Source organism: Scyliorhinus torazame, chromosome 23, assembly GCF_047496885.1.
Source record: "Scyliorhinus torazame isolate Kashiwa2021f chromosome 23, sScyTor2.1, whole genome shotgun sequence".
Lineage (NCBI taxonomy): Eukaryota > Metazoa > Chordata > Chondrichthyes > Carcharhiniformes > Scyliorhinidae > Scyliorhinus > Scyliorhinus torazame.
The window spans coordinates 51,891,997-51,964,085 of record NC_092729.1 but is presented as its reverse complement, the minus strand read 5'-3'; positions in this window follow the sequence as shown (position 1 = coordinate 51,964,085).

Below are 72,089 nucleotides of genomic sequence, written 5' to 3'. Positions count from 1 at the left end.
CGAGGGTGTGCTCTGTATAACCCCTGCATCTCCTGGTGAACATTCCCATCTCTGTGTGGCCAGGATGTGCTCTGCATAACCCCTGCATCTCCTGGTGAACATTCCCATCTCTGTGTGGCCAGGTTGTGCTCTGTCTAACCCCAGCAGCTCCTGGTCAACATTCCCATCTGTGTGTGGCCAGGGTGTGCTCTGTCTAACCCCAGCAGCTCCTGGTCAACATTCCCATCTGTGTGTAGCCAGGTTGTGCTCTGTATGCTCCTGCAGCTCCTGGTCAACATTCCCATCTCTGTGTGGCCACGATGTGCTCTGCATAACCCCAGCTCCTGGTCAACATTCCCATTTCTGTGTGTGTCCAGGGTGTGCTCTGTATAACCCCTGCAGCTCCTGGTCAACATTCCAATCTCTGTGTGTCCAGGGTGTGCTCGGTATAACACCTGCAGCTCCTGGTCAACATTCCCATCTCTGTGTGGCCAGGGTGTGCTCTGTATAAGCCCTGCAGCTCCTCGTCAACATTCCCAATTCTGTGTGGCCAGGGTGTGCTCTGTATAACCCCTGCAGCTACTGGTCAAGATTACCATCTGTGTGGCGAGGGTGTGCTCTGTATACCCCTGCTCCTGGTCAACATTCCCATCTCTGTGTGGCCAGGGTGTGCTCTGTCTAACCCCAGCAGCTCCTGGTCAACAGTCCCATCTGTGTGTTGCCAGCGTGTGCTCTGTATAACCCCTGCAGCTCCTGGTCAACATTCCCATCTCTGTGTGTGGCCAGGGTGTGCTCTGTATAACCCCTGCAGCTCCTGGTCAACATTCCCATCTCTGTGTGGCCATGGTGTGCTCTGTATGACCCCTGCAGCTCCTGGTCAACATTCCAATCTCTGTGTGTCCAGGGTGCGCTCTGTATAACCCCAGCAGCTCCTGGTCAATATTCCCATCTCTGTGTGGCCAGGGTGTGCTCTGTCTAACCCCTGCAGCTCCTGGTCAACAGTCCCAATTCTGTGGGGCCAGGGTGTGCTCTGTATAACCCCTGCAGCTCCTGGTCAACATTCCCATCTCTGTGTTGCCAGGGTGTGCTCTGTATAAACCCTGCAGCTCCTGGTCAACATTCCCATCTCTGTGTGGCCAGGGTGTGCTCTGAATAACCCCTGCAGCTCATGGTCAACAGTCACATCTCTGTGTGGCCAGGATGTGCTCTGCATAACCCATGCATCTCCTGGTCAACATTCCCATCTCTGTGTGGCAAGTGTGCGCTCTGTATAACCCCAGTAGCTCCTGGTCAACATTCCCAACTCTGTGTGGCCAGGGTGTGCTCTGTATAACTCCTGCAGCTCCTGGTCAACATTCCCAATTCTGTGTGGCCAGGGTGTGCTCTTTCTAACCCCTGCAGCTACTGGTCAACATTCCCATCGGTGTGGCCAGGGTGTGCTCTGTATACCCCTGCTCCTGGTCAACATTCCCATCTCTGTGAAGCCAGGGTGTGCTCTGTCTAAACCCAGCAGCTCCTGGTCAACATTCCCATCTGTGTGTGGCCAGGGTGTGCTCTGTGTCACCCCTGCATCTCCTGGTTAACATTCCCATCTCTGTGTGGCCAGGGGGCGCTCTGTATAACCCCTGCTCCTGGTCAACATTCCCTTCTCTGTGTGGCCAGGGTGTGCTCTGTATAACCCCTGCAGCTCCTGGTCAAAATTCCCATACAGTGTGGCCAGGGTATGCTCTGTATAACCCCTGCAGCTCCTGGTCAACATTCGCATCTCTGTGTGGCCAGGATGTGCTCTGTCTAACCCCTGCATCTCCTGGTCAACATTCCCATCACTGTGTGGCCACGATGTGCTCTGTATAACCCCTGAAGCTCCTGGTCAACATTCCCATCTGTGTGTGGCCAGGGTGTGATCTGTGTAAACCCTGCTCTTGGTCAACATTCCCTTCTCTGTGTGGCCAGGGTGTGCTCTGTATAACCCCAGCATCTCCTGGTCAGCATTCGCATCTCTGTGTGGCCAGGGTGAGCACTGCATAACCCCTGCATCTCCTGGTCAACATTCCCTTCTCTGTGTGGTCAGGGTGTGCTCTGCATAACCCCAGCAGCTCCTGGTCAACATTCCCATCTGTGTGTGGCCAGGGTGTGCTCTGTATAACCCCAGCAGCTCCTGGTCAACATTCCCTTCTCTGTGTGGCCAGGGTGTGCTCTGTATAACCCCTGCAGCTCCTGGTCAACATTCCCATCTCTGTGTTGCCAGGGTGTGCTCTGTATAAACCCGTCTCCTGGTCAACATTCCCATTTCTGTGTGTGGCCAGGGTGTGCTCTGTCTAACCCCAGCAGCTCCTGATCAACATACCCATCTGTGTGTGGCCAGGGTGTGCTCTGTATAACCCCTGCATCTCCTGGTCAACATTCCCATCTCTGTGTGGTCAGGGTGTGCTCTGTATAACCCCTGCATCTCCTGGTCAACATTCCCATCTCTGTGTGGCCAGGGTGTGCTCTGTATAACCCCTGCAGCTCCTGGTCAACATTCCCATCTCTGTGTGGCCAGGATGTGCTCTGTATAACCCCTGCTCCTGGTCAACATTCCCATCTCTGTGTGGCCAGGGTGTGCTCTGTATAACCCCTGCAGCTCATGGTCAACATTCCCACCTCTGTGTGGCCAGGGTGTGCTCTGTATAACCCCTGCATCTCCTGGTCAACATTCCCATCTCTGTGTGGCCAGGGTGTGCTCTGTATAACCCAAGCAGCTCCTGGTCAACATTCCCATCTCTGTGTGGCCAGGGTGTGCTCTGTCTAACCCCAGCAGCTCCTGGTCAACATTCCCATCTCTGTGTGGCCAGGGTGTGCTCTGTATAACCCCTGCATCTCCTGGTCAACATTCGCATCTCTGTGTGGCCACGATGTGCTCTGTATAACCCCTGCAGCTCCTGGTCAACATTCCCATCTCTGTGTGGCCAGGATCTGCTCTGCATAACCCCTGCTCCTGGTCAACATTCCACACCCCCATCAGGCACACAGCACACCACACACTACTGACAGTACACAATGTACCACATCCACATCAGACACCCAGCACACCACACACCACTGACAGTACACAATGTACCACTGCCCCATCAGACACCCAGCACACCACACACCACTGACAGTACACAATGTACGACACCCCCATGAGACACCCAGCACACCACACAACACTGACAGTACACAATGTACCACACCCCGATCAGACACCCAGCACACCGCACACCACTGACAGTACACAATGTACCACACCCCCATCAGACACACAGCACACCGCACACCACTGACAGTACACAATGTACCACACACCCATCAGACACCCAGCAAACCGCACACCTCTGACAGTACACAATATACCACACACCCATCAGACACCCAGCACACCGCACACCACTGACAGTACACAATGTACCACACACCCATCAGGCACCCAGCACACCGCACACCACTGACAGTACACAATGTACCACACCCCCATCAGACACCCAGCACACCACACACAACTGACAGTACACAATGTACCACAGCCCCATCAAACACCCAGCATACCGCACACCACTGACAGTACACAATGTACCACAGCCCCATCTGACACCCAGCACACCGCACACCACTGACAGTACACAATGTACCACAGCCCCATCAGGAACCCAGCTCACTGCACACCACTGACAGTACACAATGTACCACAGCCCCATAAGACACCCAGCGAACCGCACTCCACTGACAGTACACAATGCACCACACCCCCATCAGACACCCAGCACACCGCACACCACTGACAGTACACAATGTACCACACCCCCATCAGACACCCAGCACACCGCACACCACTGACAGTACACAATGTACCACACCCCCATCAGACACCCAGCACACCGCACACCACTGACATTACACAATGTACCACACCCCCATCAGACACCCAGCACACCACACACCACTGACAATACACAATGTACCATAGCCCCATCAGACACCTAGCACACCGCACACCACTGACAGTACACAATGTACCACACCCCCATCAGACACCCAGCACACCGCACACCACTGACAGTACACAATGTACCACAGTCCCATCAGGCACCCAGCACACGACACACCACTGACAGTACACAATGTACCACACCCCCATGAGACACCCAGCACACCGCACACCACTGACAGTACACAATGTACCACAGTCCCATCAGGCACCCAGCACACCACACACCACTGACAGTACACAATGTACCACACCCCCATGAGACACCCAGCACACCACACACAACTGACAGTACACAATGTACCACAGCCCCATCAGGAACCCAGCACACCGCACACCACTGACAGTACACAATGTACCACACCCCCATCAGACACCCAGCACACCGCACACCACAGACAGTACACAATGTACCACACCCACATCAGGCACCCAGCACACCACACACCACTGACAGTACACAATGTACCACACCCCCATCAGATACCCAGCACACCGCACACCACTGACAGTACACAATGTACCACACCCCCATCAGACACCCAGCACACCGCACACCACTGACAGTACACAATGTACCACAGCCCCATCAGACACCCAGCACACCGCACACCACTGACAGTACACAATGTACCACACCCCCATCAGGCACCCAGCACACCGCACACCACTGACAGTACACAATGTACCACACCCCCCATCAGGGACACAGCACACCTCACACCACTGACATTACACAATGTACCACAGCCCCTTCAGACACCCAGCACACCGCGCACCACTGACAGTACACAATGTACAACACCCCCATCAGGCAGCCAGCACACCGCACACCACTGACAGTACACAATGTACCACACCCCCATCAGACACCCAGTACACCGCACACCACTGACAGTACACAATGCACCACACCCCCATCAGACACCCAGCACACCGCACACCACTGACAGTACACAATGTACCACACCCCCATCAGATACCCAGCACACCGCACACCACTGACAGTACACAATGTACCACACCCCCATCAGACACCCAGCACACCACACACGTCTGACAGTACACAATGCACCACCGTCCCATCAGACACCCATACCACCGCACACCACTGACAGTACACAATGTACCACACCCCCATCAGGCACCCAGCACACCGCACACCACTGACAGTACACAATGTACCACACCCCCATCAGACACCCAGCACACCGCACACCACTGACAGTACACAATGTACCACAGCCCCATCAGACACCCAGCACACCACACACCACTGACAGTACACAATGTACCACACCCACATCAGGCACTCAGCACATCGCACACCACTGACAGTACACAATGTACCACAGCCCCATCAGGCACCCAGCACACCGCACACCACTGGCAGTACACAATGTACCACAGCCCCATCAGGCACCCAGCACACCGCACACCACTGACAGTACACAATGTACCACACCCCCATCAGGCACCCAGCACACCACACACCACTGACAGTACACAATGTACCACACCCCCATGAGACACCCAGCACACCACACACCACTGACAGTACACAATGTACCACACCCCCATCAGACACCCAGCACACCGCACACCACTGACAGTACACAATGTACCACACCCCCATCAGACACCCAGCACACCGCACACCACTGACAGTACACAATGTACCACACCCCCATCAGACACCCAGCACACCACACACAACTGACAGTACACAATGTACCACAGCCCCATCAGACACCCAGCATACCGCACACCACTGACAGTACACAATGTACCACAGCCCCATCTGACACCCAGCACACCGCACACCACTGACAGTACACAATGTACCACAGCCCCATCAGGAACCCAGCTCACTGCACACCACTGACAGTACACAATGTACCACAGCCCCATAAGACACCCAGCGAACCGCACTCCACTGACAGTACACAATGTACCACACCCCCATCAGACACCCAGCACACCGCACACCACTGACAGTACACAATGTACCACACCCCCATCAGACACCCAGCACACCGCACACCACTGACAGTACACAATGTACCACACCCCCATCAGACACCCAGCACACCGCACACCACTGACAGTACACAATGTACCACACCCCCATCAGACACCCAGCACACCACACACCACTGACAATACACAATGTACCACAGCCCCATCAGACACCTAGCACACCGCACACCACTGACAGTACACAATGTACCACACCCCCATCAGACACCCAGCACACCGCACACCACTGACAGTACACAATGTACCACAGTCCCATCAGGCACCCAGCACACCACACACCACTGACAGTACACAATGTACCACACCCCCATCAGGGACCCAGCACACCGCACACCACTGACAGTACACAATGTACCACAGTCCCATCAGGCACCCAGCATACCACACACCACTGACAGTACACAATGTACCACACCCCCATGAGACACCCAGCACACCACACACAACTGACAGTACACAATGTATCACAGCCCCATCAGGAACCCAGCACACCGCACACCACTGACAGTACACAATGTACCACACCCCCATCAGACACCCAGCACACCGCACACCACAGACAGTACACAATGTACCACACCCACATCAGGCACCCAGCACACCACACACCACTGACAGTACACAATGTACCACACCCCCATCAGACACCCAGCACACCACACACCACTGACAGTACACAATGTACCACAGCCCCATCAGACACCCAGCACACCGCACACCACTGACAGTACACAATGTACCACACCCCCAACAGACACCCAGCACACCGCACACCACTGACATTACACAATGTACCACACCCCCATCAGACACCCAGCACACCGCACACCACTGACTGTACACAATGTACCACAGCCCCATCAGACACCCAGCATACCGCACACCACTGACAGTACACAATGTACCACAGCCCCATCTGACACCCAGCACACCGCACACCACTGACAGTACACAATGTACCACAGCCCCATCAGGAACCCAGCTCACCGCACACCGCTGACAGTACACAATGTACCACACCCCCATCAGACACCCAGCACACCGCACACCACTGACAGTACACAATCTCCCACACCCCCATCAGACACCCAGCACACCGCACACCACTGACAGTACACAATGTACCACACCCCCATCAGACACCCAGCACACCGCACACCACTGACAGTACACAATGCACCACACTCCCATCAGACACCCAGCACACCACACACCACTGACAATACACAATGTACCACAGCACCATCAGACACCCAGCACACCGCACACCACTGACAGTACACAATGTACCACACCCCCATCAGACACCCAGCACACCGCACACCACTGACAGTACACAATGCACCACACACCCATCAGACACCCAGCACACCACACACCACTGACAATACACAATGTACCACACCCCCATCAGGCACGCAGCACACCACACACCACTGACAGTACACAATGTACCACACCCCCATCAGGGACCCAGCACACCACACACCACTGACAGTACACAATGTACCACACCCCCATCAGGGACCCAGCACACCGCACACCACTGACAGTACACAATGTACTACACCCCCATCAGACACCCAGCACACCACACACCACTGACAGTACACAATGTTCCACAGTCCCATCAGGGACCCAGCACACCACACACCACTGACAGTACACAATGTACCACACCCCCATCAGACACCCAGCACACCGCACACCACTGACAGTACACAATGTACCACAGCCCCATCAGACACACAGCACACCGCACACCACTGACAGTACACAATGTACCAGAGCCCCATCAGACACACAGCACACCGCCCACCACTGACAGTACACAATGTTCCACAGCCCCATCAGACACCCAGCTCACCGCACACCACTGACAGTACACAATGTACCACACCCCCATCAGGGACCCAGCACACCGCACACCACTGACAGTACACAATGTACCACAGCCCCATCAGACACACAGCACACCGCACACGACTGACAGTACACAATGTACCACAGCCCCGTCAGACACACAGCACACCACACACCACTGACAGTACACAATGTTCCACAGCCTCATCAGACACCCAGCTCACCGCACACCACTGACAGTACACAATGTACCACACCCCCATCAGACACCCAGCACACCGCAGACCACTGACAGTACACAATGTACCACACCGCCATCAGGCGCCCAGCACACCGCACACCACTGACAGTACACAATGTACCACTACCCCATCAGACACCCAGCACACCGCACACCACTGGCAGTGCACAATTTACCACACCTCCTTCAGACACCCAGCACACCGCACACCACTGACAGTACACAATGTACCACACCCCCATCAGACACCCAGCACACCGCACACCATTGACAGTACACAATGTACCACACCCCCATCAGACACCCAGCACACCACACACCACTGACAGTACACAATGTACCACACCCCCATCAGACACCCTGCACACCACACACCACTGACAGTACACAATGTACCACAGTCCCATCAGACACGCAGCACATCGCACACCACTGACAGTACACAATGTACCACACCCCCATCAGACACCCAGCACACCGCACACCACTGACAGTACACAATGTACCACAGTCCCATCAGGCACGCAGCACACCACACACCACTGACAGTACACAATGTACCACACCCCCATCAGGGACCCAGCACACCGCACACCACTGACAGTACACAATGTTCCACAGTCCCATCAGGGACCCAGCACACCACACACCACTGACAGTACACAATGTACCACACCCCCATCAGGGACCCAGCACACCGCACACCACTGACAGTACACAATGTACCACAGCCCCATCAGACACACAGCACACCGCACACCACTGACAGTACACAATGTACCACAGCCCCATCAGACACACAGCACACCGCCCACCACTGACAGTACACAATGTTCCACAGCCCCATCAGACACCCAGCTCACCGCACACCACTGACAGTACACAATGTACCACACCCCCATCAGACACCCAGCACACCGCAGACCACTGACAGTACACAATGTACCACAGTCCCATCAGGCACCCAGCACACCGCACACCACTGACAGTACACAATGTACCACACCCCCATCAGGGACCCAGCACACCGCACACCACTGACAGTACACAATGTACCACAGCCCCATCAGACACACAGCACACCGCACACGACTGACAGTACACAATGTACCACAGCCCCGTCAGACACACAGCACACCACACACCACTGACAGTACACAATGTTCCACAGCCTCATCAGACACCCAGCTCACCGCACACCACTGGCAGTACACAATGTACCACACCCCCATCAGACACCCAGCACACCGCAGACCACTGACAGTACACAATGTACCACACCGCCATCAGGCACCCAGCACACCGCACACCACTGACAGTACACAATGTACCACTACCCCATCAGACACCCAGCACACCGCACACCACTGGCAGTGCACAATTTACCACACCTCCTTCAGACACCCAGCACACCGCACACCACTGACAGTACACAATGTACCACACCCCCATCAGACACCCAGCACACCGCACACCATTGACAGTACACAATGTACCACACCCCCATCAGACACCCAGCACACCACACACCACTGACAGTACACAATGTACCACACCCCCATCAGACACCCTGCACACCACACACCACTGACAGTACACAATGTACCACAGTCCCATCAGACACGCAGCACATCGCACACCACTGACAGTACACAATGTACCACACCCCCATCAGACATCCAGCACACCGCACACCACTGACAGTACACAATGTACCACACCCCCATCAGACACCCAGCACACCGCACACCGCTGACAGTACACAATGTACCACACCCCCATCAGACACCCAGCACACCGCACACCACTTACAGTACACAATTTACCACAGCCCCATCAGACACCCAGCTCATCACACACCACTGACAGTACACAATGTACCACAGCCCCATCAGGCAACCAGCACACCGCACACCACTGACAGTACACAATGTACCGCACCCCCATAACGGACCCAGCACACCGCAGACCACTGACAGTACACAATGTACCTCACCCCCATCAGACACCCAGCACACCGCACACCACTGACAGTACACAATGTACCACACCCCCATCAGACACCCAGCACACCGCACACCACTGACAGTACACAATGTACCACACCCCCATCAGACACCCAGCACATCACACACCACTGACAGTACACAATGTACCACACCCCCATCAGACACCCAGCACACCGCACACCACTGACAGTACACAATCTACCACACCCCCATCAGACACCCAGCACACCGCACACCACTGACAGTACACAATGTACCACACCCCCATCAGGCACCCAGCACACTGCGCACCACTGACAGGACACAATGTACCACACCCCCATCAGGCACTCCGCACACCGTACACCACTGTCAGTACACAATGTACCACACCCCCATCAGACACCCAGCACACCGCACACCACTGACAGTACACAATGTACCACACCCCCATTAGTCACCCAGCACACCGCACACCACTGACAGTACACAATGTACCACACCCCCATCAGAAGCCCAGCACACCGCACACCACTGACAGTACACAATGTACCACAGCCCCATCAGGCACCCAGCTCACCACACACCACTGACAGTACACAATGAACCACAGTCCCATCAGACACCCACAACACCGCACACCACTGACAGTACACAATGTACCACAGCCCCATCAGACACCCAGCACACCGCACACCACTGACAGTACACAATGTACCACACCCCCATCAGACACCCAGCACACCGCACACCACTGACAGTACACAATGTACCACACCCCCATCAGACACCCAGCACACCGCACACCACTGACAGTACACAATGTACCACACCCCCATCAGACACCCAGCACACCACTGACAGTACACAATGTACCACAGACCCATCAGGCACCCAGCACACCGCACACCACTGACAGTACACAATGTACCACAGACCCATCAGGCACCCAGCACACCACTGACAGTACACAATGTACCACAGACCCATCAGGCACCCAGCACACCGCACACCACTGACAGTACACAATGTACCACGCCCCCATTAGACACCCAGCACACCGCACAACACTGACAGTACACAATGTACCACACCCCCATCAGGCACCCAGCACACCGCACACCACCGACAGTACACAATGTACCACACCCCCATCAGACACCCAGCTCACCGCACACCACTGACAGTACACAATGTACCACACCCCATCAGACACCCAGCACACCGCACACCACTGACAGTACACAATGTACCTCACCCCCAACAGACACCCAGCACACCGCAAACCACTGACAGTACACAATGTACCACACCCCCATCAGGCACACAGCACACCGCACACCACTGACAGTACACAATGTACCACACCCCCATCAGACACCCAGCACACCGCACACCACTGACAGTACACAATTTACCTCACCCCCATCAGACACCCAGCACAGCGCAAACCACTGACAGTACACAATGTACCACACCCCCATCAGGCACACAGCACACCGCACACCACTGACAGTACACAATGTACCACACCCCCATCAGGCACACAGCACACCGCACACCACTGACAGTACACAATGTACCACACCCCCATCAGACACCCAGCACACCGCACAGCACTGACAGTACACAATGCACCACACCCCCATCAGGCAACCAGCACACCACTGACAGTACACAATGTACCACACCCCCATCAGACACACAGCACACCGCACACCACTGACAGTACACAATGTACCACACCCCCATCAGGCACACAGCACACCGCACACCACTGACAGTACACAATGTACCACACCCCCATCAGGCACACAGCACACCGCACACCACTGACAGTACACAATGTACCACACCCCCATCAGGCACACAGCACACCGCACACCACTGACAGTACACAATGTACCACACCCCCATCAGACACCCAGCACACCGCACACCACTGACAGTACACAATGTACCTCACCCCCATCAGACACCCAGCACACCTCAAACCACTGACAGTACACAATGTACCACACCCCCATCAGACACCCAGCACACCGCACACCACTGACAGTACACAATGTACCACACCCCCATCAGACAACCTGCACACCGCACACCACTGACAGTACACAATGTACCACAGTCCCAACAGGCACCCAGCACACCACACACCACTGACAGTACACAATGTACCACACCCACATCAGACACCCAGCACACCGCACACCACTGACAGTACACAATGTACCACACCCCCATCAGGCACACAGCACACCGCACACCACTGACAGTACACAATGCACCACACCCCCATCAGGCACCCAGCACACCACTGACAGTACACAATGTACCACACCCCCATCAGACACCCAGCACACCACTGACAGTACACAATGTACCACACCCCATCAGACACCCAGCACACCGCAGACCATTGACAGTACACAATGTACCTCACCCCCATCAGACACCCAGCACACCGCAAACCACTGACAGTACACAATGTACCACACCCCCATCAGGCACACAGCACACCGCACACCACTGACAGTACACAATGTACCACACCCCCATCAGACACCCAGCACACCGCACACCACTGACAGTACACAATGTACCTCACCCCCATCAGACACCCAGCACAGCGCAAACCACTGACAGTACACAATGTACCACACCCCCATCAGGCACACAGCACACCGCACACCAGTGACAGTACACAATGTACCACACCCCCATCAGGCACACAGCACACCGCACACCACTGACAGTACACAATGTACCACACCCCCATCAGACACCCAGCACGCCGCACAGCACTGACAGTACACAATGCACCACACCCCCATCAGGCAACCAGCACACCACTGACAGTACACAATGTACCACACCCCCATCAGACACACAGCACACCGCACACCACTGACAGTACACAATGTACCACACCCCCATCAGGCACACAGCACACCGCACACCACTGACAGCACACAATGTACCACACCCCCATCAGACACACAGCACACCGCACACCACTGACAGTACACAATGTACCACACCCCCATCAGGCACACAGCACACCGCACACCACTGACAGCACACAATGTACCACACCCCCATCAGGCACACAGCACACCGCACACCACTGACAGTACACAATGTACCACACCCCCATCAGGCACACAGCACACCGCACACCACTGACAGTACACAATGTACCACACCCCCATCAGACACCCAGCACACCGCACACCACTGACAGTACACAATGTACCTCACCCCCATCAGACACCCAGCACACCGCAAACCACTGACAGTACACAATGTACCACACCTCCATCAGACACCCAGCACACCGCACACCACTGACAGTACACAATGTACCACACCCCCATCAGACACCCAGCACATCGCACACCACTGACAGTACACAATGTACCACAGTCCCAACAGGCACCCAGCACACCACACACCACTGACAGTACACAATGTACCACACCCCCATCAGACACCCAGCACACCGCACACCACTGACAGTACACAATGTACCACACCCCCATCAGGCACACAGCACACCGCACACCACTGACAGTACACAATGCACCACACCCCCATCAGGCACCCAGCACACCACTGACAGTACACAATGTACCACACCCCCATCAGACACCCAGCACACCCCTGACAGTACACAATGTACCACACCCCCATCAGGCACACAGCACACCGCACACCACTGACAGTACACAATGTACCACACCCCCATCAGACACTCAGTACACCGCACACCACTGACAGTACACAATGTACCACAGCCCCATCAGACACCCAGCACACCGCACACCACTGACATTACACAATGTACCACACCCCCATCAGACACTCAGCACACCGCACACCACTGACAGTACACAATGTACCACACCCCCATCAGACACCCAGCACATCGCACACCACTGACAGTACACAATGTACCACACCCCCATCAGACACCCAGCACACCGCACACCACTGGCAGTACACAATGTACCACACCCCCATCAGACACCCAGCACACCACACACAACTGACAGTACACAATGTACCACAGCCCCATCAGACACCCAGCATACCGCACACCACTGACAGTACACAATGTACCACAGCCCCATCTGACACCCAGCACACCGCACACCACTGACAGTACACAATGTACCACAGCCCCATCAGGAACCCAGCTCACTGCACACCACTGACAGTACACAATGTACCACAGCCCCATCAGACACCCAGCGAACCGCACTCCACTGACAGTACACAATGTACCACACCCCCATCAGACACACAGCACACCGCACACCACTGACAGTACACAATGTACCACACCCCCATCAGACACCCAGCACACCGCACATCACTGACAGTACACAATGTACCACACCCCCATCAGACACCCAGCACACCGCACACCACTGACAGTACACAATGTACCACACCCCCATCAGACACCCAGCACACCACACACCACTGACAATACACAATGTACCACAGCCCCATCAGACACCTAGCACACCGCACACCACTGACAGTACACAATGTACCACACCCCCATCAGACACCCAGCACACCGCACACCACTGACAGTACACAATGTACCACAGTCCCATCAGGCACCCAGCACACCACACACCACTGACAGTACACAATGTACCAAACCCCCTTCACGGACCTAGCACACCGCACACCACTGACAGTACACAATGTACCACAGTCCCATCAGGCACCCAGCACACCACACACCACTGACAGTACACAATGTACCACACCCCCATGAGACACCCAGCACACCACACACAACTGACAGTACACAATGTACCACAGCCCCATCAGGAACCCAGCACACCGCACACCACTGACAGTACACAATGTACCACACCCCCATCAGACACCCAGCACACCGCACACCACAGACAGTACACAATGTACCACACCCCCATCAGGCACCCAGCACACCACACACCACTGACAGTACACAATGTAGCACACCCACATCAGGCACCCAGCACACCACACACCACTGACAGTACACAATGTACCACACCCCCATCAGACACCCAGCACACCACACACCACTGACAGTACACAATGTACCACAGCCCCATCAGACACCCAGCACACCGCACACCACTGACAGTACACAATGTACCACACCCCCATCAGACACCCAGCACACCGCACACCACTGACATTACACAATGTACCACACCCCCATCAGACACCCAGCACACCGCACACCACTGACTGTACACAATGTACCACAGCCCCATCAGACAGCAAGCATACCGCACACCACTGACAGTACACAATGTACCACAGCCCCATCTGACACCCAGCACACCGCACACCACTGACTGTACACAATGTACCACAGCCCCATCAGGAACCCAGCTCACCGCACACCGCTGACAGTACACAATGTACCACAGCCCCATCAGACACCCAGCGCACCGCACACCACTGACAGTACACAATGTACCACACCCACATCAGACACCCAGCACACCGCACACCACTGACAGTACACAATGTACCACACCCCCATCAGACACCCAGCACACCGCACACCACTGACAGTACACAATGTACCACACCCCCATCAGACACCCAGCACACCACACACCACTGAAAATACACAATGTACCACAGCCCCATCAGACACCCAGCACACCGCACACCACTGACAGTACACAATGTACCACACCCCCATCAGACACCCAGCACACCGCACACCACTGACAGTACACAATGTACCACAGTCCCATCAGGCACGCAGCACACCACACACCACTGACAGTACACAATGTACCACACCCCCATCAGGGACCCAGCACACCGCACACCACTGACAGTACACAATGTACCACAGTCCCATCAGGCACCCAGCACACCACAAACCACTGACAGTACACAATGTACCACACCCCCATCAGGGACCCAGCACACCGCACACCACTGACAGTACACAATGTACCACAGCCCCATCAGACACACAGCACACCGCACACCACTGACAGTACACAATGTGCCACAGCCCCATCAGACACACAGCACACCACACACCACTGACAGTACACAATGTTCCACAGCCCCATCAGACACCCAGCTCACCGCACACCACTGACAGTACACAATGTACCACACCCCCATCAGACACCCAGCACACCGCACACCACTGACAGTACACAATGTACCACACCCCCATCAGACACCCAGCACACCGCACACCACTGACAGTACACAATGTACCACAGCCCCATCAGACACACAGCACACCGCACACGACTGACAGTACACAATGTACCACAGCCCCATCAGACACACAGCACACCACACACCACTGACAGTACACAATGTTCCACAGCCTCATCAGACACCCAGCTCACCGCACACCACTGACAGTACACAATGTACCACACCCCCATCAGACACCCAGCACACCGCAGACCACTGACAGTACACAATGTACCACACCCCCATCAGGCACCCAGCACAAAGCACACCACTGACAGTACACAATGTACCACTACCCCATCAGACACCCAGCACACCGCACACCACTGGCAGTGCACAATTTACCACACCTCCTTCAGACACCCAGCACACCGCACACCACTGACAGTACACAATGTACCACACCCCCATGAGACACCCAGCACACCGCACACCATTGACAGTACACAATGTACCACACCCCCATCAGACACCCAGCACACCACACACCACTGACAGTACACAATGTACCACACCCCCATCAGACACCCTGCACACCACACACCACTGACAGTACACAATGTACCACCGACCCATCAGACACGCAGCACATCGCACACCACTGACAGTACACAATGTACCACACCCCCATCAGACATCCAGCACACCGCACACCACTGACAGTACACAATGTACCACACCCCCATCAGACACCCAGCACACCGCACACCGCTGACAGTACACAATGTACCACACCCCCATCAGGCACACAGCACACCGCACACCACTGACAGTACACAATGTACCACACCCCCATCAGGCACCCAGCTCACCGCACACCACTGACAGTACACAATGTACCACAGCCCCATCAGACACCCAGCACGCCACTGACAGTACACTATGTACCACACCCCCATCAGGCACCCAGCTCACCGCACACCACTGACAGTACACAATGTACCACACCCCCATCAGACACCCACCACACCGCACACCACTGACAGTACACAATTTACCACAGCCCCATCAGACACCCAGCTCATCACACACCACTGACAGTACACAATGTACCACAGCCCCATCAGGCAACCAGCACACCGCACACCACTGACAGTACACAATGTACCGCACCCCCATAACTGACCCAGCACACCACACACCACTGACAGTACACAATGTACCTCACCCCCATCAGACACCCAGCACACCGCACACCACTGACAGTACACAATGTACCACACCCCCATCAGACACCCAGCACACCGCACACCACTGACAGTACACAATGTACCACACCCCCATCAGACACCCAGCACACCACACACCACTGACAGTACACAATGTACCACACCCCCATCAGACACCCAGCACACCGCACACCACTGACAGTACACAATGTACCACACCCCCATCAGACACCCAGCACACCGCACACCACTGACAGTACACAATGTACCACACCCCCATCAGGCACCCAGCACACTGCGCACCACTGACAGGACACAATGTACCACACCCCCATCAGGCACTCCGCACACCGCACACCACTGTCAGTACACAATGTACCACACCCCCATCAGACACCCAGCACACCACTGACAGTACACAATGTACCACACCCCCATCAGACACCCAGCACACCGCACACCACTGACAGTACACAATGTACCACACCCCCATCAGAAGCCCAGCACACCGCACACCACTGACAGTACACAATGTACCACAGCCCCATCAGGCACCCAGCTCACCACACACCACTGACAGTACACAATGTACCACAGTCCCATCAGACACCCACAACACCGCACACCACTGACAGTACACAATGTACCACAGCCCCATCAGACACCCAGCACACCGCACACCACTGACAGTACACAATGTACCACACCCCCATCAGACACCCAGCACACCGCACACCACTGACAGTACACAATGTACCACAGTCCCATCAGACACCCACAACACCGCACACCACTGACAGTACACAATGTACCACAGCCCCATCAGACACCCAGCACACCGCACACCACTGACAGTACACAATGTACCACACCCCCATCAGACACCCAGCACACCGCACACCACTGACAGTACACAATGTACCACACCCCCATCAGACACCCATCGCACCGCACACCACTGACAGTACACAATGTACCACACCCCCATCAGACACGCAGCACACCACTGACAGTACACAATGTACCACAGACCCATCAGGCACCCAGCACACCGCACACCACTGACAGTACACAATGTACCACAGACCCATCAGGCACCCAGCACACCACTGACAGTACACAATGTACCACAGACCCATCAGGCACCCAGCACACCGCACAACACTGACAGTACACAATGTACCACACCCCCATCAGGCACCCAGCACACCGCACACCACCGACAGTACACAATGTACCACACCCCCATCAGGCACCCAGCTCACCGCACACCACTGACAGTACACAATGTACCACACCCCATCAGACACCCAGCACACCGCACACCACTGACAGTACACAATGTACCTCACCCCCATCAGACACCCAGCACACCGCAAACCACTGACAGTACACAATGTACCACACCCCCATCAGGCACACAGCACACCGCACACCACTGACAGTACACAATGTACCACACCCCCATCAGACACCCAGCACACCGCACACCACTGACAGTACACAATTTACCTCACCCCCATCAGACACCCAGCACAGCGCAAACCACTGACAGTACACAATGTACCACACCCCCATCAGGCACACAGCACACCGCACACCACTGACAGTACACAATGTACCACACCCCCATCAGGCACACAGCACACCGCACACCACTGACAGTACACAATGTACCACACCCCCATCAGACACCCAGCACACCGCACACCACTGACAGTACACAATGTACCACAGTCCCATCAGACACCCACAACACCGCACACCACTGACAGTACACAATGTACCACAGCCCCATCAGACACCCAGCACACCGCACACCACTGACAGTACACAATGTACCACACCCCCATCAGACACCCAGCACACCGCACACCACTGACAGTACACAATGTACCACACCCCCATCAGACACCCATCGCACCGCACACCACTGACAGTACACAATGTACCACACCCCCATCAGACACGCAGCACACCACTGACAGTACACAATGTACCACAGACCCATCAGGCACCCAGCACACCGCACACCACTGACAGTACACAATGTACCACAGACCCATCAGGCACCCAGCACACCACTGACAGTACACAATGTACCACAGACCCATCAGGCACCCAGCACACCGCACAACACTGACAGTACTCAATGTACCACACCCCCATCAGGCACCCAGCACACCGCACACCACCGACAGTACACAATGTACCACACCCCCATCAGGCACCCAGCTCACCGCACACCACTGACAGTACACAATGTACCACACCCCATCAGACACCCAGCACACCGCACACCACTGACAGTACACAATGTACCTCACCCCCATCAGACACCCAGCACACCGCAAACCACTGACAGTACACAATGTACCACACCACCATCAGGCACACAGCACACCGCACACCACTGACAGTACACAATGTACCACACCCCCATCAGACACCCAGCACACCGCACACCACTGACAGTACACAATTTACCTCACCCCCATCAGACACCCAGCACAGCGCAAACCACTGACAGTACACAATGTACCACACCCCCATCAGGCACACAGCACACAGCACACCACTGACAGTACACAATGTACCACACCCCCATCAGGCACACAGCACACCGCATACCACTGACAGTACACAATGTACCACACCCCCATCAGACACCCAGCACACCGCACAGCACTGACAGTACACAATGCACCACACCCCCATCAGGCAACCAGCACACCACTGACAGTACACAATGTACCACACCCCCATCAGACACACAGCACACCGCACACCACTGACAGTACACAATGTACCACACCCCCATCAGGCACACAGCACACCGCACACCACTGACAGTACACAATGTACCACACCCCCATCAGGCACACAGCACACCGCACACCACTGACAGTACACAATGTACCACACCCCCATCAGGCACACAGCACACCGCACACCACTGACAGTACACAATGTACCACACCCCCATCAGACACCCAGCACACCGCACACCACTGACAGTACACAATGTACCTCACCCCCATCAGACACCCAGCACACCGCAAACCACTGACAGTACACAATGTACCACACCCCCATCAGACACCCAGCACACCGCACACCACTGACAGTACACAATGTACCACACCCCCATCAGACACCCTGCACACCGCACACCACTGACAGTACACAATGTACCACAGTCCCAACAGGCACCCAGCACACCACACACCACTGACAGTACACAATGTACCACAGCCCCATCAGACACCCAGCACACCGCACACCACTGACAGTACACAATGTACCACACCCCCATCAGGCACACAGCACACCGCACACCACTGACAGTACACAATGCACCACACCCCCATCAGGCACCCAGCACACCACTGACAGTACACAATGTACCACACCCCCATCAGACACCCAGCACACCACTGACAGTACACAATGTACCACACCCCATCAGACACCCAGCACACCGCAGACCACTGACAGTACACAATGTACCTCACCCCCATCAGACACCCAGCACACCGCAAACCACTGACAGTACACAATGTACCACACCCCCATCAGGCACACAGCACACCGCACACCACTGACAGTACACAATGTACCACACCCCCATCAGACACCCAGCACACCGCACACCACTGACAGTACACAATGTACCTCACCCCCATCAGACACCCAGCACAGCGCAAACCACTGACAGTACACAATGTACCACACCCCCATCAGGCACACAGCAAACCGCACACCAGTGACAGTACACAATGTACCACACCCCCATCAGGCACACAGCACACCGCACACCACTGACAGTACACAATGTACCACACCCCCATCAGACACCCAGCACGCCGCACAGCACTGACAGTACACAATGCACCACACCCCCATCAGGCAACCAGCACACCACTGACAGTACACAATGTACCACACCCCCATCAGACACACAGCACACCGCACACCACTGACAGTACACAATGTACCACACCCCCATCAGGCACACAGCACACCGCACACCACTGACAGTACACAATGTACCACACCCCCATCAGGCACACAGCACACCGCACACCACTGACAGTACACAATGTACCACACCCCCATCAGGCACACAGCACACCGCACACCACTGACAGTACACAATGTACCACACCCCCATCAGACACCCAGCACACCGCACACCACTGACAGTACACAATGTACCTCACCCCCATCAGACACCCAGCACACCGCAAACCACTGACAGTCCACAATGTACCACACCCCCATCAGACACCCAGCACACCGCACACCACTGACAGTACACAATGTACCACACCCCCATCAGACACCCAGCACACCGCACACCACTGACAGTACACAATGTACCACAGTCCCAACAGGCACCCAGCAAACCACACACCACTGACAGTACACAATGTACCACACCCCCATCAGACATCCAGCACACCGCACACCACTGACAGTACACAATGTAGCACACCCACATCAGGCACACAGCACACCGCACACCACTGACAGTACACAATGCACCACACCCCCATCAGGCACCCAGCACACCACTGACAGTACACAATGTACCACACCCCCATCAGACACCCAGCACACCACTGACAGTACACAATGTACCACACCCCGATCAGACACACAGCACACCGCACACCACTGACAGTACACAATGTACCACAGCCCCATCAGACACCCAGCACACCGCACACCACTGACATTACACAATGTACCACACCCCCATCAGACACTCAGCACACCGCACACCACTGACAGTACACAATGTACCACACCCCCATCAGACACCCAGCACACCGCACACCACTGACAGTACACTATGTACCACACCCCCATCAGACACCCAGCACACCGCACACCACTGACAGTACACAATGTACCACACCCCCATCAGACACCCAGCACACCACACACAACTGACAGTACACAATGTACCACAGCCCCATCAGACACCCAGCATACCGCACACCACTGACAGTACACAATGTACCACAGCCCCATCTGACACCCAGCACACCGCACACCACTGACAGTACACAATGTACCACAGCCCCATCAGGAACCCAGCTCACTGCACACCACTGACAGTACACAATGTACCACAGCCCCATCAGACACCCAGCGAACCGCACTCCACTGACAGTACACAATGTACCACACCCCCATCAGACACCCAGCACACCGCACACCACTGACAGTACACAATGTACCACACCCCCATCAGACACCCAGCACACCGCACATCACTGACAGTACACAATGTACCACACCCCCATCAGACACCCAGCACACCACACACCACTGACAATACACAATGTACCACAGCCCCATCAGACACCTAGCACACCGCACACCACTGACAGTACACAATGTACCACACCCCCATCAGACACCCAGCACACCGCACACCACTGACAGTACACAATGTACCACAGTCCCATCAGGCACCCAGCACACCACACACCACTGACAGTACACAATGTACCACACCCCCATGAGACACCCAGCACACCACACACAACTGACAGTACACAATGTACCACAGCCCCATCAGGAACCCAGCACACCGCACACCACTGACAGTACACAATGTACCACACCCCCATCAGACACCCAGCACACCGCACACCACAGACAGTACACAATGTACCACACCCCCATCAGGCACCCAGCACACCACACACCACTGACAGTACACAATGTAGCACACCCACATCAGGCACCCAGCACACCACACACCACTGACAGTACACAATGTACCACACCCCCATCAGACACCCAGCACACCGCAGACCACTGACAGTACACAATGTACCACACCCCCATCAGGCACCCAGCACAAAGCACACCACTGACAGTACACAATGTACCACTACCCCATCAGACACCCAGCACACCGCACACCACTGGCAGTGCACAATTTACCACACCTCCTTCAGACACCCAGCACACCGCACACCACTGACAGTACACAATGTACCACACCCCCATGAGACACCCAGCACACCGCACACCATTGACAGTACACAATGTACCACACCCCCATCAGACACCCAGCACACCACACACCACTGACAGTACACAATGTACCACACCCCCATCAGACACCCTGCACACCACACACCACTGACAGTACACAATGTACCACCGTCCCATCAGACACGCAGCACATCGCACACCACTGACAGTACACAATGTACCACACCCCCATCAGACATCCAGCACACCGCACACCACTGACAGTACACAATGTACCACACCCCCATCAGACACCCAGCACACCGCACACCGCTGACAGTACACAATGTACCACACCCCCATCAGGCACACAGCACACCGCACACCACTCACAGTACACAATGTACCACACCCCCATCAGGCACCCAGCTCACCGCACACCACTGACAGTACACAATGTACCACAGCCCCATCAGACACCCAGCACGCCACTGACAGTACACTATGTACCACACCCCCATCAGGCACCCAGCTCACCGCACACCACTGACAGTACACAATGTACCACACCCCCATCAGACACCCACCACACCGCACACCACTGACAGTACACAATTTACCACAGCCCCATCAGACACCCAGCTCATCACACACCACTGACAGTACACAATGTACCACAGCCCCATCAGGCAACCAGCACACCGCACACCACTGACAGTACACAATGTACCGCACCCCCATAACTGACCCAGCACACCACACACCACTGACAGTACACAATGTACCTCACCCCCATCAGACACCCAGCACAACGCACACCACTGACAGTACACAATGTACCACACCCCCATCAGACACCCAGCACACCGCACACCACTGACAGTACACAATGTACCACACCCCCATCAGACACCCAGCACACCACACACCACTGACAGTACACAATGTACCACACCCCCATCAGACACCCAGCACACCGCACACCACTGACAGTACACAATGTACCACACCCCCATCAGACACCCAGCACACCGCACACCACTGACAGTACACAATGTACCACACCCCCATCAGGCACCCAGCACACTGCGCACCACTGACAGGACACAATGTACCACACCCCCATCAGGCACTCCGCACACCGCACACCACTGTCAGTACACAATGTACCACACCCCCATCAGACACCCAGCACACCACTGACAGTACACAATGTACCACACCCCCATCAGACACCCAGCACACCGCACACCACTGACAGTACACAATGTACCACACCCCCATCAGAAGCCCAGCACACCGCACACCACTGACAGTACACAATGTACCACAGCCCCATCAGGCACCCAGCTCACCACACACCACTGACAGTACACAATGTACCACAGTCCCATCAGACACCCACAACACCGCACACCACTGACAGTACACAATGTACCACAGCCCCATCAGACACCCAGCACACCGCACACCACTGACAGTACACAATGTACCACACCCCCATCAGACACCCAGCACACCGCACACCACTGACAGTACACAATGTACCACAGTCCCATCAGACACCCACAACACCGCACACCACTGACAGTACACAATGTACCACAGCCCCATCAGACACCCAGCACACCGCACACCACTGACAGTACACAATGTACCACACCCCCATCAGACACCCAGCACACCGCACACCACTGACAGTACACAATGTACCACACCCCCATCAGACACCCATCGCACCGCACACCACTGACAGTACACAATGTACCACACCCCCATCAGACACGCAGCACACCACTGACAGTACACAATGTACCACAGACCCATCAGGCACCCAGCACACCGCACACCACTGACAGTACACAATGTACCACAGACCCATCAGGCACCCAGCACACCACTGACAGTACACAATGTACCACAGACCCATCAGGCACCCAGCACATCGCACAACACTGACAGTACACAATGTACCACACCCCCATCAGGCACCCAGCACACCGCACACCACCGACAGTACACAATGTACCACACCCCCATCAGGCACCCAGCTCACCGCACACCACTGACAGTACACAATGTACCACACCCCATCAGACACCCAGCACACCGCACACCACTGACAGTACACAATGTACCTCACCCCCATCAGACACCCAGCACACCGCAAACCACTGACAGTACACAATGTACCACACCCCCATCAGGCACACAGCACACCGCACACCACTGACAGTACACAATGTACCACACCCCCATCAGACACCCAGCACACCGCACACCACTGACAGTACACAATTTACCTCACCCCCATCAGACACCCAGCACAGCGCAAACCACTGACAGTACACAATGTACCACACCCCCATCAGGCACACAGCACACCGCACACCACTGACAGTACACAATGTACCACACCCCCATCAGGCACACAGCACACCGCACACCACTGACAGTACACAATGTACCACACCCCCATCAGACACCCAGCACACCGCACACCACTGACAGTACACAATGTACCACAGTCCCATCAGACACCCACAACACCGCACACCACTGACAGTACACAATGTACCACAGCCCCATCAGACACCCAGCACACCGCACACCACTGACAGTACACAATGTACCACACCCCCATCAGACACCCAGCACACCGCACACCACTGACAGTACACAATGTACCACACCCCCATCAGACACCCATCGCACCGCACACCACTGACAGTACACAATGTACCACACCCCCATCAGACACGCAGCACACCACTGACAGTACACAATGTACCACAGACCCATCAGTCACCCAGCACACCGCACACCACTGACAGTACACAATGTACCACAGACCCATCAGGCACCCAGCACACCACTGACAGTACACAATGTACCACAGACCCATCAGGCACCCAGCACACCGCACAACACTGACAGTACACAATGTACCACACCCCCATCAGGCACCCAGCACACCGCACACCACCGACAGTACACAATGTACCACACCCCCATCAGGCACCCAGCTCACCGCACACCACTGACAGTACACAATGTACCACACCCCATCAGACACCCAGCACACCGCACACCACTGACAGTACACAATGTACCTCACCCCCATCAGACACCCAGCACACCGCAAACCACTGACAGTACACAATGTACCACACCACCATCAGGCACACAGCACACCGCACACCACTGACAGTACACAATGTACCACACCCCCATCAGACACCCAGCACACCGCACACCACTGACAGTACACAATTTACCTCACCCCATCAGACACCCAGCACAGCGCAAACCACTGACAGTACACAATGTACCACACCCCCATCAGGCACACAGCACACCGCACACCACTGACAGTACACAATGTACCACACCCCCATCAGGCACACAGCACACCGCACACCACTGACAGTACACAATGTACCACACCCCCATCAGACACCCAGCACACCGCACAGCACTGACAGTACACAATGCACCACACCCCCATCAGGCAACCAGCACACCACTGACAGTACACAATGTACCACACCCCCATCAGACACACAGCACACCGCACACCACTGACAGTACACAATGTACCACACCCCCATCAGGCACACAGTACACCGCACACCACTGACAGTACACAATGTACCACACCCCCATCAGGCACACAGCACACCGCACACCACTGACAGTACACAATGTACCACACCCCCATCAGGCACACAGCACACCGCACACCACTGACAGTACACAATGTACCACACCCCCATCAGACACCCAGCACACCGCACACCACTGACAGTACACAATGTACCTCACCCCCATCAGACACCCAGCACACCGCAAACCACTGACAGTACACAATGTACCACACCCCCATCAGACACCCAGCACACCGCACACCACTGACAGTACACAATGTACCACACCCCCATCAGACACCCTGCACACCGCACACCACTGACAGTACACAATGTACCACAGTCCCAACAGGCACCCAGCACACCACACACCACTGACAGTACACAATGTACCACACCCCCATCAGACACCCAGCACACCGCACACCACTGACAGTACACAATGTACCACACCCCCATCAGGCACACAGCACACCGCACACCACTGACAGTACACAATGCACCACACCCCCATCAGGCACCCAGCACACCACTGACAGTACACAATGTACCACACCCCCATCAGACACCCAGCACACCACTGACAGTACACAATGTACCACACCCCATCAGACACCCAGCCCACCGCAGACCACTGACAGTACACAATGTACCTCACCCCCATCAGACACCCAGCACACCGCAAACCACTGACAGTACACAATGTACCACACACCCATCAGGCACACAGCACACCGCACACCACTGACAGTACACAATGTACCACACCCCCATCAGACACCCAGCACACCGCACACCACTGACAGTACACAATGTACCTCACCCCCATCAGACACCCAGCACAGCGCAAACCACTGACAGTACACAATGTACCACACCCCCATCAGGCACACAGCACACCGCACACCAGTGACAGTACACAATGTACCACACCCCCATCAGGCACACAGCACACCGCACACCACTGACAGTACACAATGTACCACACCCCCATCAGACACCCAGCACGCCGCACAGCACTGACAGTACACAATGCACCACACCCCCATCAGGCAACCAGCACACCACTGACAGTACACAATGTACCACACCCCCATCAGACACACAGCACACCGCACACCACTGACAGTACACAATGTACCACACCCCCATCAGGCACACAGCACACCGCACACCACTGACAGTACACAATGTACCACACCCCCATCAGGCACACAGCACACCGCACACCACTGACAGTACACAATGTACCACACCCCCATCAGGCACACAGCACACCGCACACCACTGACAGTACACAATGTACCACACCCCCATCAGACACCCAGCACACCGCACACCACTGACAGTACACAATGTACCTCACCCCCATCAGACACCCAGCACACCGCAAACCACTGACAGTACACAATGTACCACACCCCCATCAGACACCCAGCACACCGCACACCACTGACAGTACACAATGTACCACACCCCCATCAGACACCCAGCACACCGCACACCACTGACAGTACACAATGTACCACAGTCCCAACAGGCACCCAGCACACCACACACCACTGACAGTACACAATGTACCACACCCCCATCAGGCACACAGCACACCGCACACCACTGACAGTACACAATGCACCACACCCCCATCAGGCACCCAGCACACCACTGACAGTACACAATGTACCACACCCCCATCAGACACCCAGCACACCACTGACAGTACACAATGTACCACACCCCGATCAGACACTCAGCACACCGCACACCACTGACAGTACACAATGTACCACAGCCCCATCAGACACCCAGCACACCGCACACCACTGACATTACACAATGTACCACACCCCCATCAGACACCCACCACACCGCACACCACTGACAGTACACAATTTACCACAGCCCCATCATACACCCAGCTCATCACACACCACTGACAGTACACAATGTACCACAGCCCCATCAGGCAACCAGCACACCGCACACCACTGACAGTACACAATGTACCGCACCCCCATAACTGACCCAACACACCACACACCACTGACAGTACACAATGTACCTCACCCCCATCAGACACCCAGCACACCGCACACCACTGACAGTACACAATGTACCACACCCCCATCAGACACCCAGCACACCGCACACCACTGACAGTACACAATGTACCACACCCCCATCAGACACCCAGCACACCACACACCACTGACAGTACACAATGTACCACACCCCCATCAGACACCCAGCACACCGCACACCACTGACAGTACACAATGTACCACACCCCCATCAGACACCCAGCACACCGCACACCACTGACAGTACACAATGTACCACACCCCCATCAGGCACCCAGCACACTGCGCACCACTGACAGGACACAATGTACCACACCCCCATCAGGCACTCCGCACACCGCACACCACTGTCAGTACACAATGTACCACACCCCCATCAGACACCCAGCACACCACTGACAGTACACAATGTACCACACCCCCATCAGACACCCAGCACACCGCACACCACTGACAGTACACAATGTACCACACCCCCATCAGAAGCCCAGCACACCGCACACCACTGACAGTACACAATGTACCACAGCCCCATCAGGCACCCAGCTCACCACACACCACTGACAGTACACAATGTACCACAGTCCCATCAGACACCCACAACACCGCACACCACTGACAGTACACAATGTACCACAGCCCCATCAGACACCCAGCACACCGCACACCACTGACAGTACACAATGTACCACACCCCCATCAGACACCCAGCACACCGCACACCACTGACAGTACACAATGTACCACAGTCCCATCAGACACCCACAACACCGCACACCACTGACAGTACACAATGTACCACAGCCCCATCAGACACCCAGCACACCGCACACCACTGACAGTACACAATGTACCACACCCCCATCAGACACCCAGCACACCGCACACCACTGACAGTACACAATGTACCACACCCCCATCAGACACCCATCGCACCGCACACCACTGACAGTACACAATGTACCACACCCCCATCAGACACGCAGCACACCACTGACAGTACACAATGTACCACAGACCCATCAGGCACCCAGCACACCGCACACCACTGACAGTACACAATGTACCACAGACCCATCAGGCACCCAGCACACCACTGACAGTACACAATGTACCACAGACCCATCAGGCACCCAGCACACCGCACAACACTGACAGTACACAATGTACCACACCCCCATCAGGCACCCAGCACACCGCACACCACCGACAGTACACAATGTACCACACCCCCATCAGGCACCCAGCTCACCGCACACCACTGACAGTACACAATGTACCACACCCCATCAGACACCCAGCACACCGCACACCACTGACAGTACACAATGTACCTCACCCCCATCAAACACCCAGCACACGGCAAACCACTGACAGTACACAATGTACCACACCCCCATCAGGCACACAGCACACCGCACACCACTGACAGTACACAATGTACCACACCCCCATCAGACACCCAGCACACCGCACACCACTGACAGTACACAATTTACCTCACCCCCATCAGACACCCAGCACAGCGCAAACCACTGACAGTACACAATGTACCACACCCCCATCAGGCACACAGCACACCGCACACCACTGACAGTACACAATGTACCACACCCCCATCAGGCACACAGCACACCGCACACCACTGACAGTACACAATGTACCACACCCCCATCAGACACCCAGCACACCGCACACCACTGACAGTACACAATGTACCACAGTCCCATCAGACACCCACAACACCGCACACCACTGACAGTACACAATGTACCACAGCCCCATCAGACACCCAGCACACCGCACACCACTGACAGTACACAATGTACCACACCCCCATCAGACACCCAGCACACCGCACACCACTGACAGTACACAATGTACCACACCCCCATCAGACACCCATCGCACCGCACACCACTGACAGTACACAATGTACCACACCCCCATCAGACACGCAGCACACCACTGACAGTACACAATGTACCACAGACCCATCAGGCACCCAGCACACCGCACACCACTGACAGTACACAATGTACCACAGACCCATCAGGCACCCAGCACACCACTGACAGTACACAATGTACCACAGACCCATCAGGCACCCAGCACACCGCACAACACTGACAGTACACAATGTACCACACCCCCATCAGGCACCCAGCACACCGCACACCACCGACAGTACACAATGTACCACACCCCCATCAGGCACCCAGCTCACCGCACACCACTGACAGTACACAATGTACCACACCCCATCAGACACCCAGCACACCGCACACCACTGACAGTACACAATGTACCTCACCCCCATCAGACACCCAGCACACCGCAAACCACTGACAGTACACAATGTACCACACCACCATCAGGCACACAGCACACCGCACACCACTGACAGTACACAATGTACCACACCCCATCAGACACCCAGCACACCGCACACCACTGACAGTACACAATGTACCTCACCCCCATCAGACACCCAGCACACCGCAAACCACTGACAGTACACAATGTACCACACCACCATCAGGCACACAGCACACCGCACACCACTGACAGTACACAATGTACCACACCCCCATCAGACACCCAGCACACCGCACACCACTGACAGTACACAATTTACCTCACCCCATCAGACACCCAGCACAGCGCAAACCACTGACAGTACACAATGTACCACACCCCCATCAGGCACACAGCACACCGCACACCACTGACAGTACACAATGTACCACACCCCCATCAGGCACACAGCACACCGCACACCACTGACAGTACACAATGTACCACACCCCCATCAGACACCCAGCACACCGCACAGCACTGACAGTACACAATGCACCACACCCCCATCAGGCAACCAGCACACCACTGACAGTACACAATGTACCACACCCCCATCAGACACACAGCACACCGCACACCACTGACAGTACACAATGTACCACACCCCCATCAGGCACACAGTACACCGCACACCACTGACAGTACACAATGTACCACACCCCCATCAGGCACACAGCACACCGCACACCACTGACAGTACACAATGTACCACACCCCCATCAGGCACACAGCACACCGCACACCACTGACAGTACACAATGTACCACACCCCCATCAGACACCCAGCACACCGCACACCACTGACAGTACACAATGTACCTCACCCCCATCAGACACCCAGCACACCGCACACCACTGACAGTACACAATGTACCACACCCCCATCAGACACCCTGCACACCGCACACCACTGACAGTACACAATGTACCACAGTCCCAACAGGCACCCAGCACACCACACACCACTGACAGTACACAATGTACCACACCCCCATCAGACACCCAGCACACCGCACACCACTGACAGTACACAATGTACCACACCCCCATCAGGCACACAGCACACCGCACACCACTGACAGTACACAATGCACCACACCCCCATCAGGCACCCAGCACACCACTGACAGTACACAATGTACCACACCCCCATCAGACACCCAGCACACCACTGACAGTACACAATGTACCACACCCCATCAGACACCCAGCCCACCGCAGACCACTGACAGTACACAATGTACCTCACCCCCATCAGACACCCAGCACACCGCAAACCACTGACAGTACACAATGTACCACACACCCATCAGGCTCACAGCACACCGCACACCACTGACAGTACACAATGTACCACACCCCCATCAGACACCCAGCACACCGCACACCACTGACAGTACACAATGTACCTCACCCCCATCAGACACCCAGCACAGCGCAAACCACTGACAGTACACAATGTACCACACCCCCATCAGGCACACAGCACACCGCACACCAGTGACAGTACACAATGTACCACACCCCCATCAGGCACACAGCACACCGCACACCACTGACAGTACACAATGTACCACACCCCCATCAGACACCCAGCACGCCGCACAGCACTGACAGTACACAATGCACCACACCCCCATCAGGCAACCAGCACACCACTGACAGTACACAATGTACCACACCCCCATCAGACACACAGCACACCGCACACCACTGACAGTACACAATGTACCACACCCCCATCAGGCACACAGCACACCGCACACCACTGACAGTACACAATGTACCACACCCCCATCAGGCACACAGCACACCGCACACCACTGACAGTACACAATGTACCACACCCCCATCAGGCACACAGCACACCGCACACCACTGACAGTACACAATGTACCACACCCCCATCAGACACCCAGCACACCGCACACCACTGACAGTACACAATGTACCTCACCCCCATCAGACACCCAGCACACCGCAAACCACTGACAGTACACAATGTACCACACCCCCATCAGACACCCAGCACACCGCACACCACTGACAGTACACAATGTACCACACCCCCATCAGACACCCAGCACACCGCACACCACTGACAGTACACAATGTACCACAGTCCCAACAGGCACCCAGCACACCACACACCACTGACAGTACACAATGTACCACACCCCCATCAGGCACACAGCACACCGCACACCACTGACAGTACACAATGCACCACACCCCCATCAGGCACCCAGCACACCACTGACAGTACACAATGTACCACACCCCCATCAGACACCCAGCACACCACTGACAGTACACAATGTACCACACCCCGATCAGACACTCAGCACACCGCACACCACTGACAGTACACAATGTACCACAGCCCCATCAGACACCCAGCACACCGCACACCACTGACATTACACAATGTACCACACCCCCATCAGACACCCACCACACCGCACACCACTGACAGTACACAATTTACCACAGCCCCATCATACACCCAGCTCATCACACACCACTGACAGTACACAATGTACCACAGCCCCATCAGGCAACCAGCACACCGCACACCACTGACAGTACACAATGTACCGCACCCCCATAACTGACCCAACACACCACACACCACTGACAGTACACAATGTACCTCACCCCCATCAGACACCCAGCACACCGCACACCACTGACAGTACACAATGTACCACACCCCCATCAGACACCCAGCACACCGCACACCACTGACAGTACACAATGTACCACACCCCCATCAGACACCCAGCACACCACACACCACTGACAGTACACAATGTACCACACCCCCATCAGACACCCAGCACACCGCACACCACTGACAGTACACAATGTACCACACCCCCATCAGACACCCAGCACACCGCACACCACTGACAGTACACAATGTACCACACCCCCATCAGGCACCCAGCACACTGCGCACCACTGACAGGACACAATGTACCACACCCCCATCAGGCACTCCGCACACCGCACACCACTGTCAGTACACAATGTACCACACCCCCATCAGACACCCAGCACACCACTGACAGTACACAATGTACCACACCCCCATCAGACACCCAGCACACCGCACACCACTGACAGTACACAATGTACCACACCCCCATCAGAAGCCCAGCACACCGCACACCACTGACAGTACACAATGTACCACAGCCCCATCAGGCACCCAGCTCACCACACACCACTGACAGTACACAATGTACCACAGTCCCATCAGACACCCACAACACCGCACACCACTGACAGTACACAATGTACCACAGCCCCATCAGACACCCAGCACACCGCACACCACTGACAGTACACAATGTACCACACCCCCATCAGACACCCAGCACACCGCACACCACTGACAGTACACAATGTACCACAGTCCCATCAGACACCCACAACACCGCACACCACTGACAGTACACAATGTACCACAGCCCCATCAGACACCCAGCACACCGCACACCACTGACAGTACACAATGTACCACACCCCCATCAGACACCCAGCACACCGCACACCACTGACAGTACACAATGTACCACACCCCCATCAGACACCCATCGCACCGCACACCACTGACAGTACACAATGTACCACACCCCCATCAGACACGCAGCACACCACTGACAGTACACAATGTACCACAGACCCATCAGGCACCCAGCACACCGCACACCACTGACAGTACACAATGTACCACAGACCCATCAGGCACCCAGCACACCACTGACAGTACACAATGTACCACAGACCCATCAGGCACCCAGCACACCGCACAACACTGACAGTACACAATGTACCACACCCCCATCAGGCACCCAGCACACCGCACACCACCGACAGTACACAATGTACCACACCCCCATCAGGCACCCAGCTCACCGCACACCACTGACAGTACACAATGTACCACACCCCATCAGACACCCAGCACACCGCACACCACTGACAGTACACAATGTACCTCACCCCCATCAAACACCCAGCACACGGCAAACCACTGACAGTACACAATGTACCACACCCCCATCAGGCACACAGCACACCGCACACCACTGACAGTACACAATGTACCACACCCCCATCAGACACCCAGCACACCGCACACCACTGACAGTACACAATTTACCTCACCCCCATCAGACACCCAGCACAGCGCAAACCACTGACAGTACACAATGTACCACACCCCCATCAGGCACACAGCACACCGCACACCACTGACAGTACACAATGTACCACACCCCCATCAGGCACACAGCACACCGCACACCACTGACAGTACACAATGTACCACACCCCCATCAGACACCCAGCACACCGCACACCACTGACAGTACACAATGTACCACAGTCCCATCAGACACCCACAACACCGCACACCACTGACAGTACACAATGTACCACAGCCCCATCAGACACCCAGCACACCGCACACCACTGACAGTACACAATGTACCACACCCCCATCAGACACCCAGCACACCGCACACCACTGACAGTACACAATGTACCACACCCCCATCAGACACCCATCGCACCGCACACCACTGACAGTACACAATGTACCACACCCCCATCAGACACGCAGCACACCACTGACAGTACACAATGTACCACAGACCCATCAGGCACCCAGCACACCGCACACCACTGACAGTACACAATGTACCACAGACCCATCAGGCACCCAGCACACCACTGACAGTACACAATGTACCACAGACCCATCAGGCACCCAGCACACCGCACAACACTGACAGTACACAATGTACCACACCCCCATCAGGCACCCAGCACACCGCACACCACCGACAGTACACAATGTACCACACCCCCATCAGGCACCCAGCTCACCGCACACCACTGACAGTACACAATGTACCACACCCCATCAGACACCCAGCACACCGCACACCACTGACAGTACACAATGTACCTCACCCCCATCAGACACCCAGCACACCGCAAACCACTGACAGTACACAATGTACCACACCACCATCAGGCACACAGCACACCGCACACCACTGACAGTACACAATGTACCACACCCCCATCAGACACCCAGCACACCGCACACCACTGACAGTACACAATTTACCTCACCCCCATCAGACACCCAGCACAGCGCAAACCACTGACAGTACACAATGTACCACACCCCCATCAGGCACACAGCACACCGCACACCACTGACAGTACACAATGTACCACACCCCCATCAGACACCCAGCACACCGCACACCACTGACAGTACACAATGTACCACACCCCCATCAGGCACCCAGCACACTGCGCACCACTGACAGGACACAATGTACCACACCCCCATCAGGCACTCCGCACACCGCACACCACTGTCAGTACACAATGTACCACACCCCCATCAGACACCCAGCACACCACTGACAGTACACAATGTACCACACCCCCATCAGACACCCAGCACACCGCACACCACTGACAGTACACAATGTACCACACCCCCATCAGAAGCCCAGCACACCGCACACCACTGACAGTACACAATGTACCACAGCCCCATCAGGCACCCAGCTCACCACACACCACTGACAGTACACAATGTACCACAGTCCCATCAGACACCCACAACACCGCACACCACTGACAGTACACAATGTACCACAGCCCCATCAGACACCCAGCACACCGCACACCACTGACAGTACACAATGTACCACACCCCCATCAGACACCCAGCACACCGCACACCACTGACAGTACACAATGTACCACAGTCCCATCAGACACCCACAACACCGCACACCACTGACAGTACACAATGTACCACAGCCCCATCAGACACCCAGCACACCGCACACCACTGACAGTACACAATGTACCACACCCCCATCAGACACCCAGCACACCGCACACCACTGACAGTACACAATGTACCACACCCCCATCAGACACCCATCGCACCGCACACCACTGACAGTACACAATGTACCACACCCCCATCAGACACGCAGCACACCACTGACAGTACACAATGTACCACAGACCCATCAGGCACCCAGCACACCGCACACCACTGACAGTACACAATGTACCACAGACCCATCAGGCACCCAGCACACCACTGACAGTACACAATGTACCACAGACCCATCAGGCACCCAGCACACCGCACAACACTGACAGTACACAATGTACCACACCCCCATCAGGCACCCAGCACACCGCACACCACCGACAGTACACAATGTACCACACCCCCATCAGGCACCCAGCTCACCGCACACCACTGACAGTACACAATGTACCACACCCCATCAGACACCCAGCACACCGCACACCACTGACAGTACACAATGTACCTCACCCCCATCAAACACCCAGCACACGGCAAACCACTGACAGTACACAATGTACCACACGCCCATCAGGCACACAGCACACCGCACACCACTGACAGTACACAATGTACCACACCCCCATCAGACACCCAGCACACCGCACACCACTGACAGTACACAATTTACCTCACCCCCATCAGACACCCAGCACAGCGCAAACCACTGACAGTACACAATGTACCACACCCCCATCAGGCACACAGCACACCGCACACCACTGACAGTACACAATGTACCACACCCCCATCAGGCACACAGCACACCGCACACCACTGACAGTACACAATGTACCACACCCCCATCAGACACCCAGCACACCGCACACCACTGACAGTACACAATGTACCACAGTCCCATCAGACACCCACAACACCGCACACCACTGACAGTACACAATGTACCACAGCCCCATCAGACACCCAGCACACCGCACACCACTGACAGTACACAATGTACCACACCCCCATCAGACACCCAGCACACCGCACACCACTGACAGTACACAATGTACCACACCCCCATCAGACACCCATCGCACCGCACACCACTGACAGTACACAATGTACCACACCCCCATCAGACACGCAGCACACCACTGACAGTACACAATGTACCACAGACCCATCAGGCACCCAGCACACCGCACACCACTGACAGTACACAATGTACCACAGACCCATCAGGCACCCAGCACACCACTGACAGTACACAATGTACCACAGACCCATCAGGCACCCAGCACACCGCACAACACTGACAGTACACAATGTACCACACCCCCATCAGGCACCCAGCACACCGCACACCACCGACAGTACACAATGTACCACACCCCCATCAGGCACCCAGCTCACCGCACACCACTGACAGTACACAATGTACCACACCCCATCAGACACCCAGCACACCGCACACCACTGACAGTACACAATGTACCTCACCCCCATCAGACACCCAGCACACCGCAAACCACTGACAGTACACAATGTACCACACCACCATCAGGCACACAGCACACCGCACACCACTGACAGTACACAATGTACCACACCCCCATCAGACACCCAGCACACCGCACACCACTGACAGTACACAATTTACCTCACCCCCATCAGACACCCAGCACAGCGCAAACCACTGACAGTACACAATGTACCACACCCCCATCAGGCACACAGCACACCGCACACCACTGACAGTACACAATGTACCACACCCCCATCAGGCACACAGCACACCGCACACCACTGACAGTACACAATGTACCACAAGACCATCAGACACCCAGCACACCGCACAGCACTGACAGTACACAATGCACCACACCCCCATCAGGCAACCAGCACACCACTGACAGTACACAATGTACCACACCCCCATCAGACACACAGCACACCGCATACCACTGACAGTACACAATGTACCACACCCCCATCAGGCACACAGCACACCGCACACCACTGACAGTACACAATGTACCACACCCCCATCAGACACCCAGCACACCGCAAACCACTGACAGTACACAATGTACCACACCCCCATCAGACACCCTGCACACCGCACACCACTGACAGTACACAATGTACCACAGTCCCAACAGGCACCCAGCACACCACACACCACTGACAGTACACAATGTACCACACCCCCATCAGACACCCAGCACACCGCACACCACTGACAGTACACAATGTACCACACCCCCATCAGGCACACAGCACACCGCACACCACTGACAGTACACAATGCACCACACCCCCATCAGGCACCCAGCACACCACTGACAGTACACAATGTACCACACCCCCATCAGACACCCAGCACACCACTGACAGTACACAATGTACCACACCCCATCAGACACCCAGCACACCGCAGACCACTGACAGTACACAATGTACCTCACCCCCATCAGACACCCAGCACACCGCAAACCACTGACAGTACACAATGTACCACACCCCCATCAGGCACACAGCACACCGCACACCACTGACAGTACACAATGTACCACACCCCCATCAGGCACACAGCACACCGCACACCACTGACAGTACACAATGTACCACACCCCCATCAGACACCCAGCACACCGCACACCACTGACAGTACACAATGTACCACAGTCCCATCAGACACCCACAACACCGCACACCACTGACAGTACACAATGTACCACAGCCCCATCAGACACCCAGCACACCGCACACCACTGACAGTACACAATGTACCACACCCCCATCAGACACCCAGCACACCGCACACCACTGACAGTACACAATGTACCACACCCCCATCAGACACCCATCGCACCGCACACCACTGACAGTACACAATGTACCACACCCCCATCAGACACGCAGCACACCACTGACAGTACACAATGTACCACAGACCCATCAGGCACCCAGCACACCGCACACCACTGACAGTACACAATGTACCACAGACCCATCAGGCACCCAGCACACCACTGACAGTACACAATGTACCACAGACCCATCAGGCACCCAGCACACCGCACAACACTGACAGTACACAATGTACCACACCCCCATCAGGCACCCAGCACACCGCACACCACCGACAGTACACAATGTACCACACCCCCATCAGGCACCCAGCTCACCGCACACCACTGACAGTACACAATGTACCACACCCCATCAGACACCCAGCACACCGCACACCACTGACAGTACACAATGTACCTCACCCCCATCAGACACCCAGCACACCGCAAACCACTGACAGTACACAATGTACCACACCACCATCAGGCACACAGCACACCGCACACCACTGACAGTACACAATGTACCACACCCCCATCAGACACCCAGCACACCGCACACCACTGACAGTACACAATTTACCTCACCCCCATCAGACACCCAGCACAGCGCAAACCACTGACAGTACACAATGTACCACACCCCCATCAGGCACACAGCACACCGCACACCACTGACAGTACACAATGTACCACACCCCCATCAGGCACACAGCACACCGCACACCACTGACAGTACACAATGTACCACAAGCCCATCAGACACCCAGCACACCGCACAGCACTGACAGTACACAATGCACCACACCCCCATCAGGCAACCAGCACACCACTGACAGTACACAATGTACCACACCCCCATCAGACAAACAGCACACCGCATACCACTGACAGTACACAATGTACCACACCCCCATCAGGCACACAGCACACCGCACACCACTGACAGTACACAATGTACCACACCCCCATCAGGCACACAGCACACCGCACACCACTGACAGTACACAATGTACCACACCCCCATCAGGCACACAGCACACCGCACACCACTGACAGTACACAATGTACCACACCCCCATCAGACACCCAGCACACCGCACACCACTGACAGTACACAATGTACCTCACCCCCATCAGACACCCAGCACACCGCAAACCACTGACAGTACACAATGTACCACACCCCCATCAGACACCCAGCACACCGCACACCACTGACAGTACACAATGTACCACACCCCCATCAGACACCCTGCACACCGCACACCACTGACAGTACACAATGTACCACAGTCCCAACAGGCACCCAGCACACCACACACCACTGACAGTACACAATGTACCACACCCCCATCAGACACCCAGCACACCGCACACCACTGACAGTACACAATGTACCACACCCCCATCAGGCACACAGCACACCGCACACCACTGACAGTACACAATGCACCACACCCCCATCAGGCACCCAGCACACCACTGACAGTACACAATGTACCACACCCCCATCAGACACCCAGCACACCACTGACAGTACACAATGTACCACACCCCATCAGACACCCAGCACACCGCAGACCACTGACAGTACACAATGTACCTCACCCCCATCAGACACCCAGCACACCGCAAACCACTGACAGTACACAATGTACCACACCCCCATCAGGCACACAGCACACCGCACACCACTGACAGTACACAATGTACCACACCCCCATCAGACACCCAGCACACCGCACACCACTGACAGTACACAATGTACCTCACCCCCATCAGACACCCAGCACAGCGCAAACCACTGACAGTACACAATGTACCACACCCCCATCAGGCACACAGCACACCGCACACCAGTGACAGTACACAATGTACCACACCCCCATCAGGCACACAGCACACCGCACACCACTGACAGTACACAATGTACCACACCCCCATCAGACACCCAGCACGCCGCACAGCACTGACAGTACACAATGCACCACACCCCCATCAGGCAACCAGCACACCACTGACAGTACACAATGTACCACACCCCCATCAGACACACAGCACACCGCACACCACTGACAGTACACAATGTACCACACCCCCATCAGGCACACAGCACACCGCACACCACTGACAGTACACAATGTACCACACCCCCATCAGGCACACAGCACACCGCACACCACTGACAGTACACAATGTACCACACCCCCATCAGGCACACAGCACACCGCACACCACTGACAGTACACAATGTACCACACCCCCATCAGACACCCAGCACACCGCACACCACTGACAGTACACAATGTACCTCACCCCCATCAGACACCCAGCACACCGCAAACCACTGACAGTACACAATGTACCACACCCCCATCAGACACCCAGCACACCGCACACCACTGACAGTACACAATGTACCACAGTCCCAACAGGCACCCAGCACACCACACACCACTGACAGTACACAATGTACCACACCCCCATCAGACATCCAGCACACCGCACACCACTGACAGTACACAATGTACCACACCCCCATCAGGCACACAGCACACCGCACACCACTGACAGTACACAATGCACCACACCCCCATCAGGCACCCAGCACACCACTGACAGTACACAATGTACCACACCCCCATCAGACACCCAGCACACCACTGACAGTACACAATGTACCACACCCCTATCAGACACTCAGCACACCGCACACCACTGACAGTACACAATGTACCACAGCCCCATCAGACACCCAGCACACCGCACACCACTGACATTACACAATGTACCACACCCCCATCAGACACTCAGCACACCGCACACCACTGACAGTACACAATGTACCACACCCCCATCAGACACCCAGCACACCGCACACCACTGACAGTACACTATGTACCACACCCCCATCAGACACCCAGCACACCGCACACCACTGACAGTACACAATGTACCACACCCCCATCAGACACCCAGCACACCACACACAACTGACAGTACACAATGTACCACAGCCCCATCAGACACCCAGCATACCGCACACCACTGACAGTACACAATGTACCACAGCCCCATCTGACACCCAGCACACCGCACACCACTGACAGTACACAATGTACCACAGCCCCATCAGGAACCCAGCTCACTGCACACCACTGACAGTACACAATGTACCACAGCCCCATCAGACACCCAGCGAACCGCACTCCACTGACAGTACACAATGTACCACACCCCCATCAGACACCCAGCACACCGCACACCACTGACAGTACACAATGTACCACACCCCCATCAGACACCCAGCACACCGCACACCACTGACAGTACACAATGTACCACACCCCCATCAGACACCCAGCACACCACACACCACTGACAATACACAATGTACCACAGCCCCATCAGACACCTAGCACACCGCACACCACTGACAGTACACAATGTACCACACCCCCATCAGACACCCAGCACACCGCACACCACTGACAGTACACAATGTACCACAGTCCCATCAGGCACCCAGCACACCACACACCACTGACAGTACACAATGTACCACACCCCCATCAGGGACCTAGCACACCGCACACCACTGACAGTACACAATGTACCACAGTCCCATCAGGCACCCAGCACACCACACACCACTGACAGTACACAATGTACCACACCCCCATGAGACACCCAGCACACCACACACAACTGACAGTACACAATGTACCACAGCCCCATCAGGAACCCAGCACACCGCACACCACTGACAGTACACAATGTACCACACCCCCATCAGACACCCAGCACACCGCACACCACAGACAGTACACAATGTACCACACCCCCATCAGGCACCCAGCACACCACACACCACTGACAGTACACAATGTAGCACACCCACATCAGGCACCCAGCACACCACACACCACTGACAGTACACAATGTACCACACCCCCATCAGACACCCAGCACACCACACACCACTGACAGTACACAATGTACCACAGCCCCATCAGACACCCAGCACACCGCACACCACTGACAGTACACAATGTACCACACCCCCATCAGACACCCAGCACACCGCACACCACTGACATTACACAATGTACCACACCCCCATCAGACACCCAGCACACCGCACACCACTGACTGTACACAATGTACCACAGCCCCATCAGACAGCCAGCATACCGCACACCACTGACAGTACACAATGTACCACAGCCCCATCTGACACCCAGCACACCGCACACCACTGACAGTACACAATGTACCACAGCCCCATCAGGAACCCAGCTCACCGCACACCGCTGACAGTACACAATGTACCACAGCCCCATCAGACACCCAGCGCACCGCACACCACTGACAGTACACAATGTACCACACCCCCATCAGACACCCAGCACACCGCACACCACTGACAGTACACAATGTACCACACCCCCATCAGACACCCAGCACACCGCACACCACTGACAGTACACAATGTACCACACCCCCATCAGACACCCAGCACACCGCACACCACTGACAGTACACAATGTACCACACCCCCATCAGACACCCAGCACACCACACACCACTGACAGTACACAATGTACCACAGCCCCATCAGACACCCAGCACACCACACACCACTGACAGTACACAATGTCCCACACCCCCATCAGACACCCAGCACACCACACACCACTGACAATACACAATGTACCACAGCCCCATCAGACACCCAGCACACCGCACACCACTGACAGTACACAATGTACCACACCCCCATCAGACACCCAGCACACCGCACACCACTGACAGTACACAATGTACCACAGCCACATCAGACAGCCAGCACACCACACACCACTGACAGTACACAATGTTCCACAGCCTCATCAGACACCCAGCTCACCGCACACCACTGACAGTACACAATGTACCACACCCCCATCAGACACCCAGCACACCGCAGACCACTGACAGTACACAATGTACCACACCCCCATCAGGCACCCAGCACAAAGCACACCACTGACAGTACACAATGTACCACTACCCCATCAGACACCCAGCACACCGCACACCACTGGCAGTGCACAATTTACCACACCTCCTTCAGACACCCAGCACACCGCACACCACTGACAGTACACAATGTACCACACCCCCATGAGACACCCAGCACACCGCACACCATTGACAGTACACAATGTACCACACCCCCATCAGACACCCAGCACACCACACACCACTGACAGTACACAATGTACCACACCCCCATCAGACACCCTGCACACCACACACCACTGACAGTACACAATGTACCACAGTCCCATCAGACACGCAGCACACCGCACACCACTGACAGTACACAATGTACCACACCCCCATCAGACACCCAGCACACCGCACACCGCTGACAGTACACAATGTACCACACCCCCATCAGGCACACAGCACACCGCACACCACTGACAGTACACAATGTACCACACCCCCATCAGGCACCCAGCTCACCGCACACCACTGACAGTACACAATGTACCACAGCCCCATCAGACACCCAGCACGCCACTGACAGTACACTATGTACCACACCCCCATCAGGCACCCAGCTCACCGCACACCACTGACAGTACACAATGTACCACACCCCCATCAGACACCCAGCACACCGCACACCACTGACAGTACACAATGTACCACACCCCCATCAGACACCCAGCACACCGCACACCACTGACAGTACACAATGTACCACACCCCCATCAGACACCCAGCACACCACACACCACTGACAATACACAATGTACCACAGCCCCATCAGACACCTAGCACACCGCACACCACTGACAGTACACAATGTACCACACCCCTATCAGACACCCAGCACACCGCACACCACTGACAGTACACAATGTACCACAGTCCCATCAGGCACCCAGCACACCACACACCACTGACAGTACACAATGTACCACACCCCCATCAGGGACCTAGCACACCGCACACCACTGACAGTACACAATGTACCACAGTCCCATCAGGCACCCAGCACACCACACACCACTGACAGTACACAATGTACCACACCCCCATGAGACACCCAGCACACCACACACAACTGACAGTACACAATGTACCACAGCCCCATCAGGAACCCAGCACACCGCACACCACTGACAGTACACAATGTACCACACCCCCATCAGACACCCAGCACACCGCACACCACAGACAGTACACAATGTACCACACCCCCATCAGGCACCCAGCACACCACACACCACTGACAGTACACAATGTAGCACACCCACATCAGGCACCCAGCACACCACACACCACTGACAGTACACAATGTACCACACCCCCATCAGACACCCAGCACACCACACACCACTGACAGTACACAATGTACCACAGCCCCATCAGACACCCAGCACACCGCACACCACTGACAGTACACAATGTACCACACCCCCATCAGACACCCAGCACACCGCACACCACTGACATTACACAATGTACCACACCCCCATCAGACACCCAGCACACCGCACACCACTGACTGTACACAATGTACCACAGCCACATCAGACAGCCAGCATACCGCACACCACTGACAGTACACAATGTACCACAGCCCCATCTGACACCCAGCACACCGCACACCACTGACAGTACACAATGTACCACAGCCCCATCAGGAACCCAGCTCACCGCACACCGCTGACAGTACACAATGCACCACAGCCCCATCAGACACCCAGCGCACCGCACACCACTGACAATACACAATGTACCACAGCCCCATCAGACACCCAGCACACCGCACACCACTGACAGTACACAATGTACCACACCCCCATCAGACACCCAGCACACCGCACACCACTGACAGTACACAATGTACCACAGTCCCATCAGGCACGCAGCACACCACACACCACTGACAGTACACAATGTACCACAGCCCCATCAGACACCCAGCACACCACACACCACTGACAATACACAATGTACCACAGCCCCATCAGACACCCAGCACACCGCACACCACTGACAGTACACAATGTACCACACCCCCATCAGGGACCCAGCACACCGCACACCACTGACAGTACACAATGTACCACAGTCCCATCAGGCACCCAGCACACCACAAACCACTGACAGTACACAATGTACCACACCCCCATCAGGGACCCAGCACACCGCACACCACTGACAGTACACAATGTACCACAGCCCCATCAGACACACAGCACACCGCACACCACTGACAGTACACAATGTTCCACAGCCCCATCAGACACCCAGCTCACCGCACACCACTGACAGTACACAATGTTCCACAGCCCCATCAGACACCCAGCTCACCGCACACCACTGACAGTACACAATGTACCACACCCCCATCAGACACCCAGCACACCGCACACCACTGACAGTACACAATGTACCACACCCCCATCAGGGACCCAGCACACCGCACACCACTGACAGTACACAATGTACCACAGCCCCATCAGACACACAGCACACCGCACACGACTGACAGTACACAATGTACCACAGCCCCATCAGACACACAGCACACCACACACCACTGACAGTACACAATGTTCCACAGCCTCATCAGACACCCAGCTCACCGCACACCACTGACAGTACACAATGTACCACACCCCCATCAGACACCCAGCACACCGCAGACCACTGACAGTACACAATGTACCACACCCCCATCAGGCACCCAGCACAAAGCACACCACTGACAGTACACAATGTACCACTACCCCATCAGACACCCAGCACACCGCACACCACTGGCAGTGCACAATTTACCACACCTCCTTCAGACACCCAGCACACCGCACACCACTGACAGTACACAATGTACCACACCCCCATGAGACACCCAGCACACCGCACACCATTGACAGTACACAATGTACCACACCCCCATCAGACACCCAGCACACCACACACCACTGACAGTACACAATGTACCACACCCCCATCAGACACCCTGCACACCACACACCACTGACAGTACACAATGTACCACAGTCCCATCAGACACGCAGCACACCGCACACCACTGACAGTACACAATGTACCACACCCCCATCAGACACCCAGCACACCGCACACCGCTGACAGTACACAATGTACCACACCCCCATCAGGCACACAGCACACCGCACACCACTGACAGTACACAATGTACCACACCCCCATCAGGCACCCAGCTCACCGCACACCACTGACAGTACACAATGTACCACAGCCCCATCAGACACCCAGCACGCCACTGACAGTACACTATGTACCACACCCCCATCAGGCACCCAGCTCACCGCACACCACTGACAGTACACAATGTACCACACCCCCATCAGACACCCAGCACACCGCACACCACTGACAGTACACAATGTACCACACCCCCATCAGACACCCAGCACACCGCACACCACTGACAGTACACAATGTACCACACCCCCATCAGACACCCAGCACACCACACACCACTGACAATACACAATGTACCACAGCCCCATCAGACACCTAGCACACCGCACACCACTGACAGTACACAATGTACCACACCCCTATCAGACACCCAGCACACCGCACACCACTGACAGTACACAATGTACCACAGTCCCATCAGGCACCCAGCACACCACACACCACTGACAGTACACAATGTACCACACCCCCATCAGGGACCTAGCACACCGCACACCACTGACAGTACACAATGTACCACAGTCCCATCAGGCACCCAGCACACCACACACCACTGACAGTACACAATGTACCACACCCCCATGAGACACCCAGCACACCACACACAACTGACAGTACACAATGTACCACAGCCCCATCAGGAACCCAGCACACCGCACACCACTGACAGTACACAATGCACCACACCCCCATCAGACACCCAGCACACCGCACACCACAGACAGTACACAATGTACCACACCCCCATCAGGCACCCAGCACACCACACACCACTGACAGTACACAATGTAGCACACCCACATCAGGCACCCAGCACACCACACACCACTGACAGTACACAATGTACCACACCCCCATCAGACACCCAGCACACCACACACCACTGACAGTACACAATGTACCACAGCCCCATCAGACACCCAGCACACCGCACACCACTGACAGTACACAATGTACCACACCCCCATCAGACACCCAGCACACCGCACACCACTGACATTACACAATGTACCACACCCCCATCAGACACCCAGCACACCGCACACCACTGACTGTACACAATGTACCACAGCCACATCAGACAGCCAGCATACCGCACACCACTGACAGTACACAATGTACCACAGCCCCATCTGACACCCAGCACACCGCACACCACTGACAGTACACAATGTACCACAGCCCCATCAGGAACCCAGCTCACCGCACACCGCTGACAGTACACAATGCACCACAGCCCCATCAGACACCCAGCGCACCGCACACCACTGACAGTACACAATGTACCACACCCCCATCAGACACCCAGCACACCGCACACCACTGACAGTACACAATGTACCACACCCCCATCAGACACCCAGCACACCACACACCACTGACAGTACACAATGTACCACACCCCCATCAGACACCCAGCACACCGCACACCACTGACAGTACACAATGTACCACACCCCCATCAGACACCCAGCACACCACACACCACTGACAATACACAATGTACCACAGCCCCATCAGACACCCAGCACACCGCACACCACTGACAGTACACAATGTACCACACCCCCATCAGACACCCAGCACACCGCACACCACTGACAGTACACAATGTACCACAGTCCCATCAGGCACGCAGCACACCACACACCACTGACAGTACACAATGTACCACAGCCCCATCAGACACCCAGCACACCACACACCACTGACAATACACAATGTACCACAGCCCCATCAGACACCCAGCACACCGCACACCACTGACAGTACACAATGTACCACACCCCCATCAGGGACCCAGCACACCGCACACCACTGACAGTACACAATGTACCACAGTCCCATCAGGCACCCAGCACACCACAAACCACTGACAGTACACAATGTACCACACCCCCATCAGGGACCCAGCACACCGCACACCACTGACAGTACACAATGTACCACAGCCCCATCAGACACACAGCACACCGCACACCACTGACAGTACACAATGTTCCACAGCCCCATCAGACACCCAGCTCACCGCACACCACTGACAGTACACAATGTTCCACAGCCCCATCAGACACCCAGCTCACCGCACACCACTGACAGTACACAATGTACCACACCCCCATCAGACACCCAGCACACCGCACACCACTGACAGTACACAATGTACCACACCCCCATCAGGGACCCAGCACACCGCACACCACTGACAGTACACAATGTACCACAGCCCCATCAGACACACAGCACACCGCACACGACTGACAGTACACAATGTACCACAGCCCCATCAGACACACAGCACACCACACACCACTGACAGTACACAATGTTCCACAGCCTCATCAGACACCCAGCTCACCGCACACCACTGACAGTACACAATGTACCACACCCCCATCAGACACCCAGCACACCGCAGACCACTGACAGTACACAATGTACCACACCCCCATCAGGCACCCAGCACAAAGCACACCACTGACAGTACACAATGTACCACTACCCCATCAGACACCCAGCACACCGCACACCACTGGCAGTGCACAATTTACCACACCTCCTTCAGACACCCAGCACACCGCACACCACTGACAGTACACAATGTACCACACCCCCATGAGACACCCAGCACACCGCACACCATTGACAGTACACAATGTACCACACCCCCATCAGACACCCAGCACACCACACACCACTGACAGTACACAATGTACCACACCCCCATCAGACACCCTGCACACCACACACCACTGACAGTACACAATGTACCACAGTCCCATCAGACACGCAGCACACCGCACACCACTGACAGTACACAATGTACCACACCCCCATCAGACACCCAGCACATCGCACACCGCTGACAGTACACAATGTACCACACCCCCATCAGGCACACAGCACACCGCACACCACTGACAGTACACAATGTACCACACCCCCATCAGGCACCCAGCTCACCGCACACCACTGACAGTACACAATGTACCACAGCCCCATCAGACACCCAGCACGCCACTGACAGTACACTATGTACCACACCCCCATCAGGCACCCAGCTCACCGCACACCACTGACAGTACACAATGTACCACACCCCCATCAGACACCCACCACACCGCACACCACTGACAGTACACAATTTACCACAGCCCCATCAGACACCCAGCTCATCACACACCACTGACAGTACACAATGTACCACAGCCCCATCAGGCAACCAGCACACCGCACACCACTGACAGTACACAATGTACCGCACCCCCATAACTGACCCAGCACACCACACACCACTGACAGTACACAATGTACCTCACCCCCATCAGACACCCAGCACACCGCACACCACTGACAGTACACAATGTACCACACCCCCATCAGACACCCAGCACACCGCACACCACTGACAGTACACAATGTACCACACCACCATCAGACACCCAGCACACCACACACCACTGACAGTACACAATGTACCACACCCCCATCAGGCACACAGCACACCGCACACCACTGACAGTACACAATGTACCACACCCCCATCAGGCACCCAGCTCACCGCACACCACTGACAGTACACAATGTACCACAGCCCCATCAGACACCCAGCACGCCACTGACAGTACACTATGTACCACACCCCCATCAGGCACCCTGCACATCGCACACCACTGACAGTACACAATGTACCACACCCCCATCAGACATCCAGCACACCGCACACCACTGACAGTACACAATGTACCACACCCCCATCAGACACCCAGCACACCGCACACCGCTGACAGTACACAATGTACCACACCCCCATCAGGCACACAGCAAACCGCACACCACTGACAGTACACAATGTACCACACCCCCATCAGGCACCCAGCTCACCGCACACCACTGACAGTACACAATGTACCACAGCCCCATCAGACACCCAGCACGCCACTGACAGTACACTATGTACCACACCCCCATCAGGCACCCAGCTCACCGCACACCACTGACAGTACACAATGTACCACACCCCCATCAGACACCCACCACACCGCACACCACTGACAGTACACAATTTACCACAGCCCCATCAGACACCCAGCTCATCACACACCACTGACAGTACACAATGTACCACAGCCCCATCAGGCAACCAGCACACCGCACACCACTGACAGTACACAATGTACCGCACCCCCATAACTGACCCAGCACACCACACACCACTGACAGTACACAATGTACCTCACCCCCATCAGACACCCAGCACACCGCACACCACTGACAGTACACAATGTACCACACCCCCATCAGACACCCAGCACACCGCACACCACTGACAGTACACAATGTACCACACCCCCATCAGACACCCAGCACACCACACACCACTGACAGTACACAATGTACCACACCCCCATCAGACACCCAGCACACCGCACACCACTGACAGTACACAATGTACCACACCCCCATCAGACACCCAGCACACCGCACACCACTGACAGTACACAATGTACCACACCCCCATCAGGCACCCAGCACACTGCGCACCACTGACAGGACACAATGTACCACACCCCCATCAGGCACTCCGCACACCGCACACCACTGTCAGTACACAATGTACCACACCCCCATCAGACACCCAGCACACCACTGACAGTACACAATGTACCACACCCCCATCAGACACCCAGCACACCGCACACCACTGACAGTACACAATGTACCACACCCCCATCAGAAGCCCAGCACACCGCACACCACTGACAGTACACAATGTACCACAGCCCCATCAGGCACCCAGCTCACCACACACCACTGACAGTACACAATGTACCACAGTCCCATCAGACACCCACAACACCGCACACCACTGACAGTACACAATGTACCACAGCCCCATCAGACACCCAGCACACCGCACACCACTGACAGTACACAATGTACCACACCCCCATCAGACACCCAGCACACCGCACACCACTGACAGTACACAATGTACCACAGTCCCATCAGACACCCACAACACCGCACACCACTGACAGTACACAATGTACCACAGCCCCATCAGACACCCAGCACACCGCAAACCACTGACAGTACACAATGTACCACACCCCCATCAGGGACCCAGCACACCGCACACCACTGACAGTACACAATGTACCACAGCCCCATCAGACACACAGCACACCGCACACCACTGACAGTACACATTGTGCCACAGCCCCATCAGACACACAGCACACCACACACCACTGACAGTACACAATGTTCCACAGCCCCATCAGACACCCAGCTCACCGCACACCACTGACAGTACACAATGTACCACACCCCCATCAGACACCCAGCACACCGCACACCACTGACAGTACACAATGTACCACACCCCCATCAGGGACCCAGCACACCGCACACCACTGACAGTACACAATGTACCACAGCCCCATCAGACACACAGCACACCGCACACGACTGACAGTACACAATGTACCACAGCCCCATCAGACACACAGCACACCACACACCACTGACAGTACACAATGTTCCACAGCCTCATCAGACACCCAGCTCACCGCACACCACTGACAGTACACAATGTACCACACCCCCATGAGACACCCAGCACACCGCAGACCACTGACAGTACCCAATGTACCACACCCCCATCAGGCACCCAGCACAAAGCACACCACTGACAGTACACAATGTACCACTACCCCATCAGACACCCAGCACACCGCACACCACTGGCAGTGCACAATTTACCACACCTCCTTCAGACACCCAGCACACCGCACACCACTGACAGTACACAATGTACCACACCCCCATGAGACACCCAGCACACCGCACACCATTGACAGTACACAATGTACCACACCCCCATCAGACACCCAGCACACCACACACCACTGACAGTACACAATGTACCACACCCCCATCAGACACCCTGCACACCACACACCACTGACAGTACACAATGTACCACAGTCCCATCAGACACGCAGCACACCGCACACCACTGACAGTACACAATGTACCACACCCCCATCAGACACCCAGCACACCGCACACCGCTGACAGTACACAATGTACCACACCCCCATCAGGCACACAGCACACCGCACACCACTGACAGTACACAATGTACCACACCCCCATCAGGCACCCAGCTCACCGCACACCACTGACAGTACACAATGTACCACAGCCCCATCAGACACCCAGCACGCCACTGACAGTACACTATGTACCACACCCCCATCAGGCACCCAGCTCACCGCACACCACTGACAGTACACAATGTACCACACCCCCATCAGACACCCAGCACACCGCACACCACTGACAGTACACAATGTACCACACCCCCATCAGACACCCAGCACACCGCACACCACTGACAGTACACAATGTACCACACCCCCATCAGACACCCAGCACACCACACACCACTGACAATACACAATGTACCACAGCCCCATCAGACACCTAGCACACCGCACACCACTGACAGTACACAATGTACCACACCCCTATCAGACACCCAGCACACCGCACACCACTGACAGTACACAATGTACCACAGTCCCATCAGGCACCCAGCACACCACACACCACTGACAGTACACAATGTACCACACCCCCATCAGGGACCTAGCACACCGCACACCACTGACAGTACACAATGTACCACAGTCCCATCAGGCACCCAGCACACCACACACCACTGACAGTACACAATGTACCACACCCCCATGAGACACCCAGCACACCACACACAACTGACAGTACACAATGTACCACAGCCCCATCAGGAACCCAGCACACCGCACACCACTGACAGTACACAATGTACCACACCCCCATCAGACACCCAGCACACCGCACACCACAGACAGTACACAATGTACCACACCCCCATCAGGCACCCAGCACACCACACACCACTGACAGTACACAATGTAGCACACCCACATCAGGCACCCAGCACACCACACACCACTGACAGTACACAATGTACCACACCCCCATCAGACACCCAGCACACCACACACCACTGACAGTACACAATGTACCACAGCCCCATCAGACACCCAGCACACCGCACACCACTGACAGTACACAATGTACCACACCCCCATCAGACACCCAGCACACCGCACACCACTGACATTACACAATGTACCACACCCCCATCAGACACCCAGCACACCGCACACCACTGACTGTACACAATGTACCACAGCCACATCAGACAGCCAGCATACCGCACACCACTGACAGTACACAATGTACCACAGCCCCATCTGACACCCAGCATACCGCACACCACTGACAGTACACAATGTACCACAGCCCCATCAGGAACCCAGCTCACCGCACACCGCTGACAGTACACAATGCACCACAGCCCCATCAGACACCCAGCGCACCGCACACCACTGACAGTACACAATGTACCACACCCCCATCAGACACCCAGCACACCGCACACCACTGACAGTACACAATGTACCACACCCCCATCAGACACCCAGCACACCGCACACCACTGACAGTACACAATGTACCACACCCCCATCAGACACCCAGCACACCGCACACCACTGACAGTACACAATGTACCACACCCCCATCAGACACCCAGCACACCACACACCACTGACAATACACAATGTACCACAGCCCCATCAGACACCCAGCACACCGCACACCACTGACAGTACACAATGTACCACACCCCCATCAGACACCCAGCACACCGCACACCACTGACAGTACACAATGTACCACAGTCCCATCAGGCACGCAGCACACCACACACCACTGACAGTACACAATGTACCACAGCCCCATCAGACACCCAGCACACCACACACCACTGACAATACACAATGTACCACAGCCCCATCAGACACCCAGCACACCGCACACCACTGACAGTACACAATGTACCACACCCCCATCAGGGACCCAGCACACCGCACACCACTGACAGTACACAATGTACCACAGTCCCATCAGGCACCCAGCACACCACAAACCACTGACAGTACACAATGTACCACACCCCCATCAGGGACCCAGCGTACAATGTACCACACCCCCATCAGACACCCAGCACACCACACACCACTGACAGTACACAATGTACCACACCCCCATCAGACACCCTGCACACCACACACCACTGACAGTACACAATGTACCACAGTCCCATCAGACACGCAGCACACCGCACACCACTGACAGTACACAATGTACCACACCCCCATCAGACACCCAGCACACCGCACACCGCTGACAGTACACAATGTACCACACCCCCATCAGGCACACAGCACACCGCACACCACTGACAGTACACAATGTACCACACCCCCATCAGGCACCCAGCTCACCGCACACCACTGACAGTACACAATGTACCACAGCCCCATCAGACACCCAGCACGCCACTGACAGTACACTATGTACCACACCCCCATCAGGCACCCAGCTCACCGCACACCACTGACAGTACACAATGTACCACACCCCCATCAGACACCCACCACACCGCACACCACTGACAGTACACAATTTACCACAGCCCCATCAGACACCCAGCTCATCACACACCACTGACAGTACACAATGTACCACAGCCCCATCAGGCAACCAGCACACCGCACACCACTGACAGTACACAATGTACCGCACCCCCATAACTGACCCAGCACACCACACACCACTGACAGTACACAATGTACCTCACCCCCATCAGACACCCAGCACACCGCACACCACTGACAGTACACAATGTACCACACCCCCATCAGACACCCAGCACACCGCACACCACTGACAGTACACAATGTACCACACCACCATCAGACACCCAGCACACCACACACCACTGACAGTACACAATGTACCACACCCCCATCAGGCACACAGCACACCGCACACCACTGACAGTACACAATGTACCACACCCCCATCAGGCACCCAGCTCACCGCACACCACTGACAGTACACAATGTACCACAGCCCCATCAGACACCCAGCACGCCACTGACAGTACACTATGTACCACACCCCCATCAGGCACCCTGCACATCGCACACCACTGACAGTACACAATGTACAACACCCCCATCAGACATCCAGCACACCGCACACCACTGACAGTACACAATGTACCACACCCCCATCAGACACCCAGCACACCGCACACCGCTGACAGTACACAATGTACCACACCCCCATCAGGCACACAGCAAACCGCACACCACTGACAGTACACAATGTACCACACCCCCATCAGGCACCCAGCTCACCGCACACCACTGACAGTACACAATGTACCACAGCCCCATCAGACACCCAGCACGCCACTGACAGTACACTATGTACCACACCCCCATCAGGCACCCAGCTCACCGCACACCACTGACAGTACACAATGTACCACACCCCCATCAGACACCCACCACACCGCACACCACTGACAGTACACAATTTACCACAGCCCCATCAGACACCCAGCTCATCACACACCACTGACAGTACACAATGTACCACAGCCCCATCAGGCAACCAGCACACCGCACACCACTGACAGTACACAATGTACCGCACCCCCATAACTGACCCAGCACACCACACACCACTGACAGTACACAATGTACCTCACCCCCATCAGACACCCAGCACACCGCACACCACTGACAGTACACAATGTACCACACCCCCATCAGACACCCAGCACACCGCACACCACTGACAGTACACAATGTACCACACCCCCATCAGACACCCAGCACACCACACACCACTGACAGTACACAATGTACCACACCCCCATCAGACACCCAGCACACCGCACACCACTGACAGTACACAATGTACCACACCCCCATCAGACACCCAGCACACCGCACACCACTGACAGTACACAATGTACCACACCCCCATCAGGCACCCAGCACACTGCGCACCACTGACAGGACACAATGTACCACACCCCCATCAGGCACTCCGCACACCGCACACCACTGTCAGTACACAATGTACCACACCCCCATCAGACACCCAGCACACCACTGACAGTACACAATGTACCACACCCCCATCAGACACCCAGCACACCGCACACCACTGACAGTACACAATGTACCACACCCCCATCAGAAGCCCAGCACACCGCACACCACTGACAGTACACAATGTACCACAGCCCCATCAGGCACCCAGCTCACCACACACCACTGACAGTACACAATGTACCACAGTCCCATCAGACACCCACAACACCGCACACCACTGACAGTACACAATGTACCACAGCCCCATCAGACACCCAGCACACCGCACACCACTGACAGTACACAATGTACCACACCCCCATCAGACACCCAGCACACCGCACACCACTGACAGTACACAATGTACCAAACCCCCATTAGACACCAGGCACACCGCACACCACTGACAGTACACAATGTACCACACCCCCATCAGACACCCAGCACACCGCACACCACTGACAGTACACAATGTACCACACCCCCATCAGACACCCAGCACACCACTGACAGTACACAATGTACCACAGACCCATCAGGCACCCAGCACACCGCACACCACTGACAGTACACAATGTACCACAGACCTATCAGGCACCCAGCACACCACACACCACTGACAGTACACAATGTACCACAGATCCATCAGGCACCCAGCACACCGCACACCACTGACAGTACACAATGTACCACGCCCCCATTAGACACCCAGCACACCGCACAACACTGACAGTACACAATGTACAACACCCCCATCAGGCACCCAGCACACCGCACACCACCGACAGTACACAATGTACCACACCCCCATCAGGCACCCAGCTCACCGCACACCACTGACAGTACACAATGTACCACACCCCATCAGACACCCAGCACACCGCACACCACTGACAGTACACAATGTACCTCACCCCCATCAGACACCCAGCACACCGCAAACCACTGACAGTACACAATGTACCACACCCCCATCAGGCACACAGCACACCGCACACCACTGACAGTACACAATGTACCACACCCCCATCAGACACCCAGCACACCGCACACCACTGACAGTACACAATGTACCTCACCCCCATCAGACACCCAGCACAGCGCAAACCACTGACAGTACACAATGTACCACACCCCCATCAGGCACACAGCACACCGCACACCACTGACAGTACACAATGTACCACACCCCCATCAGGCACACAGCACACCGCACACCACTGACAGTACACAATGTACCACACCCCCATCAGACACCCAGCACACCGCACAGCACTGACAGTACACAGTGCACCACACCCCCATCAGGCAACCAGCACACCACTGAAACTACACAATGTACCATACCCCCATCAGACACACAGCACACCGCACACCACTGACAGTACACAATGTACCACACCCCCATCAGGCACACAGCACACCGCACACCACTGACAGTACACAATGTACCACACCCCCATCAGGCACACAGCACACCGCACACCACTGACAGTACACAATGTACCACACCCCCATCAGGCACACAGCACACCGCACACCACTGACAGTACACAATGTACCACACCCCCATCAGACACCCAGCACATCGCACACCACTGACAGTACACAATGTACCTCACCCCCATCAGACACCCAGCACACCGCAAACCACTGACAGTACACAATGTACCACACCCCCATCAGACACCCAGCACACCGCACACCACTGACAGTACACAATGTACCACACCCCCATCAGACACCCAGCACACCGCACACCACTGACAGTACACAATGTACCACAGTCCCAACAGGCACCCAGCACACCACACACCACTGACAGTACACAATGTACCACGCCCCCATCAGACACCCAGCACACCGCACACCACTGACAGTACACAATGTACCACACCCCCATCAGGCACACAGCACACCGCACACCACTGACAGTACACAATGCACCACACCCCCATCAGGCACCCAGCACACCACTGACAGTACACAATGTACCACACCCCCATCAGACACCCAGCACACCACTGACAGTACACAATGTACCACACCCCGATCAGACACTCAGCACACCGCACACCACTGACAGTACACAATGTACCACACCGCACACCACTGACAGTACACAATGTACCACACCACCATCAGGCACCCAGCACACCGCACACCACTGACAGTACACAATGTACCACAGCCCCATCAGACACCCAGCACACCACACACCACTGACAGTACACAATGTACCTCACCCCCATCAGGGACACAGCACACCGCACACCACTGACAGTACACAATGTACCACATTTCCATCAGACACCCAGCACACTGCACACCACTGACAGTACATAATGTACCATATCCCCATCAGGGACACAGCACACCGCACACCACTGACAGTACACAATGTACCACACCCCCATCAGACACCCAGCACACCGCACACCACTGACAGTACACAATGTAACGCACCCCCATCAGGCACCCAGCACACCACTCACCACTGACAGTACACAATGTACCACAGACCCATCAGGCACCCAGCACACCGCACACCACTCACAGTACACAATGTACCAGACCCCCATCAGACACCCAGCACACCGCACACCACTGACAGTACACAATGTACCACACCCCCATCAGATACCCAGCACACCGCACACCACTGACAGTACACAATGTACCACACCCCCATTAGACACCCAGCACACCGCACACCACTGACAGTACACAATGTACCACATCCCCCATCAGGCACACAGCACACCGCACACCACTGACAGTACACAATGTACCACACCCCCCATCAGGAACCCAGCACACCGCACACCACTGAGAGTACACAATGTACCACACCCCCATCAGACACCCAGCACACCGCACACCACTGACAGTACACAATGTACCACACCCCCATTAGACACCCAGCACACCGCACACCACTGACAGTACACAATGTACCACAGCCCCATCAGACACCCAGCACACCGTACACCACTGACAGTACACAATGTACCACACCCCCATCAGACACCCAGCACACCGCACACCACTGACAGTACACAATGTACCACACCCCCATCAGACAGCCAGCACACCGCACACCACTGGCAGTACACAATGTACCACACCCCCATCAGGCACCTAGCTCACCGCACACCACTGACAGTACACAATGTATCACACCCCCATCAGACACCCAGCAAACCGCACACCACTGGCAGTACACAATGTACCACACCCCCATCAGGCACCCAGCACACCGCACACCAGTGACAGTACACAATTTACCACTCCCCCATCAGACACCCAGCACACCGCACACCACTGACAGTACACAATGTACCACAGCCCCATCAGACACCCAGCACACCGCACACCACTGGCAGTACACAATTTACCACACCCCCATCAGGCACCCAGCACACCACACACCACTGACAGTACACAATGTACCAGACCCCCATCAGGCACCCAGCACACCGCACACCACTGACAGTGCACAATGTACCTCACCCCCATCAGGTACCCAGAACACCACACACCACTGACAGTACACAATGTACCACACCCCCATCAGACACCCAGCACATCGCACACCACTGACAGTACACAATGTACCACACCCCCATTAGACACCCAGCACACCGCACACAACTGACAGTACACAATGTACCACACCCCCATCAGACACCCAGCACACCGCACACCACTGACAGTACACAATGTACCACACCCCCATCAGACACCCAGCACACCGCACACCACTGGCAGTACAAAATGTACCACACCCCCATCAGGCACCCAGCTCACCGCACACCACTGACAGTACACAATGTATCACACCCCCATCAGACAACCAGCACACCGCACACCACTGGCATTACACAATGTACCACACCCCCATCAGTCACCCAGCACACCGCACACCAGTGACAGTACACAATTTACCACACCCCCATCAGGCACCCAGCACACCGCACACCACTGACAGTACACAATGTACCACAGCCCCATCAGACACCCAGCACACCGCACACCACTGGCAGTACACAATTTACCACACCCCCATCAGGCACCCAGCACACCACACACCACTGACAGTACACAATGTACCAGACCCCCATCAGGCACCCAGCACACCGCACACCACTGACAGTGCACAATGTACCACACCCCCATCAGGTACCCAGAACACCACACACCACTGACAGTACACAATGTACCACACCCCCATCAGACACCCAGCACATCGCACACCACTGACAGTACACAATGTACCACACCCCCATTAGACACCCAGCACACCGCACACCAATGACAGTGCACAATTTACCACAGTCCCATCAGGCACCCAGCACACCACACACCTCTGACAGTACACAATGTACCACACCACATCAGGCACCCAGCACACCACACACCACTGACAGTACACAATGTACCACACCCCCATCAGGCACCCAGCACACCGCACACCACTGACAGTACACAATGTACCACACCCCCATCAGACACCCAGCACATCGCACACCACTGACAGTACACAATGTACCACAGCCACATCAGACACCCAGCTCACCGCACACCACTGACTTTACACAATGTACCACAGCCCCATCAGGCACCCAGCTCACCGCACACCACTGACTGTACACAATGTACCACAGCCCCATCAGACACCCAGCACACCACACACCACTGACAGTACACAATGTACCACACCCCCATCAGGCACCCAGCTCACCGCACACCACTGACTGTACACAATGTACCAAAGCCCCATCAGACACCCAGCACACCACACACCACTGACAGTACACAATGTACCACAGCCTCATCAGGTACCCAGCACACCGCACACCACTGACTGTACACAATGTACCACAGCCCCATCAGGTACCCAGCACACCGCACACCACTGACTGTACACAATGTACCACAACCCCATCAGGGACCCATCACACCGCACACCACTGACAGTACACAATGTACCACAGACCCATCAGACACCCAGCACACCGCACACCACTGACAGTACACAATGTACCACACCCCCATCAGGCACCCAGCACACCACACACCACTGACAGTACACAATGTACCACACCCCCATCAGACACCCATCACACCACACACCACTGACAGTACACAATGTACCACACCCCCATCAGACACCCAGCACACCACACACCACTGACAGAACACAATGTAACACCCCCCCATCAGGCACCCAGCACACCATACACCACTGACTGTACACAATGTACCACACCCCCATCAGACACCCAGCACACCGCACACCACTGACATTACACAATGTACCACACCCCCATCAGACACCCAGCACACCACACACCACTGACAGTACACAATGTACCACACCCCCATCAGACACCCAGCACACCGCACACCACTGACAGTACACAATGTACCACACCCCCATCAGACACCCAGCACACCGCACACCACTGACAGTACACAATGTACCACACCCCCATCAGACACCCAGCACACCGCACAACACTGACATTACACAATGTACCAAACCCCCATCAGGCACCCAGCACACCACACACCACTGACAGTGCACAATGTACCACACCCCCATCAGACACCCAGCACACCGCACACCACTGACAGTACACAATGTACCACACCCCCATCATACACCCAGCACACCACACACCACTGACAGTACACAATGTACTTAACCCCCATCAGACACCCAGCACACCGCACACCACTGACAGTATACAATGTACCACACCCCCATAGACACCCAGCACACCACACACCACTGACAGTACACAATGTACCACACCCCCATCAGACACCCAGCACACTGCACACCACTGACAGTACACAATGTACCACACCCCCATCAGACACCCAGAACACCACACAGCACTGACAGTACACAATGTACCACACCCCCATCAGACACCCAGCACACCGCACACCACTGACAGTACACAATGTACCACACCCCCATCAGACACCCAGCACACTGCACACCACTGACAGTACACAATGTACCACACCCCCATCAGATACCCAGCAAACCGCACACCACTGACAGTACACAATGTACCACACCCCCATTAGACACCATGCACACCGCACACCACTGACAGTACACAATGTACCACACCCCCCAACAGGCACACAGCACACCGCACACCACTGACAGTACACAATGTACCACACCCCCCATCAGGCACCCAGCACACCGCACACCACTGACAGCACACAATGTACCACACCCCCCATCAGGCACACAGCACACCGCACACCACTGACAGTACACAATGTAACACACCCCCATCAGGCACCCATCACACCACTCACCACTGAAAGTACACAATGTACCACACCCCCATCAGACACCCAGCACACCGCACACCACTGACAGTACACAATGTACCACACCCCCATTAGACACCCAGCACACCGCACACCACTGACAGTACACAATGTACCACACCCCCATCAGACACCCAGCACACCGCACACCACTGACAGTACACAATGTACCTCACCCCCATCAGACACCTAGCACACCGCAAACCACTGACAGTACACAATGTACCACACCCCCATCAGTGACCCAGCACACCGCACACCACTGACAGTACACAATGTACCACACCCCCATCAGACACCCAGCACACCGCACACCATTGACAGTACACAATGTACCACAGTCCCAACAGGCACCCAGCACACCACACACCACTGACAGTACACAATGTACCACACCCCCATCAGACACCCAGCACACCGCACACCACTGACAGTACACAATGTACCACACCCCCATCAGGCACACAGCACACCGCACACCACTGACAGTACACAATGCACCACACCCCCATCAGGCACCCAGCACACCACTGACAGTACACAATGTACCACACCCCCATCAGACACCCAGCACACCACTGACAGTACACAATGTACCACACCCCGATCAGACACTCAGCACACCACACACCACTGACAGTACACAATGTACCACAGCCCCATCAGACACCCAGAACACCGCACAACACTGACAGTACACAATGTACCACACCCCCATCAGACACTCAGCACACCGCACACCACTGACAGTACACAATGTACCACAGCCCCATCAGACACCCAGCACACCGCACACCACTGACAGTACACAATGTACCACAGCCCCATCAGACACCCAGCACGCCGCACACCACTGACAGTACACAATGTACCACAGCCCCATCAGACACCAAGCACACCGCACACCACTGACAGTACACAATGTACCACACCCCCATCAGGCACCCAGCTCACCGCACACCATTGGCACTACACAATGTACCACACCCCCATCAGACACCCAGCACACCGCACAACACTGACAGTACACAATGTACCACACCCCATCAGACACCCAGCATACCGCACACCACTGACAGTGCACAATGTACCACAGCCCCATCAGACACGCAGCACACCGCACACCACTGACAGTACACAATGTACCACACCCCCATCAGGCACCCAGCTCACCGCACACCACTGACACTACACAATGTACCACAACCCCATCAGACACCCAGCACACCGCACACCACTGACAGTACACAATGTACCACACCACCATCAGGCACCCAGCACACCGCACACCACTGACAGTACACAATGTACCACAGCCCCATCAGACACCCAGCACACCACACACCACTGACAGTACACAATGTACCTCACCCCCATCAGGGACACAGCACACCGCACACCACTGACAGTACACAATGTACCACATTTCCATCAGACACCCAGCACACTGCACACCACTGACAGTACATAATGTACCACATCCCCATCAGGGGCACAGCACACCGCACACCACTGACAGTACACAATGTACCACACCCCCATCAGACACCCAGCACACCGCACACCACTGACAGTACACAATGTAACGCACCCCCATCAGGCACCCAGCAAACCACACACCACTGACAGTACACAATGTACCACAGACCCATCAGGCACCCAGCACACCGCACACCACTCACAGTACACAATGTACCAGACCCCCATCAGACACCCAGCACACCGCACACCACTGACAGTACACAATGTACCACACCCCCATCAGATACCCAGCACACCGCACACCACTGACAGTACACAATGTACCACACCCCCATTAGACACCCAGCACACCGCACACCACTGACAGTACACAATGTACCACACCCCCCATCAGGCACACAGCACACCGCACACCACTGACATTACACAATGTACCACACCCACCATCAGGAACCCAGCACACCGCACACCACTGAGAGTACACAATGTACCACACCCCCATCAGACACCCAGCACACCGTACACCACTGACAGTACACAATGTACCACACCCCCATCAGACACGCAGCACACCGCACACCACTGACAGTACACAATGTACCACACCCCCATCAGACACGCAGCACACCGCACACCACTGACAGTACACAATGTACCACACCCCCATCAGACACCCAGCACACCGCACACCACTGGCAGTACACAATGTACCACACCCCCATTAGGCACCCAGCATACCACACACCACTGACAGTACACAATGTACCAGACCCCCATCAGGCACCCAGCACACCGCACACCACTGACAGTGCACAATGTACCACACCCCCATCAGGTACCCAGAACACCACACACCACTGACAGTACACAATGTACCACTCCCCCATCAGAAACCCAGCACATCGCACACCACTGACAGTACACAATGTACCACACCCCCATTAGAAACCCAGCAAACCGCACACAACTGACAGTACACTATGTACCACACCCCCATCAGGCACCCAGCACACCGCACACCACTGACAGTACACAATGTACCACACCCCTATCAGACACCCAGCACATCGCACACCACTGACAGTACACAATGTACCACACCCCCATCAGACACCCAGCACACCGCACACCACTGATCTTACACAATGTACCACACCCCCATCAGGCACCCAGCACACCGCACACCACTGACAGTACACAATGTACCACACCCATCAGACACCCAGCACACCACACACCACTGACAGTACACAATGTACCTCACCCCCATCAGACACCCAGCACACCACACACCACTGACAGTACACAATGTACGGCACCCCCATCAGACACCCAGCACACCACACACCACTGACAGTACATAATGTATCACAGCCCCATCAGGCACCCAGCACACCGCACACCACTGACAGTACACAATGTACCAAACCCCCATCAGACACCCAGCACACCGCACACCACTGACAGTACACAATGAACCACACCCCCATCAGACACCCAGCACACCGCACTCCACTGACAGTACACAATGTACCACAGCCCCATCAGGCACCCAGCACATCGCACACCACTGAGAGTACACAATGTACCACAGCCCAATCAGACACCCAGCACACCGCACACCACTGTCAGTACACAATGTACCACACCACATCAGACACCCAGCACACCGCACACCACTGACAGTACACAATGTACCACACCCCGATCAGACACCCAGCACACCACACACCACTGACAGAACACAATGTACCACAGCCCCAACAGACACTCAGCACACCGCACACCACTGACAGTACACAATGTACCACACCCCCATCAGGGACCCAGCACACCACACACCGCTGACAGTACACAATGTACCACACCTCCATCAGGGACCCAGCACACCACACACCACTGACAGTTCACAATGTACCACACCCCCATCAGGCACCCAGCACACCGCACACCACTGACAGTACACAATGTACCACACCCCCATCAGAAACCCAGCACACCGCACACCACTGACAGTACACAATGTACCACACCCCCTTCAGACACCCAGCACACCGCACACCACTGACAGTACACAATGTACCACAGTCCCATCAGGCACCCAGCACACCACACACCACTGACAGTACACAATGTAGCACACCCCCATCAGGCACCCAGCAAACCGCACACCACTGACAGTACACAATGTACCACACCCCCATCAGAAACCCAGCACACCGCACACCACTGACAGTACACAATGTACCTCACCCACATCAGACACCCAGCACACCACACACCACTGACAGTACACAATGTACCTCACCCCCATCAGGCACTCAGCACACCACACACCACTGACAGTACACAATGTACCACAACCCCATCAGGCACCCAGCTCACCCTACACCACTGACAGTACACAATGTACCACAGCCCCATCAGGGACCCAGCACACCGCACACCACTGACAGTACACAATGTACCACACCCCCATCAGGCTCCCAGCACACCGCACACCACTGACAGTACACAATGTGCCACACCCCCATCAGACACCCAGCACACCGCACACCACTGACAGTACACAATGTACCACACCCCCCATCAGGCACACAGCACACCGCACACCACTGACATTACACAATGTACCACACCCACCATCAGGAACCCAGCACACCGCACACCACTGAGAGTACACAATGTACCACACCCCCATCAGACACCCAGCACACCGTACACCACTGACAGTACACAATGTACCACACCCCCATCAGACACGCAGCACACCGCACACCACTGACAGTACACAATGTACCACACCCCCATCAGACACGCAGCACACCGCACACCACTGACAGTACACAATGTACCACACCCCCATCAGACACCCAGCACACCGCACACCACTGGCAGTACACAATGTACCACACCCCCATTAGGCACCCAGCACACCACACACCACTGACAGTACACAATGTACCAGACCCCCATCAGGCACCCAGCACACCGCACACCACTGACAGTGCACAATGTACCACACCCCCATCAGGTACCCAGAACACCACACACCACTGACAGTACACAATGTACCACTCCCCCATCAGAAACCCAGCACATCGCACACCACTGACAGTACACAATGTACCACACCCCCATTAGAAACCCAGCAAACCGCACACAACTGACAGTACACTATGTACCACACCCCCATCAGGCACCCAGCACACCGCACACCACTGACAGTACACAATGTACCACACCCCTATCAGACACCCAGCACATCGCACACCACTGACAGTACACAATGTACCACACCCCCATCAGACACCCAGCACACCGCACACCACTGATCTTACACAATGTACCACACCCCCATCAGGCACCCAGCACACCGCACACCACTGACAGTACACAATGTACCACACCCATCAGACACCCAGCACACCACACACCACTGACAGTACACAATGTACCTCACCCCCATCAGACACCCAGCACACCACACACCACTGACAGTACACAATGTACGGCACCCCCATCAGACACCCAGCACACCACACACCACTGACAGTACATAATGTATCACAGCCCCATCAGGCACCCAGCACACCGCACACCACTGACAGTACACAATGTACCAAACCCCCATCAGACACCCAGCACACCGCACACCACTGACAGTACACAATGAACCACACCCCCATCAGACACCCAGCACACCGCACTCCACTGACAGTACACAATGTACCACAGCCCCATCAGGCACCCAGCACATCGCACACCACTGAGAGTACACAATGTACCACAGCCCAATCAGACACCCAGCACACCGCACACCACTGTCAGTACACAATGTACCACACCACATCAGACACCCAGCACACCGCACACCACTGACAGTACACAATGTACCACACCCCGATCAGACACCCAGCACACCACACACCACTGACAGAACACAATGTACCACAGCCCCAACAGACACTCAGCACACCGCACACCACTGACAGTACACAATGTACCACACCCCCATCAGGGACCCAGCACACCACACACCGCTGACAGTACACAATGTACCACACCTCCATCAGGGACCCAGCACACCACACACCACTGACAGTTCACAATGTACCACACCCCCATCAGGCACCCAGCACACCGCACACCACTGACAGTACACAATGTACCACACCCCCATCAGAAACCCAGCACACCGCACACCACTGACAGTACACAATGTACCACACCCCCTTCAGACACCCAGCACACCGCACACCACTGACAGTACACAATGTACCACAGTCCCATCAGGCACCCAGCACACCACACACCACTGACAGTACACAATGTAGCACACCCCCATCAGGCACCCAGCAAACCGCACACCACTGACAGTACACAATGTACCACACCCCCATCAGAAACCCAGCACACCGCACACCACTGACAGTACACAATGTACCTCACCCACATCAGACACCCAGCACACCACACACCACTGACAGTACACAATGTACCTCACCCCCATCAGGCACTCAGCACACCACACACCACTGACAGTACACAATGTACCACAACCCCATCAGGCACCCAGCTCACCCTACACCACTGACAGTACACAATGTACCACAGCCCCATCAGGGACCCAGCACACCGCACACCACTGACAGTACACAATGTACCACACCCCCATCAGGCTCCCAGCACACCGCACACCACTGACAGTACACAATGTGCCACACCCCCATCAGACACCCAGCACACCACACACCACTGACAGTACACAATGTACCACACCCCCATCAGACACCCAGCACACCACACACCACTGACAGTACACAAAGTACCACACCCCCATCAGGCACCCAGCACACCACTGACAGTACACAATGAACCACACCCCCACCTGACACCCAGCACACCGCACACCACTGACAGTACACAATGTACCACAGCCCCATCAGACACCCAGCACACCGCACACCACTGACAGCACACAATGTACACACCCCCATCAGACACCCAGCACACCGCACACCATTGACAGTACACAATGTAACACACGCCCATCAGGAACCCAGCACACCGCACATCACTGACAGTACACAATGTACCACACCCCCACCAGACACCCAGCACACCGCACTCCACTGACAGTACGCAATGTACCACAGCCCCATCAGACACCCAGCACACCACACACCACTGACAGTACACAATGTACCACAGACCCATCAGGCACCCAGCACGCCGCACACCACTGACAGTACACAATGTACCACACCCCCATCAGACACCCAGCACACCGCACACCACTGACAGTTCACAATGTACCACACCCCCATCAGACACCCAGCACACCTCACACCACTGACAGTTCACAATGTACCACACCCCCATCAGACACCCAGCACACCGCACACCACTGACAGTACACAATGTACCACACCCCCATCAGGGGCACAGCACACCGCACACCACTGACAGTACTGAATGTACCACACCCACATCAGACACCCAGCACACCGCACACCACTGACAGTACACAATGTACCACACCCCCATCAGGGGCA